Source organism: Cricetulus griseus, chromosome 2, assembly GCF_003668045.3.
Source record: "Cricetulus griseus strain 17A/GY chromosome 2, alternate assembly CriGri-PICRH-1.0, whole genome shotgun sequence".
Taxonomy (NCBI): Eukaryota; Metazoa; Chordata; class Mammalia; order Rodentia; family Cricetidae; genus Cricetulus; species Cricetulus griseus.
Genome location: NC_048595.1, coordinates 14,589,260 through 14,659,872, shown reverse-complemented (window position 1 = coordinate 14,659,872; position 70,613 = coordinate 14,589,260). Strand labels below are relative to the sequence as shown.

Sequence of the window (70,613 nt, the reverse complement as noted above, 5' to 3'; positions counted from 1 at the left end):
GTGTCCTTCTGGTTTTGTTTTCAGGGCTTATGGCAACATCACTTCATCTCATTTTTCTGGTGTGTGTGTGTGTGTGTGTGTGTGTGTGTGTGTGTGTGTGTCTCCCAAGGAGGCCACAGTCCAGCCAGAGGCAGGAGGTAAATACACACATGCCCCAAGTTACCATCGATGACATTATAAAAGGCAGAGGCTTTATATGCCATGGAGAGAACCCAGATATGTATCATCTCAGTATTTCAATCAGTTCCCAACAGAAGTTGAAACTCTTTTATATAGAACCTGAGGGGTGGCCAGGATTCAAGAAAAATATTCATGGATAATGTCATAGGCATCACTAAACAGATAGGACGCTCTCCCTGTAGCTGCGTGAACCTCATGTCTTTATGTATAAACGGAAAGTATTAAGAATGATATTACAGTAGCTATGGTAGTCAGGGCAGCATATGCTTTGCTGGAGTAACAAGTACACACGACACTCATCATAGCTTTGTACAGCAATGATAATGTGGCTTGTGTAAAGTGCTTTCTGCACGGGCTGGAGGAGGGTTGGGGTTAAGACTGAGGTTAATCGAACCAGGTGAGGTTACTTGCCGGCATCTCACAGCTCATCCGTAATGGGCCAGGAAAGAAACCAAACAGCTTTGCCTGAGTTCTCAACCACTGTACCTATTGTCTCCATAGTGATCTGCTCCTGGAGGAATTTCTGTAAAATTATAGGCAACGTAAGTGACACACCCGACAGGCAGTGTCTGACACGCACTACTTACTCATGAGGAGCAGCTATTTCTATTCTCCTTGTTGTTGGCTACCTCAAGCCCTTTCTGAGTCAGGGCAGAGTATAAATAGTTGGTGATGTGATGAAGATTTATTAAAAGGGAACTCTTTTGTCCTGGCATCTGGGGTTGCATGGAATGCTTCAATAGAACCTTGCTGAGAAGTATCAAGTAATTACCCTCCCACCAAAGTATTGCAGCAAGTCATGCCCATTCTTACCCTGGAATGGCATGAAAGCAAAGTCTACATGTTAATTACCAGCCTGCCGTGTCTCATTACTGGTATCTGTAAGGCTGCTGTGAGCAAAGGCTAAGGCCCCAACAGTGTTTATTTTGTATTTGTTTTAATTAAACATTAGCACTGGTCTTGACTGGTTCAGTGGGTAGTTGAAAAAGAACTACCATGCTGTAAAAAGGTTTGTGGACTTTGTGTAGCTAAAACCATGTTGAGTCTCACAGTGAACTCACCTGTCCACCTGCCATCATGAGGTGAGGGGTAGATCTGCTCCTTAGAGGGCTCAGTGGCCTGAGGAGTGGGCCAGTGAGAGTTGCCTCCAGCCAATCCAAGAACAGGAGTTGCCTTGGAATCTGTCCAATGGCATGGATCAGTCAAGGGCATCATTGAGTTCAGAGGAGGATTGGGATAGGCAATGGTGTGCACAGACCTGTGTAATTCTGGTGGGCAGCCATTTCTTCTTGCTGTGTAGAAGGAGATGGAAGACAACATCTTGGCACTTGGGAAATATTTATCTCCTCTTTAAAGTTGGAAACTGGGGAAGGGTCTTTAGTTTTTTAAAAAAAATTATTCTCTCTCTCTCTTTCTCTCTCTCTCTCTCTGTGTGAATGTGTGCGTGTGTGAATGTGTGTGTGAATGTGTGTGTGTGTGTGTGTGTGTGTGTGTGTGCATGTCTATTCATGTGTGTGCAGATGCATGCAGAGACGTCCATCTTGTTTTGTGAGAAGGGTCTTCATTGGCTGTCTAACAAGCCTCAGGGCTCTCAACTCCACCTCTTCAGCACAGCTACTTTGCTGGCATTTTAATTCGGGTTCTCGAGATAAAACTCAAGTTCTCACACTTGCTTGGCAAGCACCTCTACCTACTGAGACGTCTCCCTTGACTCTCAATACAATCTAATTTTTCAAGGAGGAGGTCGGTGGTATGCACCAATAAATGTTTCAGAATCACCATGTTTTAACATGCAGTCGGAAAGCCCTTGGAATAACAGGAACAATTGTTTTAAAATACATACAGTGGTGTGGGGGTGGATATTGTATAATAAATATAACTAAAGCTATATTAGGTTTTTGTGTATAGATGGGAAAATAACTCAAGTGTGAAAAACAAGTAGAACATAGCTTGGGTTGTGGCGTTTGTGTGATCAAGGCTGAACTTGTTTTCTAGAATTTAGAGTTGTTTTATTCTGATGTTTGAAAAAATATCGATAGCAAATTCTTAGTGACTGAGATATGGTGGTTTCTGAACAGCTTTCTGTATTTCACTAAAAATATTTTCTCCTACAGAATCCCTTTCCAAAGGCCACAAGTTCTGTAAAATGTGTGGATGGTTGAACTATTTTAAAAAATTCCTTTCTGAACCTCCCAGTTGATGCTTTTCCAACTGTTTTTTTTTTTAATTGGAGTATTTTTGGCTATTGCAACAGTTTTAATTGTCAACTTGACACAATCTAGAGTCAAATGGCAAGGGACTCTCTAGGTTAGGTTGGTCTATGAGAGAGTGACTGCCTTGATTGTGTTCATTGAGATGAGAAGTGCTGCCCACTGTGGGTGCCACCATTCCCTAGGAAGAGGATCCTGAACTGAATACGAATGGAGAAAGCATGATGAACACATGTGCATTAACCCATTGCTCTCTGCCCTTGACTATGAATGTGCTGTGACTAGCTGTTTCAAGTTCTTGTCGCCCGCCCTAACTTCCCCACAGTGATGGAGTGTAGCCTGTAGCTGAACCAAATAAACCCTTTCCCCCTAAGTTGCTTTTATTAGGGTATTTAATCATGGCAACAGGAAAATAAACCTGACAGCTATTGCAGAGTGATGATTTGTTCTTCACTGTTTAAATTGGAGTATTAAAATGAAAAAACTCATAAAAGTTAACTTATAATCTTACTGCTATAAAATAACTACTTTGTATATTTCCATCTCAATGCTTACCTTAGATAAATATTTTTACATAATTGTAATGGTAAAGTGCTTGTGGTCTTTCAGAATCCTTTTTGTTGTGGTGGTTGTGGTTAAAGATCTGCTAAGATTGTATCAGGGACCCTTCAAAATTCTGTTCATTAAGCTAAGGTGGCCAGGTGGTGGCCGTGCACCCTTTTAATCCCAGCACTTGGGAGGCAGAAGCAGATGGATCTCTGTGAGTTCGAGGCCAGCCTGATCTACAGAGTGAGTTCCATAACAGGCTCTAAAGCTACAGAGAAACTCTGTCTTGAAAAACAAAAACAAACAAACAAAAGAGCTAAGGTGGTACTGAGTTCTGACATTTCCTAATATGACCTGCTTCACTCTCAGAAACAGGGAAAACCTACAGGTTCTGGCTGGCCCAACTGGGCTGGGAGGCAGGCACACCTGTGATTCAGTGATTCTCTGCTAATTGCTCCTTCTGCACTCCTCTGGGGACCTCTGTTTAACATTTCCAACTGTCTGTCCCTCACAGCTCCTTGTTTGCTGTCTGTAAGGTGGGGATGCAGGGTGGGGGGTGGGAGTGGGGCAGTGTCTCTCCGCCTTCCTATCCCGGGCCTTCGCTGAGCACAGCTGAAACAGCTCAGTGAGGGAGTTCCCCAATAAACTGTGTCAGAGGCCCAGTTGAGGCCCTGGGTTCCATGCCCACCATGGCTGGGAGAGATAGAGGAGGCAGGGAGGGAGGGAGGGAGAAAGAAGGATTCATCTCCTTGAAAACAAGTAAGAGATTTAAAAGGGGGCTGGAGACATGGCTCAGTAGTTAAGAGCCCCTTGCTGCTTTTGCAGCAGACTAGAGGTCATTTCTCAGTACCAACAGTGAGCAGCTCACAGTCACCTCTAACTCCAGCTCTGGGGGATCTGAAGGCAATTCCAGTCTTGTCAGGATATGGACTAGAGCACAGATGAGGAAAAGAGATGGTCACAGGTGACCTGCACTGCCAGCCCGCTGAGGACATGTAGCAGAGACTCTGCAGCAGAGTCACTTCAGAACCTTTGGTTCTTCGAGGCTGCTGTCTTGTGAAGAGCCAGCCCAGCCTGGACCAGAATCCTTGGTGCTCTTGTTTTGGTGACAAGGTACACTTGCTGGTAAGGTTGTGACATTTGGCTCCGGGTTTAACTAAGACACACCTTTTGAAAACCAAATTGCTTTGTGACGGTTTCCCGTTCTAGCCTGATTCTGCCTGCAGAACCCAGTAGCACCACCTTGACCCTGTCCTGGGATTATCGGCAGCCTGGTACCACCTCCTCTTCAGGAATGCTGCCTGCACTGCTCTGAGCCCTGGACTGCTGCTGTTAGAGGCACAGTGCCATCTAGTGGATAGGAAAGAATCCTCTCCATGTTCTGACATTTGTGGGGGTTTGTTGTCATTGTTTGTTTTTAATTAGCAAGGAATGGGTGTTGAAACAGACTGAATGGTTCATCATCATTAGAACTCCAGGAACACCTAGAGACAGAAATGGGTTTCTTGAATTCCACAAAGCTAGTCAATGTCTGCACTGACTTACAAGAACTGGCTTGAGCCTTGGCTCACTGTTCTTGGGACCCTGCCACAGAAAACAGGTGAAAATATTTCTGTCTCTGGTTGAGTGGCAGTTCTACCTTCTGCTGGTGGATGTGTGCTGGGTCACTGGAGATGAGGCTCCGATCCTCCACTACTGTATAGAATAACTTGGCGTGGGTTGGAGAGATGGCTCAATGGTTAAGAGTACTGGCTGCTCTTCCAGAGGACCTGGGTTCAGTTCTACATGGGAGCTCACAACTGTCTGTAACTCCAGCTCCAGGGGATTCCACCTCCTCACACAGACATGCATGTAGACAAAACACAAACGGATGCAGGGTCTGGGCAAGTTCAGTTGTCTGTGTACTTCTGCCAACGCCACTTGGCCTGAGACTCAGCCATAAGAGGGACACATGAGGAGCTAGAGGGGAACCAAATGCCACAGCGGGGCTCCTTGTGCCTGAGGGCAAGAGTCCAGCATTGCCCACCCCCTCTCCAGCCTACAAGTTACTGCCAGCCTCCGGTCTCCCATTGAGAATCTCCTGCTGCAGTGGAATCCTGGTTCCCAAGTGCACAGATGTTGAGGACCCCAGCAAGGGGTAGAGACAGCACCCTTTCTTTCTGCTCCCTGGGTATCTGCATAGCCTTGGGGCTTTTCAGCGGATCTCAAGCTGTAAGGCGTGTCCACTGAGCAGTGCATCACCCCGGGGGGGGGGGGGGAGGGGAGCTGATGCTGGGTTTCATTCTTCCGAAGGGAATTTCCAAAACGTTGATTGAAACACACAGCCGTGCTTTGGGATAGCATAACCTGCTGCCCAGGTTCTTTGCCTCCTGAAGACAGCAAGATGTCTTCCTTGTTTGTATTCCCCTTCAGTGGATGGGCTTTCCCAGGACTTCTAGACCAACATCCCAGCAAGAAGGATGGATGAATCCATCTTGCCTGAAGCTGATGCCTCACAGAGTCTGCAGGTCAGAATGTGAGTGAGTGAGTACAAAGGGTTCTGGAGTCATTCCACATCTTTAACTTTTCCTTCTTCCCTCCCTCCCTCTCTCCCTCCCTTCTTTCCTCCCTTCTTTCCTTTCTCCCTCCCTCCTCCTTTCCCTCCTCCCTTGTTCCAATATAATTTGAGTTTGGGGAACTTTTCATGCTCTTTGATTTTTTTTTCTTTTTCTATCTCAAAGAATCTGAGTCTGAGACCTTGGCTGTCCTGAACTGGCCAAGACTAGACAAAATTTTTCATGCCTAGAACCCTGGCTGAGTCGCTGTGTAGCATCTCATGGCCTGCCTTGCCCTAAGTAGAACATTCTCTATGTTCTCCAGATAGCAGAACTGCTGCCCCGTGACCCCACAAGTGACAGCCTTCCCTAGCTGGGCTCTGACCCACCTACTTCTACACCTACCATGTGCCGTCTTCCAGCCCAACAAACATGCCAACCCTGGCAAAGCAGTTATAAAGAGTGTATTCACACTGCAGATCATACTTTTCCATGGGAACACTGTTACAATGGGATGTGTGTTCAACCAGAAGCCAGATGCTAAATGCGTCACAGCCCTCTCCAGAACCCTAGAACCATCCCGCTATACCCCAACTCCACTTAAGGGGAAGGGGAGTCTAAACAGGGCATCATTTCTTGAGTTATTTATGGAGATCTTGCCCACTCTGGAGGAACTCTGGAGGAAGCCATCAGTGGCCCGTGTGCAATGAGTCAAGCGGCCACTGGCAGGGGGCTCAGAAGTCTGAGCTAACCATCCGGTTACTGCTCCCTCTCTGATCCATCTGCCCAGCTGGAGAATGAGAGAGTGGGCCTTGGTCACAGGGAAGGACTCCCAGCTGCCGAGCGCTTACTCTAGACTCTGGCTTCTTGGCCCAGAGCAGAGAACCCCTGTGTCTTCTTTAGTGAAAACTTGAAGCTAGCAAGCATCCTTTTCTTCCCTCACCATTCTTTCCTACTTGGATTGCTGTTGGGCCTTGAGGAAGAAGAAAGAGATTCTCCATCAAGCCGGCATGCCTCCCCTCCCCTCTAATTCCCCTTGTTGGCCACCCTTCTCAGTTTCTCAGTGTTTGCAACAGTTCTTTCAGAACAAACGACTCTCTTTCTTCAGATGGTTTTACAGAGGCAGCACCTCCTTGGGGTCCTGATGAGGTCCTTGAGGGTCATTTGTTCCCCTGAGCATGCTCAAGGAAGCAGTGGCAGATCACAGGGAGGGTTTCGGCACAGTTGGTGCAACAGAACCACTGGAAACCAATTAACAGGCTGAAAAACCAGAGAAAGGATGCTGGCCGGAGAGCAGGCGCCCCGTGGTAGACAATTACCAGTGTGGGCAGGGATGGCAATGTAGGTCAGCTCTCAGCCAGGAAATAGTTTTACAAGTGCAAAATGTGACTCCCTTCTGGAAGCAAAATCTGGGGAAAGGTTTTCTTTCTATATTTGGGCTCTTGACCACCACCAGGTCACTCTGCCACCCCCTCTTGTTTTCCGAGGCATCTGGTCTTGGCCTCTTCTGTTGCTCCAAAAGAAAACCGCTCAGGGCCCTTCTAACTATGACCTTCTGGTTGGTGGCAATGAGAGAAGGCCAGTTCCTGCTTTAGGGGCTTGAGCTGGGTTCTGGGGAGGATGTTGGTAGTACACTCTCACATTTTGAGGACATTTTGATTTTTTTTTGGCAAAAGTATACAACATCCTTTTCAAAAATATCTGAATGGGTTCTTTTATTTTTAAAAGATGTTTTTATTAATTATGGGGGTAGGGAGGGTTGCATGTGAGTGCAGTACCTACAGAGGGCAGACGATGGTTCTAGATGCCCCTGGAGCTGGAGTTACAGATGGTTGTAAGCTGCCCAATATAGTGCTGGGAACTGAACTGCAATCCTCTGGAAGAACAGCTAGCTCTCTGAAGTGCCAAGCCCTCTCTCTAGCCTGTCTGACTTGTTTTTGACAGCCCATCTGTCACCATCTATAGGACATGTGAAGACTGTCACCATCTATAGGACATGTGAAGACTCTTTCCCATTTTAGACAAGTATCTCAGACCATGGAATTAAGATACACTTCTAGGCTACAGGACTATCCTGGCAGGGTGTTGGTTGAGAAGAATCAGGAGACCTTGAAGTTCAGATCTGATGGTTATGAAATGCAACCCCACACGCCCCTTAATGCTCATGTTGAGGGCTCAGGTCAGTAAGAATCATGGTGGCCGTGAGACTCCATTTGGCACAGGACAGACTCCTATGGGATTCCTCTCTTATTCTTGTTGCTTCTTGGAACAGTTTGAGGAGGTGGGCAGGGCAGGGGTTGCTCTTTGATTTGAGTATAGGAAAGCTGAGGCCAAGAAGGGCTAAGAGTTTGCACTTTCCTAGTTTGTACATACCAGAAAAGGATGAAATGAGAGGGCTTCTGGCATCGGGGTTGGAAGTCCTTGCCTATGCCACCGTGGGCCTCCATTGCTTCCTCTCAGCGCCTTGGCCAGACAGGGCAGGTATTCTCATGAGAAGGTGTTTATTCTGGAGCTTGATGTTAACTTCAGGGATCCCAGTGCCCTATCAGGTAGACACATTTGTCCTTCTGGGTGCCACCTTCCCTGAGGGACTGGAGCCATAGAACCATGGCATGTACTTTTCTGTGTAGTTCTCATCTAACTGCCCACGGCCCTCCACGAGAGCCTTCTCAAGGCCTCTGCTCTCTGGTCTCCACTTGGGTGCCCAGACCAGAAACAGTTTTTATTGTCGGCACACTTTGGCATGTTGGCTGAACCTCCAGGTTGTTAGACCCAGCACACAGCCCTAACAGCCATGAAACTTTCGGCTGGACTTTTTGTAAAGAAACTGAGATCTGTTATCTTCATCCTCTATCCACAAGAAACACCTGCTTCTGGCTAATCAAAAAGCGTTTCCTAAAACAGTCCATAAGGATGTCTGCAGGTGTGGCTTTCGGGGTCCTTCTGGTCTGGACTGACTTTGAGGCTGATGTGCCTTCCTAAGTGAATAACAGAGAGCCCAGCTCTGACTCATGTTTTTATCATTTGAACTAGCCGTAGCAACCCCTCAACAACCCCCCCCCCCAAATACTGTTCTATCTATGTTCATCAAGAAACAGCTTCCAAGGCATTTGCTGAGCCTCATTACAGAAGGGTAAATGCTAGGTAGGGGTGAAGGGATTCATTGTGTGTCTGTGGGAGTCTAATGGTTTGTGTGACTAATGAGCACACTGTAAAAGCCACAGACCACCTCATTAAATATGAGAGCCATTTCCCAGGCTAGGCTGAAATGAAAACCTTCCAAGAAAGGCAGGCCACCTCATCAGTTAATGAGGAACTTAAAAACAACAACAACAACAACAAACTACCTGGCTTTTTGATGGGCATTGGTGGGATGAGAGAGGTGACGGGGAAAGGGCCTTGTACAAAATGTACTCTGGGATTGAAGAGCAGCTGGTGAGTGATGTCAGAGCCCCAGTAGTTCTTGGCTATTTTTCCATTCCCTGCAAGGCCCTCAGTCCTGACATGTTTTTGTTATTCTTCTAGAACGGTTAGAAGCTCACAGCCAGGATCTGGGCTCAGGGATTCATTGTTGTGTGTGCTACAACATCATTGCTGGTGTTGTATGGTTGTTTCCTTCAGGCTGGATATGACCATACCTGCTTTAGTGAGGGAGGCTGTGGTCACCCAAACAAGAGCTTCATGCGATTGAGGCCTGTTGGTGCTCTCTCATGGAAGCTGTGATGTGCTGACACCCCCTCACAGAAGTGTTGATGCTCTGACAGACATTCCCTCATGGAAGTAATAAGGCTTTGGCAGATATTTTCCTCACAGAGGTGGTGAGGCTCTGACAGACATTCCATCATGGAAGTGGTGAAGCTCTGATAGACATTTCCTTCATGGGAGTGATAATGCTCTGCCAGACATTCCCTCGTGGAAGTGGTGATGCTCTGACCGATTTTTCCCTCATGGTAGTGGTGAAATTCTGACAGACATTTCCCTCACAGACATAGTGAGTGAGGCTCTGACACACATTTCCTCATGGAGGTGGTGATGCTCTGACAGACATTCCCTCATGGAAGTGATGAGGCCCTGACAGACATTTCCCTCACAGACATAGTGAGTGAGGCTCTGACACACATTTCCTCATGGAGGTGGTGATGCTCTGACAGACATTCCCTCATGGAAGTGATGAGGCCCTGACAGACATTTCCCTCACAGACATAGTGAGTGAGGCTCTGACAGACATTCCCTCACAGAAGTGGTAAGGCTCTGACAGACATTCCCTCACAGAAGTGGAGAGGCTCTGATAGACATTCCCTCATGGAAGTGGTGAGACTCTGACAGCTATTCCCTCATGGAAGTGGTGAGGCTCTGACAGCCATTCCCTCATAGAAGTGGTAAAGCTTAGATACTCAGCGATGTTCTCCTTCCTTCAGCAGACCCTCCCCGAGCTCCTCCCCTTACTGGAGTCATATAAAAGAAAACCGATCTTAGGTAGTATAGCTGCCTGTAAGTTGCTTGGTGCAGTTTTTCCTGAGTCATCCATGCTTTGGGTGGGTCTCTTAAGTAATGCAGCTGAGAGTAAGCTTCCTAAAGGGATTCCTAGTGCTTTAGCTGCTTCAAGTCACTCGTGCTTCTGAAAATAATTTCAGTAGCCTATTTGGTTCACCAAGCTGGATTTGAACAGAATCTTTCTTTGGTTGTTGGTGTCCTTTCTATCTGGGGTAAATACATGTTTCTTAACACCTCCCACCCCCCCCAAATGTTATGCAACATCCCTCCAAATCTGTCTCCCTGTCAGGTCTGTCTCATCCTCACTGACCCTCCATGGAGCTCTGGGAGATGCCTTTCTCAGACCAGCTTCTAGTATGGTCTCTGATGAGTCATCGGTCTTCAAAACCCATGCTGGCTCCCCTCTCGTACAGGTTCAAATCCACGTCCCTTAATGTGGCATTCAGGGTCCTGTGACATCACTCCTACCTCTCCAGGAAGGACATGCTCCTGCTACTGAGAGCTCATTGGTCCCTAGCAGGGCAGGCCAGACCTCTCCTGCCTCAAGCTCATCTCATACTCCTCCCTGCCTTTTAGGTCCTTTCTCAGCCTTCATCGCCAGGATTCAACCTAGGACAGCCTATTGTGTGGAAACCTGTTACAGCATCTTTCCACACCCGAGCAAGCTCTCTTTCTCCTGGAGAGGCCCCCATAACCTAGCTGGGGCCCAATACAGAACAAATGTGTAGTGCCAGCTGGGTGTGACTCATATGTGATCATATCCTTCCAGGCTTTGTTGGTTTTAAGACAGGGTCTCACTATGTAGACCAGGCTGGCCTCAAACTCACAGAGATCCACCTACCTTTTCCTCCCGAGTGCTGGGATTAAAGGCATGCACCACTGTACCTGGTTTAACACATTTTTAAAGGTCACACTTGATGGGTGAAAATGAAGGTTGGAGTTGTTTTATTTTATTTTATTTCTTTTTCTATTTGCCTATGGTCTGAAAAATAAAAATCCAGCCTGGTAAGTGAATAGGAGGGCTAGAGGGTCTCTTTCCCCTCTCATATATCCTCTCTGTGACTGCATCACACCCAGCCCTGAGGGGATCCAGAGACTGTCACCTTTAAGCTTTTGTCTCTGCCTCCATCTTCACAGGCTGGCTGGTGAAAGCTGCCCTAACCCTGTCAATCAGGAGCTAACCCCTGTTCCCAGGGCCACCAGAGGCAGGTGCCACTGAGACCCATAGCTTGGCCACCTTGGCGGCAGAAAACATGTCTTGGGATTTGTCCTACACTGTCTGTTCCAGCCCATCCTCCAAGACTCGGTGTGAACACTCACACCAGAAATCGTCCTTGACATGAAAATTGCATAATTGATGATTGGGAGGTGGTAAACACCATTAAATTGTCTCATTATTTTTGTAATAACCAAATGGACACACATTAGGACTTGGAATTGAAGTGTCCGCTGAGCTCTTTAGCAGGGCTCCCAGCTCAAGGTGGGAGCCAGGGATTTCTGAGCCACCTGCAGGATCTTTCTCACACAGATTGGTGACTGACACGGCTGACGCTCTGGTCGTGGTTGCAAAATGCCTTCCTGCCCTTCGACACCTCAGGAATCCTGGGCCACTGATCAGCACTTGGCACTAGGCACTGGGTGTACACCCCAGTTCTCTGCTACTGGCCATGTGACCTTGGCCAAGTCACTCTTCACCTCTGAATCTCCATTTCCTCTTCTATAAAATGAGAATGTTTGCCTTCAGGGAATGCCCTGGAAATGAAAGAAGATTCTCTTTACAGAATTCCTGTTAGAAGTTCAACCTTGTCAATTTTATTCATCCAGGCCCTTCATCAGTCCAGCTAGGGATCTTCCAAAGGAGCCATTCCCAAACCTGGCTAGTAGGTCTGTGAATATCTTGTCACAATGCAGGGTCAGGGCAGTAGCCTTGAGCCAAACAGCCTCCCTCTCTCCTCTTTCCACTGCCTGTCCAAAGCTTGAGCCACAGACACTACATGGCAAGGGGGTCAATGGTTGTACTTCCTGTCTGAAGGCCAGTGCCTGTTTGCAGAGGTGGAGCTCTTGCAGCACCATGGCCCACTGTTTAACACACTCTACTATGCACAGAGCATCCAGGAAGAACGCCAGGTGGCACTTTAGAGTGACTGGTCCCTAGGAAGGAGGGACCACGCAGGGTACCAAAAGCAGAGCGATGACAGGGCTATGCTGTCGTGGACAAGTCCTTGATGGCTCACCAAGCCCAGGAGTGCCCCTTATGCCACGATTACCTTTCAACACGCCTTAAGCACAGGTCTGTTTTATTTTTAAAAAATGGGACTAAAAGTTGCAGAGTTGTTGAGCAGTCAATGACCATAGTGCTCAGTAGGTATCCCTGGCTTGCTGTAGCTCCTCCACTTAGCCCCCCCACCCCATTCCTGGGAGGTAGCACCCTCATTTTAAACACTAAGAGTCAAAAGGGTGAAGCAACTTGTTTCAGAAGGCTCAGGCACTAGATAGGGAACCTGGGACAGAAGCTTGGGCACCTGGGTCCAGGGGATTGCACGTCCCAACCTCATACCACACAAGAGCAAGGCTGGCGAATGACTGTGGCTCAGGCTGTCCTCCTGAGGTCCAGGTCCAGTCTATAGCACTAACTCAAAAGAAGGAATTTCCGGGAGCTCCGGGCTCTCACCTTCTCGGAAGCAGTGCACCTTTTAGGTTACTGTTTCCCGGTATAAAAAATACCAGTGTTGGCTTGGAGAGGTAGCTCAGATGGTTAGACGCTTGCTGTGCAAGTTTGAGGACCTGAGATTGGATCCCCAGAACCCATGTAAAGCTGGATGCAGGGGTGTGTGTGTGTGTGTGTGTGTGTGTGTGTGTGTGTGTGTGTGTGTGTGTGTGCGTGCGTGTGTGTGTGATCCTGGCCCTCCACAACGAGATGGAATAGGAGAATCCGTGGAAGATCTCAGGTCAATGACCAGGGCATACCTAGGGGTGAACAACGAGAGAACTTGTGTCAAAAAAGGTGGAAGCCAAGGTTTGACACCCAAGGCTGTCCCCCGACCTCCCCATGTGCACTGCAGCATGCATGTGCCTGTGTTCAGATGCACGTGCTCATACACATACACACAGAGATAAGAAAAAACCCACAATGCATTTGGGTACACTTGAGTCCCTGGAGCCTACATGTGTAAGATCACTTAAAGTGATAATAATAAAAAAAAAAAACACAATCCAAGTTGGGTGCTGGAGAGATTGCTCAGCGTTTAAGAGCACTGGCTGCTCTTCCAGAGGACCCACACTGTCTGACACCTTCACACAGACACACATGCAGGCAAAACACCAAGGCATATAAAATAAAAATAAATAATTAAAAAATCCAAGTCAAGGTTCGTGGGCTGGCAATGAGGCACTAGCTGGAAGAAGTAAAGAGGTGGGGGATGGGCGGAGGACGAGACAAGCTGCTACAGGAATCAGACCACTGGGTGTGAATTTTCAACTAAACATTTCCTAAATCTGTGATCTCCTCCAGGCAGAGAAAATGTCATTTGACTTGCACAGGGACCTCTACGCCCACCCACTTGCACCCTTCCTCCCCCATCCTGACATGCCATAGTTTCGGGGGTAGGCAAAGCATTAAATGAGGGAAGACATGTTCTCCAAATGCCAGCAGTTCTTCTGAAGCCTGGTTAGGCTGGCTGTGAGCCTTGCTGGCACTCCAGGCCCCTGGTAACGAGTACAGATCCCTAGATCTCGGTAGGCTTTGTAGCTGGCTGTTTTGCAGAACTCTACCACAGTGGTGCAAGGTCAGAGCTGGGCATTGCAGAGTGAGGCCCATTCGTGCTTACAGCGTTGCAGCAACACTTGCCTTTAGCCAAATCTCCAATTACGGGCAATGAAGACTCAGCCCCAGGTGGGCTGTGGCATCATGGGATGGAAAGGGTTCCACAAGGTTGACAGACTGTCTTCATCCCAGCCACAAGGCTCTATTTCTCTTCTTGGGTAGATGCATGGACAGAGCCCCCAGAAGGACTCCACCATGTGCTCACTTGAGTCTGCTGGCTTAACACTCTAGCCCAGCCCTAGTCCCTGAACCCAGATCTCAGTGCTTTCATTCACAGATGTGGTCCTTGAAAGCGCCCAACCAGGGGCCATTGACTTCTTGTGTATTACTGACTGTCTCACCTGTGTGCTGGCTTCCTGTTCTTTTGCAATATGAAGTATCTAGAGGAAAGGAGCCTACCTGCCTGACTTCTTGCTCCAAAGGCAGTGTTATCTTTATTAGGGTAATGAGAGGCCTGCTCTGAAACACGCAGATGAGGATCATGGCAGATGGTCTGAGTTATGCGTGTGTGCCAGCTCTCCACAGGAAGCTCTGTGATTGCGCCAAGCTCTTTGGGGATGGCAGCATTGTGAGTCGCGTCACTGTGCACTGGCTGAAGGGCTTGGCTGACCTAAATAACCCATTAGCTTGATGCCTCTGATTCTGAGCTGGTTTTTCATCTAAAGTTCTGTGCTCTTTCAATGCTTTCATTTAGGGGAGTTGGGCACCAACCATGTGCAGAGACATGACAAGGCACCAGAAAGATGTAATAACATCATGTCACAAGCTGGCATTCAAGAGTCTCACAGCCTTTGGGAAGAGGCCAGCTGGGCATTGATTCTCAGACTTCACTGTTTCCCCGGCTGGTTTGCTCCATGTCCTCTAACCCTTGACTCCCATGTTATACTGCATACCCCCCTCAACCCCTATCCTGGAATCTGTGAGTCCACATACCCTTCAATGCATCCACTCATCCCACAGACACCACTGGGCACCTGCTATGTGCCCATCACTATTTGCTGCTGGACATGCATCAATAAGGAAAATAGACTGCTGGCATAATTCCTGATGGAGATGGAAGCTTCCGGTCCTCTCTATCATTCCCAGTAGGGAGGGTGGCCCTAGAGGACAGTGTGTCCATCTACATTTCTGGGCCAGTTCTTGGCTCATTAAGTGCGTGGGGAACAGGTGGAGAAGAAATGACAGCAATATAAGATGGTTGCTAAAATAAAAATTAGCATTTGTACATGTTTCTTACAGGTGTCAAAACATCCTCCATATAAATGACTTCATGTGATTCCTCACAAAGCTCCATGTGAGGAAGTCGCTTCTGTTTGAGAGCAGGAATGATGCTGAGGCCTGGGAAGATGTTGACCCACCCACATGGAGAGCACATGACTTTGGGGTTTTAATTCTACATACTTTTTGCACCACACGGGGGTGTTTTCTTTTTTAAAAAAAATTAAAGAATATTTTACACATATGAGCGTTTTGACTGCATTTGTATACAAGTGGACCATGTGCTGGCAGTGTCCATAGAAGCCACAGAAGATGTTAGATCCCCTGGAATTGGAGCTATGGATGCTTTTATCTGCTGTGTGGGTGACGGGGATCAAACCCAGATCTTGACAACAGGAACAGCATGCGTTTTTAACTGCTGATCTATCTTTCCAACCCCAGGAGTAGTTTTTCTTTTTAATTAAAAAAAATGGAAGAACCGGGGGAACCAGGAGAGAGAGAGAGCACCACAGGACACTGCAGCTGAGCCTGCTCAGTGACCTCCTCACACTGCAACGATACAGTATGCTGACAATAAACAAATAAGCAAAAACAGCTACAGAGAGAAAGGGTTTACTCTGACTTATGGTTGCAGAGAGATGCCATGCACCATGGCTGGGAAGGCAACAGGCAAGGAGGGCATGAACGTTGGCGGGAGCAGGAGGCTGGGTGGTCATCCGCATTCAGGAAGCAGAGTGTGAACTGGAGGTGGGGTTAGCCTGTAAAGCCTCACCACTCATCCCTGGTGACCAGCTTCTCCCACACGGTTCTTCCACGAGCTCCTCAAACCGTGCCAGCAGTGGGGTACCACCTCAAACGCATGAGTCTGTGAAGGACATTTCACAGTCAAATTGTAGCAGTGACCTCCTGACAGGAGAATGCCACAGACGGCCTGAGAGAGGAAGCCCTGGGTGGGTCTGCAGGCAGGTGATCGGTCTGACCTGGCGAGTAAGAGCCATAGATCATGAAATGGGCCTGAAATGGTCCAGATTGGCCCACGGTTTCTTGGTCTGACTCATCCCAACTTCCCTGGGCCTTCCCTCAGAGACTTAGTTAGGCATTTTTAGAAAGTCTCAGAACTTCCTCGGTGACTCCTTAGTGTAAGTGGAATTGAAAGATAAATACTCTCTGTAGAAAGGACTGACTTCCAGGTTCCCACATTGGCCTTTCCGTCAATCTGCTCCTCCCCTCTCCTCTGAAAGTTGTGGACTGGAAGGCATTACAAGACAATGGATTGGTAGCCTGGTTCTAGACTGAGTGTTGATGGCTTTGTCCTGCCCTCTGTGAAGGGGAGCATTTGGACTCCTTCTGGAGGCTGTCATGGATGCACAGGGATATTTTCTGCTACTCTGTGCTTAGTTGGTTTCTGACTCTCACCAAGTGAGATGGAGGACGCTCGACATGGGCGCCAATATCTCTTTCACATGGGTTTTCCCACTTGACTGGGAATTCCTCGAGAATAGAGACACTCTGATTCATCGTCATGTTCTGTGCCTGGTGTTGTGTGTACTTGTTCATTTTGTTGGCACAGTGAAAACATGACACGTGATTCATTAGAACCCAAGCCCAAAGCCCAGCTTTGTGGCACACACCTGTAATCCCAGTACTGGAGAGGCTGAGTTGGGAGTTTAGTAGAGGAGTTCAAGACCAACATAAGAAACATAATGAGTCCCTGTCTTAACACTTATTAATCAGTTAAACAAGATCCACTGCTCATATAGTTCATATCATATATATTTTGCAAAGTATAATATATTGCACAAATGTGAATAGAAAGAACACAGCAATTCCTTTCTCAACAACTACTTTCCTTATAGAATCTATTTTAGTTTTAATTTTTAAAAAAATTTTTTTTGGCAGGAAATTTCACTATGTAGCCCTGGGGTGTCTTGGAACTCACTATTTAGACCAGGCTGGCCTTGAACTCAGATCCACTTGCCTCTACCTCCCAAGTTCAGGGATAAAAGGCGTGCATCACCACACCCAGCAAGTTCTAATTTTATGTGTATGGGCGTTTTGCCTGCAGGTATGTATGTGGGTGAGTATATGAACAACCTGTGTGCAGTGCCCTTAGAGGGCAGAGGAGGATTTGGATTCCCTGGAACTAAATATGGACAGTTTGGAGCTGCCACATAGGTTCTAGGCACTGAACCCAGGTCCTCCATGAACAGCAAGTACCCTTTTTGAAAATTAAATTTAATTTATTTTTATGTGTGTGGTGCTTTGCCTGTATGTGTGTGTGCGCGCACCACATGCGTGCCTGGTTCTAGCAGGGGCCAGAAGATCTCCCGAAATCAGAGTTATAGACTGTTATGAGCCATCATGTAAGTTCAGGGAATCAAAGTCTCATCCTCTAGAATAGCAGCAAGTGGTCCTGACCATTAAGCCATCCCTCCAGCCCACAGAGCAGCAGTAAGTACTCTTAACTGCTAAACTGTCTCTTGGACCTTCTATTTTAGTTTTAAAAAGTGCATTGCAAAAGATGGCTCTGAAGGTAGAAGTGTTTGCGGCATAAATCTGACGACTTGGGCTCAATCCCGGAACCAACCCTGGAAAGAGAACCCACTCGCAAAAGTTGCCCCCTGGCCTCCATATGCTTATTATGGTGCGCGCGCGCGCGCGCACACACACACACACACACTCACTCTCTCACACGCAGACAATAATTTTAGAAGTATCTTGAAAGACACAAAATATTAATAATTGGTAGCAATCAATGCTATCCAAAATTAAGAAAATGTTTAGTTCCTATTTTCAACTTAAAAAATGATGGGAAATTATAAAAAGCAATAGCCTAAGCTCCTGTTTGCTTTGCTCTGTAGCCATTTAAAAAGCAAAGCAATGTCACTGGGCCTGGAGCCTGGGGTCTTTAATCCTATCCGCTCCCAGTCTGAGGCAGGAAGCTGGCAAGCTCAAAGCCCATTTGGGCCATAGGGCTACAGAGAAAAACCAAAATAAATCCCTTGACTGTCTTTCTGGATGTTTGTCCTAAAGAAATAATGTAAGAGATTTAAAACAAAAGCTGCATAAATGAAGACTTTTATCTTTGACTTCTGTGGTTAAAAACAAAACTGGGAGCATGCATAAAAAGGAGCACGTTCAGCCAGGCGGTGGTGACACACACACCTTTGATTCCAGCACTCGGCAGGTGGATCTCTGAGTTCGGGGCCAGCCTGGTCTACAGAATAAGTTCCAGGACAACCAAGAATACTCATAGAAACCCTATCTCAAAAAATGAAACCAACCAAACAACAGCAACAATAAAAGGAGATAGTTCAACGACGATAAGACATCAGCACACTGAGGTATTACTCAATCTTAAAATAATCATGAGCCTCTAGAATCTTGGAATGAGAACACGCAAGCTTTTGCTAGGAACACAGATGTTAAAAATATACATTTGTGTCTATGGCAAGAGAGGAATATGCAACATAAACCTAATCTTTAAGGATAAAAAATGCATGCTGTTATTTTAACAACAGCAATTTTTGACTAGAGATGCCGTGGATGGTTTTCTTTCCCTTGTCAATCTTCTTTATAGTTCCCAATGTTCGCATCATCAAAACAACTTACACTTTGTTTGAGGGGCAGGCTACAATTGACTCTATGAATGAGCCCCTGCCTCTTTTTTTGCCTGGGGAAATAATGTATAATAGAGATGATGCACACTATAGGTCAACATTGACCTCAATAATATTGTTGTAATAGAAGTATTACTTTTGTAAAAGGTAAACATGGTCTGGGGATGTGGGTGCTCACGTAGCATGTGCCGAGCCTTGGGTTTGATCCCCAGCACTTCATAAATAGGTGTGGTAGCTAATCCCTATAATCCTAGTATTTGGGAGGTTGAGATACAAGGATTCAGAAGTTCAAGGGCCTCCTCAGCTACATATCAAGTTCTGGGCTACTGAAAGTTACAAGATGTCCTGCAAAAAAAAGGGGACAGGGTGGAGGGAGGGAGAAAGGAAGGAAGGAAGGAAGGAAGGGAGGGAGGGAGGGAGGGAGGGAGGGAAGGAGGGAGGAAGGAAGGAAGGAAGGAAGGAAGAAAGAAAGAAAGAAAGAAAGAAAGAAAGAAAGAAAGAAAGAAAGAAAGAAAGATTGACCTGAGTCCCAGAAGCTGGCTACTTCCCTGAGTTGGGTAACCACCCATCTGGTCCTCATCTTGGATTCTCATCTTCTGTTCTTCCTTCTGCCATTCTACATCATGTATCATGGCTTTTGCTAACCTCCTATCTCTCCCTCTACCAAACATAACTTAAGGACAGAGATTGGGGCCTGTTCTGTTCCCTGATAGGTCTAATATTCTTGGCATTTGGGACCTAATATATATATTTGTTGACTTAACATGTTGTAGATTTGAATACAGTGGAGGTCTGCTGGGGACTCTGTCAAGAGGAAAAGAGCAAGCAGAGGCAGAGGCCCAGATGTAGGAAATCCCCTATTATCAGAGTCCAGATCCAGGGTCCGTGGAACATGGTACGTTTGAGACTGGTCAGAGTGGATATCATAGCATCCCGTGGTTGGATGTAGGCATGGGACGTGGGTAACAGTTCCCAGGCCTTACTGTCCTACTGGGAGGAGGGAGTTGCTGCCAATAGGGTTTCTCCTCAGATCATTCCTAACAGGGGGCTAGAGCTCAAACAGACCCAAGCTGTCTACTGTAGGTGCTAATGAGCCAGAGCAGACACATCTCCTGTCACAAGGGACAGATGTCAGAAAGGGGAGTTTTCAGCTGGTCACCAAAGAACCAAGACCCTCATTGTCAACAGGCAAGGCATTAAAGATATAAAATTGGGAGGCTCATTAAGTGGGTCACAAGACCTTCTCGAGGAGACATGTATTCCAAATCAGCTTCAGGATTTAGATAAATGAAACGAGGGCAACAAGGAAGGGAGGAATGAAGAGCCAGGGAGCCTGTACGATGTCTCCTTGGAACAGGTGTCTTCCGAAGCAACCTTGGTCAGAGATCACACCCATGAAGGGAGGTGGCAATTAGTGTTGTCAACTTGGACCCAAACTCTGGATGAGTCAGGGACCTTTGAGCGTGCATCTCTCTTCAACGAATGCAGTTAATAGCCTTATTTCTTTGCACACATTTCCTTCATAAACGTTTGTGTCTTCCCTTCATATGAACGCTGCTAATGCTCAGAGTGATCCCCTGTCTGCTGTGGGTTTGAGTGCTTTTGTGTTTGTCTTTACAAGAATTCCACACTGAAGATAGTGGTTGGGGTGACTCAAGGAAATCCCAACCTGTCAGTTATACTCCTTTTCCTTTCCAAAGTGAAGAGAATGTGTATCCTGAATCTAACCATCCCCCAGGAGCTAGGATACCTCTCCCCACTCTTGCCTACTTATTATCCACCACTAGGAGTCCATCTTTCATCTTTCATCTTCCACCCTAACCCCTCCAGTCTACTCAGCCAGCAGCCGAAGTGCCTCCCCAGCCAGCACAGGCTGAATTTCACCCACCAGTGTTTGCCACAATGGCTGCTCAGCACTTTAGGATAGAATTAACTGTCCAGAAATACCTTGAATGTCTGAACATACAGGAAGACAGAGGGATGTCAGAGTGGGCTGGGAAAGACATCCCTAATCAGGAAAGGAAGTGACACGTCACTAGAGTGGACACAAAGGAAAACAGCTGACTTTAAAAATACATATAAAAATAATGGGAACTACTGACTTGCATGTTGGTAGCTGACTCACCAAAAGCGTATTCTGCTTCCATTGCCTGGGCCTCTGCAGTGAGTCTCCCCACCATAGTGTGGCTTGTAGCTTGGTTCTTTCTCATGTAGTGATTAAGTAGGGCTCTAGGCTTAACTGTCACCACACCATTGCCATGTGGGGCTGTGGGTAAAGAGAACAGATAGCTCTGTTTGACAGAAGACTTCCAAGGTGACTTTGAACCAGAAGCCTGTCCAGGGAGTCCACTTAGAAGACAGAGAAATGAATCTCACCACATGAAAGACTCCTCCAAATGATACCCTAAACACCCAGAAACTGAGAGCTCTTTCATCCCTTCTTACAGCAAAGAGGTGAAAAAAAAAGTCAAGAGAAATTTCTTGTGTAGAGTGGTTTTGACATGGAGACCCACTTAAGATGGCAGTAAGACAGGAAAGCTTAGCTCCTCCATGTCTGCTTGCTCGAGACTAGGGTCTCCCCTCCTTTAGGCCACTCACTGGAAATGGCCCACAGTCTTGTTCCCAGGCTGTCTCTCTGACAGGATCACCCTGGCCCGATAGTTGGCCACATCCCCAGGTGCTGTTAGGGTAAGGGCTGTGTGAGAGCCACCTGCCATCTGTTAATGCAAATGCTTTTGGATTCTAGGTGATGAGTCATTTACTTCTCCTGCTGTTCTTGCTGCTGCCGAGACTAATGTACCTATGGGGCTTCAGTGGAAAATATGCTGGACTCACTTGTCATGAAGCTCTGTCCTCTGTGAAGCCCATGTCCATGATGGGAAATCAATTATCTCCGCCCTGGAGAAGGCGGAGATAATGTCTTTGGAAGTGGTGAGAGGAAGACACAGTGGGACAGAGTCTGGCCCCTCCCCCAATGCTGGGCCTGTCGCAGATCCAACTGAGCCACTGACTGACCTCAGTAGGGCTGTGTTCTCTTGTTAAAAGTCTCTTGGGGGGTTACTCATTCTGACCTCTAAGTTGTTCCACGAGAGACCCCTTGGCTGACTGTTGGTTAAACAAATGACTAAGATCTGTGACCACACAGCAGGCAAGGACGTCTTATCAAGGGCCACCAGGATGAACGTGCTGACCAGCAAGGCTCCTTAGACCAGGGTATCCCTGATGCCACAGGAGTCGTTAGAAGACAGGAGAGAGGGAGGGGACTCTTTCCAAGCTACATGCTAGGTTAGAAGCTGAGTCAGGTGTGATGGGGCTTCCATGGTGGGCATCTGAGTGTGTGTGTCCTGGTGGTGGTGGCAGGGACTTGGCTGCCATAGTGGGACAGTTGATTTCCTAGGAAGTCACCTGAAGATGAGATTCATAAGCCACTCTGCAATCCTGTCTGGCGGCCCAAGTCTTAGGATAAAACATAAGATGTGTTTCTCCACACAGTTGTTCACACAAATCAGCTTTTATTGTTTGTATGATTATCTTTTGTCCAAGAAGAGAAAAAGAGAGATTATTATGATGGCTCAAATTTAGCTTTAATCGTGTCTCCTAAGAGATCCTAAAATAAAAGATCCTATGCTTCATGCTCCCCCTTTCTCCCCACCACCCCCAAATCCTAAGCCAAATAGCAGCAACAAAACCCTATGCCCAGGAGTCTCTCAGTCTCTCATTCCATCAAGTCTTTTACATTTCTCACTGGGACATTCTAAAGCTTGGAATCCCTAAGCTGCAGGTGGGCGGGATCTTATTCTTACCATAGAGTAGGTGTGATTTTTATAGGCTCTTAGATCAGAGGCAGAATTGTGCACTTGGGGGGAAGTGAAATAACTGTACTGGGGGAGTCCAAGCACAAGCCAACGTTCCCTTCTGCCGTGGTCACTGAGTAAACAAGGTGACCAGCTGCATGGGCCTGCCCACTCAAAGCCAGTCCCATCAAAGGAGCCACTGACCTAGGCAGGATGGTAAATCTTGCAAATGTTTAGGAGTATCCTAGTCTAGAGTGATCTGTGCGGTGCTGGAGGTGGCTTGGGGAGGATGAGTCGGCCTGTTCAGAGTAATCACAGCTATCACTAGGGGGCAGTGTACCAGGAGCAATTCTCTAACCATTGGTGTTGTTCAGAGTAATCACAGCTATCACTAGGGGGCAGTGTACCAGGAGTAATTCTCTAAAGGCTGGTGTTGTCTGTGCAAGATGCCCCTGTCCAGAGGATGCTCCAGGAACACCTGAGCCCTGCCGTGTCTGTGTACTGAGGGTGCAAGGGCAGGTACCAGTACCCAGGGCCATGCAGTGACTGTGCTCTAAGGGGGACAAGGTGCCCAGAAGGTCTCTGTGTTCCTGACTCCAACTGGGGATTTGGCGGTAAAGGGATGCAGATGAGCTGTGGGTGTCTGGCTGAACCTGCAATACAAGAGAACTTTGGCAAATAATCTGTGTCCCCAAAGGAAAAAACAAAACAAAACAAAAAAAAACAAAAAAAAAACCAAGACTCTCCAGTGCTTGTGACAGACGCTCTGGTGAAGGGGGACAGGGCACTCCATGCCAGTCAGTCAGAGGCATAGTGTGGTCTAAACAGGAGCACAGAAAAGAGACCCCAGTGAGACACCTCTCTTCTCCTATTGAGGGCCTGACATCAGACTCCAGGATGCACTGATGTTGTACCAAAGCTCTTCCATGTTTGAAATGTGTGAGACACCGAGACTAGGGAATAAAAGAAATTACCTATGCCCGGGTAGGCCAAGGGGTTGTTAGCACAAACTTGTACAGACTTGTAGCTGTGTGCATCTTAAAAAAAACAACAGAAGACTGCACATTTTACTTCCATTTTGGAAGAATTCTGTAGTCAGGCACTACCAGAAGCACCAACCAAGTCAGTCCATTCAAAAATAGCCATGGCTAGTCCATGATGGAGGAGGCAATTTATTTGGGCTAGCTCTAGGATGTTTCAGAACTGTGTGTGTGTGTGTGTGCGTGTGCGTGTGCGTGTGCGTTTGTGTGTGTGTGTGTGTGTGTGTGTGTGTGTGTGTGTGTGTGTGTTGAGTGTTGGGGGGTTTATGACAGCAGAATATGGTTCTTCCATTTGCTGCCACCTCACACCAACAGGGATTCCCTAGGGATCTTTGCTCCTGCAGCTCAGGAGGGAGGCTGCTTCTAAATACAGGATCAACAGCCTGTTTCTTATGATATTGCAAAGAAAAACCAGTGTCAGTTCCATAATTCCTAAACCCTGGTTATTTACTAGACTAGAATCCTCTCTGGGAAATGTTTAATCTCATGTCATATACAGAGAAGCAAAGTGTTGGCTTCCAGAGAGACCCAGAATTCACTGCAAGGGCAGCAGGTGCTCCGGAAGGAACCAGCTCTGGGAGGAGCCACAGGTGAAGGGAGAAATCCTGGCTGCAGCCATGTCTAGGAACAGCCATAGAACTTCCCTATGGCTGCAGTGGTGAAATGTGGGGCTAGAGGGCCCGTGTGCAGATGTGTCCCTGCCTCCACAGACAAGCTATACAAGGCCTGAGGGTCTGAGCTCACTGGGTTCATGTGGCACTTAAAACCGGGCTGTGTGGGAGGCTTCAGCCCCTCCTACCCCCAAACATTCTCTTTGCTCAAAGACCTGGGGCCCCAGCCTGGTGCTGTGGGCTCAGGGCCACCCCTCCCCCTCTTCCTGGGAGATGCCCAGCACGGACTTATGGAGGATACCACACTCCTGCAGGGACATGGTGAGGTCAGAGAAACGTCTCCTGGGCACATCCATCGTTTCGATGCTGCAGTGTTGGTAGGTGGCTTTGTTTTTCTGCTCAGCCACCGCAAGGACAGTCTGTAGGTTGTCACTGGGTCTGAAGTAGCGCACAAACCTTTGGCCTGAGGGTGACCTGACAGCCAGCAGCAGCCTGGGCTCTTGGTCTGTTGGCTCCTCCATATTTGAGGCCCCGGAGGAACTCTGCCTTTTGGTTTGGATGATGAAATTCTTTTCCGAGGCACAGACTTGGGCTCTGGAATCTTCTTGGCTTGACTTTACAGTGGTGCGGGCCTCTTCCTGGTAAAGGGCTTGGACGCTACTCAGCTGCAGAGAACTGGCTTTTTTGGCCACCGTGTCCACAGCCCCATCCTCCAGGGTCCTCCTGCTGATAGAAGGGAGGACTGGGTACTTATTGAGAGATGAGGTGGCCCCCGTGGGCATCTGTGGCAGCACCTCCGGCACCTCGCCAGGGGCTCCCTGAGGTGGAGAGACGGGAGCACAGGCTCCTGATTTCTGGCTGCTTGGTGACCCAGAGGGACATGGTGGAGGTGAAGCAGACAGTACACTGGGAGAGCCATTGCCCATGCCTTGCGGTCTTTGCAGATTCGGCCGCTTCCGGCCCTTGGCAGACTTGGGCCTGATGACATGCATCCCGAGGGAGCTGGGCTGCCAGATGAATCTGTCGGCTAAGGTACTGACCACAGTGCTGCGTTCAGGTGGTGAGAGGTTCACAGGGGCTTCTGAGGCCATTGCTTCTCAGGACCCCTAAGGAATCAGGCAGAAACAGAGAAAGCCATGGGTTAAGCTCCTGAGACATTGGGATTCACTCTTCTGCCATTCCCTGCCCACTGGGAAAGTGAGCATCAATGGGCCGGAGTATGGGATCATTCTCTGGGTTTCTGACGTCTGAAGAGAGGGAGCAGCTGTGAGTCACTCATTCATTGCAGGTTCTTGGAACATGTCAGTGAACCAAAGTCCTTGGAATTTAAATTACTAAAGTGAGGAGAGAAACCCACAGTCTGTAGATAAGAAAAGTGATGAGAAAGTTGGCATGATGCAGAATGCCTGAGGCAGGCGGCTAATTCTCACTGCCGTGGAGAAGCGCCGGTGAGCAGGAAGACCACCCTGAGAAGGAACAAGCCATGTGGCAAGCCAGACTCGGGGTCAGACAACCTTTTCCCTAGATAGGCTTGCAATGACTGAGTTCTGTCTACAGTGCTAGCACAAGCCAGCACGGCAACACACTCAACAAGGTGCACTGTGTTCCGGTGACCGAGAAAAGTGTCTGGGGACAGAAGGGCCCTGGTGAACTCCCACAGCAGGCACAGTGTACTGAGTCTGCGCTGACTTTCAGGGTGGGAAGCTCCCCTAGGGAGTGGCCTATGCAGACTACAGATGCAGAAGCTGGAATGTTTGCTGTTTTGGGGGGGGGCGCTGCCTTTGCTTAAAGAGGGAAGATAACCCTGTTAGGACACTTGACAGGACAACCAGACTCAGCTCCACTCAACAGCAGGCCACTTCTCTCTACGAGGGACACTGTCTGTCCTGATGTCACTCAGTCACCCTCTGTTCTCCCGTCCTCCAGCTGCTGCCTGACTTCCTCGGCTCTCCCTCACTCTCAGACCACACATAGGCCTTACTTTGTTTGTTTCCTCACCTTGCCAGGTGGCTCTGCACAAGTCACATGGAACATGGCTCCCCGGCTTAGTGGGGTAGCAGGGAAGACATGGGCTGCCCTGATCACCTGCTAGAACTCACACCCAGGTTCTAGGCAGGGGGCGGCAAGCTTCCATATGAATACCTAGAGAGTGTCTATTTTTGACTTTGTAGTCTGTGGCGACCAGGCAGCTCTGCCTCTGCCAGTCCTAGGCAGGATCAGATGGATGGGTGTGACTTTGTTTCCGTTGTAGGCCCATCTTGTGCTTCTTGGTGTTACTGTAGAGTAAAGTTGTACTGTTGCTCTTCAACAGCCGCCTTCAACTTGTGACACTGCGATATAATATTACCAGGCTACGTTCGTAACTATCCTTAGGTGTGTGTGAGTTGCGGGTCCACACACCTGCTTTAGAGCATACCCCAGTTGTACTGGTGATGACTCTCCTCCTACTCAGTGCTTAAACAGCTGGGAGGCCCCAGCCCCCAAACCTACCCTCTCCACTGAATGGAACGGTCATGCCATGAGTTCCATACCAGAGAGTCCCCTCCTCCTATGCAGTTGCCTCAGAACTACAAAACACTTGAGTTAATCATTTCCTTCCAAGGGCACACTTTCACTTACCTCAGACTCACTTTCTCCAAGCACCTTCCATAACTCAGTCCTCAACAGTGCTATCCCAAGTCCTTGGGCTTTTATGGGACCTTGCTGCTCTTTGTGTGTTCTCTATCAGACCAAAGGAACCAAACCACAAAGAACCAAAAACATACTACCTCTATGTATTCCTGGCAGTCTGCTGTTCTCTTCCCTTTCATATTTTAATTGTCTTTCTCCAGTGGAAGTCATCCTCCATTGCTCTTATACCTTATCCACCGAGGTGAGATCTCTCAACCAAATCCAAACCCCACCCATATAGGTAGTCTTGTTAGATTGCTATGGGGATCCTGTTTCTGCCTTCCAGGGCTTGAATTCTGGGTGAGCTGCCACACCCACTGGGCATGTACTTGGATTATGGAGATCTAAATCCTGCTCCTCAGGCCTCAGCCTCCTCCCACAGTTCAAACAGCTTTGTGGTTGTCCCATTCTATACACAACCCAAACCTTCCTCCATTCTCCTTCCATTCTCCATGCCCAATCTGGCAGCAGGCAGTCCAGAAACTTCTTCCTGAGCAAAAAGTTCTGCATCAGAAATACCTCCCATCTCCTTGTTCTTTATTGTTTATTTTCTCATCAGCTATGAAGAACATTGTTCTGTATGAGTTTCTTGCTCAGAGTGGCAGGAGGAGGCCGCAGCTGTCCAGCTGGGCCGACGAAGGTAAGCTTGTCACTTGGGCACGGCTACTAATTTGCCACAGCTTCTACAGAACTGTCACAGGCTTGGCTTCCAACACCCACATATGCCTGGGGAAGGTTTGACTGTCAGAAAGTTTGGTAACTTAGAAACCTCTCCCTAACAACTTTGATGAGGAAAGTCATGTGTTCTCATAGGCTCTCTGCTGGGTTATTTTTAACAGTCAAACTTGAGTGTGTGTGTGTGTGTGTGTGTGTGTGTGTGTGTGTGTGTGTGTGTGTGAAGTTGCTATACCTTTTGGTACTCTATATAATTAGCCATGTTCAGGGGGTGTCATATTCAAGACACCCTGGTCATAAGATAACATGACTGCAAGCTATCTCAAAAGGAAAAAAAAAAGCCCTCTATTATGACTAATTTTCATAAGCCCACTCATGGCTATTTAGAGAGTAACACCTCCTTCAGGTAAAACCGTTCCATCCAACCTGCTTTTATAGCCCACTGCCTCCTCCCCAGCACAGAGACCATCTGTTACATGGAGGGAACACCAGCTCCCACCCCCACCCAGTACAAGGGCAGGGTGCTGTGGGAAAACAGGTGTTTGGAGAACGGCATCCACCCAGCCTTCAGAGTCACACCCTGGGTCCCAGACTCAGCCTGTGCCCTCAGCCCAGGCTTCCACGACAGCATAATCCCTGCTTGGCTCATTTCACCACCTCTAGGTCTGGCAGACACTCAACCACAAAGTGATTTGACAAGATCTAGGCGTAGACATCCATCAGGCTCCAGCAAGAGAGGCAAGTGGCCTGTTTACTTCAACACAAGAGCTAGGAGGCAGAGGCCTGCTAGGAGGCAGGAAACAAAACATTGGGCACCATTTCCAAGACGTCGCCAGAAGGGCAGGTGCCCATTCTTTAGGATTATCACCACATGAACAGGAAGGAAGGGGCACAGGCTAGAAAAGAAAGCAAGATTCCTGTTGTTTCCCATTGGTGCCCACAAGCCACCAAGGGGTCAGACCACACTACTTCACAGCCCAAATCTAAGCCTACAGGGAAAGCAGCAAAATGTAACCACCTACAAACCATCTGCCGGCATATACCAGGACACAAACACGTGCATTGGTCTTTTAAAATTGTTCGTCAGTTACTACCTCCCTCCTGCTGCCGCCCCCTAGTCCCCAGCCTGGCTCACAAAATTAAACTATGTAAAGGAACCAACCCGGAGATGGAGAAAGCGAAAATTGACACCATTCCCAGCGCTACTCCAAACCAGAGATTAGAATGCGGGAAACCACAAGCCACCAAGTGAGCGAAGCTTTGCGAAGGGAACTAGGGTTGATTCCAGGATAGAAGGGCGGGCAAGGGGGCGGGGGTGGGGGTGGGGGGAGGCTTCTATTATTTCCACGCTCGCTCGCTCGCTCTCTCGCTCGGCCAGGCCTAGAAGCAAAGTTTGAAGTGCAGAAGGGGGTGTCAGGTTATGGCAGGAAGGGCTGGAGCATGAGGGCAGACTTGAGGAAAGCAGGGAGCCATGGGAGGCTCCCTCCAGCTCCTGCATCTGCACATGACCCGGATTCCCCTTTCTCTCTCTGGATCTGCGTCCTGGGTCTGGCTTGTATATGCCCCTCCCAGAGGGTCCCTTGGCTGCTGCAGACTCAGGCTCCGGCCAGGTTGGCTCTGCCTCTGGGGAAGTCCTCGCAAAAGGCCTTGCTCTCCGTTTCTGGGGACCCACGGCGGCCCTCTCACCTCGCAGCTCAGCTCCATCTGCCTCCTGTGCCTGGCTGCGACCAGCTGGTAAACAGCCCCGTCTCCGTGGCAACCGCCGAGGGGTGGGGGGCCACGTGCTTCCGGTGGGACCGGAACCTGCCTGGCCTGGACAGGCCTGCTGAGGCCAAGTTGGACAAGCCTGGGCACGGAGAGCAGAGGGCTTACAGTCCCTGCTTCACGGATTTCAGACGCAGGACCTTGGTGTGGCCCTGCTCCATGGAGGCCACAGGGCCCTGGGCCTTGGCCTCTGCCTCCTTCTCTCCTCTTCCAGACCTGGCGTGACTGTCTCTCTGGGGAGAGTGCGTTCATGGGAAAGGGAACCCTGCTCTGGGGTGAGGGATGGTGACCAGCGTCAAATCCCTGTCTGTCCTTGGCCTGACCCTGTCAGTGTCCTCATTTTGAAACAGGGTTGTAGGACTCATTCCTGAAACCCTTGGAGTCTGAGTATCTTTTATTTTGGGGGGGGGGCGCACATATCATCACGGGGGAGTAAGAGACTTCCCACTCCCACTCTGGGGACACTCTCTGAGTTTTGTGATTGTCATTCCCTGTCTCCTTTAAGGGCCCACCAACAACCTTGAGATTTGGAGTCCCGCAGCCTGTCTGCTTTCTCTCCATCCTGCTCAGAAGCTATGGTCCACTACCTCAGCCATTCTCTTGGTAAGATTCCTACTTACCCTAATGCCAATTCGTCCCATCAGTGTGAGGGAGCCTTAGCTGCAATCTGTCCACCCACACCAAGCACTAAAGATATCATGGCAAGTCACACAAATGGATGTCAGGGCACTTGTGTGGTCTCCCACGTCAGTCAGACTCTCAGCCCTCCCTGGCCAGCCTTCTGTTTGTTCTCCTCAGTTTTCTGCCCTCTCCAAATTGTGTCTTTTCTCACAAACCTCCTCCTTTCTTCCTTCCCTTCTCCCTTTGGAATGATGTTCTCCTGGTCTCTGCAGAGAAAAACAGAAATCACTGACCACTGTCAGACCTGCAAGCCCCCTGCCTCTGCACCCTTGCTTTCTTGCCTCTGGACTGTTGGGAAGGGGCTGACTTTTGACTCTGTCCCCTGTTAACTCCCTCTGTGGTGCTCCTCTGGCTCCTAGCCATAGCCACACATCCACACGCTTGCCCTAGACTCAACACACTTGCTTTTGTTGAACCCTTGGTTGAAGATTCTTCCCCAGCCTGTCCTGACCCCTCATTGGCCCAATTCCTCCGTGTTTTTGTTCCAATCAAATGAAGTATTCCTTCCAAGCTGGCATCGAGATGACTTTAAAGGGAGTCCCAAGCAAACTCTGCTTGAGGCCCTTAGGATAAGTTAGTGACTGAACTGGTAGAAGTTACTACTAGACAGTCAAGAACCACAGATCCATTACCTAACATTACGGCCACGTATTTGCTGCCTGCTTTGTCCTGCATGTGTGAGGTTGGGATTTTGATGATTTTGATGTGAGCACAACCCTATACCCTCGTCAGCATATTCAAGTTAGATCAGAAAGACACATTGTTCGCTGATAGTTATAAATAATACTTGCTAGTTATAAATAATACTTGTGCTTATAAATAATAACCAGTATAGTTTGAGCCAAGGGTAAGAGAGCAGACAGGGGCTGCATGGGATTACATGTGATGTGATTGGTGGGTACCAATGGTACACTTTTAGGTGCTGGCTTGGAGGGGCTCATTTCAGTGATGGGCTGTTTGCCCATCTCAGAGAGGAAGATGCTGACCTTGGTGGAGCACCTGGCCTTGGATGACGGCTTGGGCTAGGCTGGCCTCCTTTCTGAGCATTCTGTCTCTGGATACTCAGGAGGTATCTGTGGCCCCAGGGAGGTACCGCTGGTACTTTTAGCATCTGGTTGTTTTGCATGGTGGTGTCACTGGCTTAGATCTTGTTAATGATGCTGTCAGGCGTCTGGGTGATGCTCTTCAGCCCTTCGGCGCCCACTCAGAAGAGATTAAAGTAGATCCTTCAGCAGCTATTTTCACATCACCTACGAATCATGAAATCCTTTGAGATTTGTGTCGGTTTCAGTCCTCGCTCTCCCACTGTGTGCGAGAGTGGTTTGCGTGTGCCCTTGCCGGAGCACGGTGAAATGCTCATTATGCCTGTGGTCCATTTCATGTTCAGCAACACGAGTCTTTGTTCTCTGGCAGGATGTGGTGCAGCCCTGTGGGGAGGAGGCGGCCAGTAGTGCCTCTCTTTATCTCCTGACCCTCACCAGAGGGTATCTTCAAAGAACGCTCCCTCTGATGCCTGGTGAACATGCACACACACCCACTAGATTCTCAGCAAACGGCTGGAGGCCACTCCCCAGCTCCCTCCTGGGCTCTAGCCAGCTTGTCCCCAAATGGGCTCTTAGTGTTTTCATCTCCAGTGTCCTGGTTCATATCTGTCCCACCTTCCCCTCTTCAAAGTGAATCCAAACTGCTTGATTCTTAAAAGTCTATGAAGTCCTTTCCAGACTTTGTCTCCCAATCTCCCAATGCAGTATTTCAGTTCCTTCTGGCCTGTGATCACATACCCAAGATGGTGCTGTGCACCATTCCCTGGTCAGTTCCTTTGATGTCTGTGACTCTCCTTCACCAAGGCACCATCCATTGGGCTTCTTTGACTTTACAAAAAACCGATTGAGTTCAGAGCCTTACTGCTAATGAGTAGTAGAGCAGTTTAGCCCACTGTGTACCAACCCCACTCTTATATTCCCAAGCACATCATCTGGACCTGTCTGCTACGATGGCCACAGGACTTGTAGGCATGAGCTGTGGAGCCTAAGCCTCAGTTTCAATCCTTGCACCACCACTTTGCTACGAGACACCTTGGGCATGTATATAACTTCTTCTCTAGACTTAGTTTGCACATCTGTAGAATGGACATTTTAAGACTCTAATTGCAATGAGAGTGAATGAGATAATCCATTAAAGGTCTTGGCATGGTGCCTGGCATGTGGAAGTATTTTGTTTCTATCTTACCCAGACACTCTCTTTTAGTAAGTGGTAAGTTGCCTAAGGGCAGGACCTTGTTTGTCCCTTGATTCCACACTTAGCCCACACAAAGCCTGCTTGTCATGGATGCCCAGTGAAAGAGAAATTGGCGATGACCATGGGAACATTGATTCTACAGCTGGATCTTCTAATGAAAGACTCACAAGCCACCAGTTGTCACTCCAAGGCTAACTAGCTTGGCATGTAACTGGCCTTCCTTGGAGCTGGCTGAAGGTGGGTGGTCCAGATTTTTTTTTTTTCTTCAGCTTGTTCCCAGAGAGTCTGTAGGCCCATTTTGAACTAGAGTCTTTCAGTATTTTTCTCTGTTGACTTTCATCTTGTTAGGCCCATAGATTGCGAGCACAGGTAGCATTTAAGATGAAAGTACATAATCTGGTAACAAGGCCAAAGCTCCTTAGAGATGAGCTTCCTGAGAGACTGTCAACAGAGACGTTTCTGGAAAATAAAATGGAGGACTGCAGTGTTCCATTGCTTCCTGAATCCTGTTGGAACATTTCCGAGCGTGCATTGACGCTTCCTGTCTTGTTAAGCAGAATATATCCAACTGTCACTCACCTTGGCCCCAGGGTGACCAAGTGCTTTCACACCAGGAGCATCTAGAATCTGGCTGGCCCCACAGAAGACAAAGGTCATTGACCCCACTTCACAGACAGGAAGCTCGGGGTCCTGGAACTTAGATCCACTGACAGGAAATACTGGGACAGCTCCAGCTCTCTTTGGCATAGACTCAGAGATCATTGCTCTCCACCATTGCATTCTGGAGCAATGCCAAAGTCAGCAGCTGTGCTTGGGTGTAATACTGTTATGGAAGTCAAGGCCCATATGGGGCTTTTGGTCTATGCCTGGTCTCTGTTTACCCATCGTCGTTCGACAGCCTCCTTTGGACCCTCCTTGGCTCCTCTCATTAACCGAGTACACAGTTGGTACTTCGGGTAGATTTCATTACCAGGCCCTCACCCCAGGCCCCTTTGTATCTGAAGTCTCATCACCCGCTGCTTCAAAAGATGTGAGCCCTTTCTTTGTAGCTCCAACCTGGGCATGGTTTTGTCAGGTTCCCATGGAGACAGAATCTAATTAGAAAAACTTGTACAGTTGTTGAAAGGATGATTGGCCAGGTCCAGCCTGGTCAGAGCCCAGCCTCTCAGCATCCACCAGAGTTGTACCGAAGAAGGCCACACTGGCTGGCTGACTAGACAGAGGCTCTTGCAGTGCTCTTGCGGTAGGGCTGACATTTTGTAGCCTTCCTGGGAAAGTTCACCACTGAGTGAAAACCTGTCTGAGGCTTTGAACCCACCAAATTCTCAAAGCTCTGCTGAGCTATTGTTCCCTCTCCAAGACATGCCACTGTCAGATATAACCTGATGTCTCATGGGGCTAGTGGAGAACAGTTGGACTGTGAGGAAGCTGATCGTAGAGCCACTCCGCGGAGGGACAGGTACCCACGCACATTCTCGTCCACTGGCCTATGGTTAAGTGTCCTTTATAGGCTTCCCTTCGCTTTACAGTTCTAATGTGAATGCTACATCTATGTGTAATTTTGGATTTAGTCCCAAACATCTTTGTCATTTTCTTTATTCCAGCTAATCCCCATCACAAGTCCTTTCCAGTAGACATCTATAGGACTGTAAGGAATTTATTCATTCTCTTTGTGCTTCTGTTAACCCTCTGTGTAGCCAACCAGCCAGCAAGTTATTCATCTATCTATCTTTTTCTTGAGACAGGTTCACATGGATCCCAGGCTGACTTCAAACTTACCATGTAGCCTGGAATGGCTTTGAACTTCTGATCCCCCTGTATCTACCTCCTGGGTGCTGGGATTATAGGCATATGTCACCATGACTGGATTGAACTGAGGGCTTTGTGGTGCTGGGCAAGCATCCCAGCAGCTGAGCTGCATCCCCAGCCCTATCCCATGTCGTTAAGTGGAGGTAGAAACTCTGAAGTTGGCATGAGGGCTCATGACATAATAACTGTGTCACTGTCAAGGTTTGACATTATTCACAGAAGTTTGGGTCTCATGTGCCAGCAGGAGAAACAAAGCTCTAGAGGAGGTGATTTTGCAACTGTGGTACCAAGGATCAAAAGAGAAACACTGCAGATGGCAGGGATGCTGATAAATTCAGCTTTCCAAACCACACTCCCATGATGGACACCATATATGCCATTTAAACCTGGGAACACAAGCTGCTGCCTCCTACAAAGATAAAAACCAGCCAGAGTGATAGTGTTGCCAGAGAAAGAAAGACACCATTAGTGTTCACCATTTTCAAACAATGGAGCCATTCTTATGTTTTACATCTGGGTCAAAGTACCAGGATGGGTGTCATATTCAAACATACTTAGTTCTGGCAAAGATCTCCCAGAGCCCTGTGCTGAGGGCATCCAAAGGCCTGGGTCGTATTGGTGGTTTGTTCCAAAATGGCCTCTTCTTTTACTTCCTCCCTCAAAAGGAGCTAAACTGGCAAATGAAGGTGGAACCCTGGCACCCTGGACTTCCTGGTCTCTTCAGGAATGAAAGTCACTGCTGTATTCATTGTTTTCATCTTCTGCTGTAAGTATAAGCCATCTGAAAGGGTGCTGGGAGGCCATTTTTCTGACTGTTACAGTGGTGGCCCCTTCTGGGTAGCATTGAGTGAAGGAAGGGTAGAAGGCACTCGGGAGAATACCAGGCTCCCTCCAAAGTTCTCCTACCTCTGGTTCTGCTGTTTGCTGGGCTGGTCACAGTGTTGGGCCCTCACAGAGCATCTCAGAATACAGGGACGTTGACTACATACTGGAAAAATGATGTTTGGTTGTGATGTCAGCACGTGTGGTCTGGAAGATTTTCTTCCTTCCCATTCTGGTTGCCTCTGTTTAAAGCTATGTGTACTGTGTACAAAATGGTAGGCATGTCCAGCCAGCTGGAGTAATTCTACAGGGGAAGGCATCTCGATAATGTCTAGTGGAACACTTGGTCAAACTGAGTCACAGCTACCAGAGCTTCAGATTGCTTACCTAAGTGAGGTGTGCAGTCTGAAGGGCTTCCTGGAAACTGTCTGGGGTCTTTGAAACAAAACAAAACAAAAAACTCAGTCTTTTGCTGAGTGTCTGGCATAGCTGTTTTTCCAACATCAGTTTCTTGCTGCTTTCAGCCATGTTGCAGTAACTCTGGGGTTCTGTAAGTGAGGCATATCAAAATTAGGCCTACTCCTTCCCCCAAGTTGCTAGTGAGCTTTGCAGTTTTCAAAACCATGCCAAATGTGTAATCTCCACACTTGGGAAGTGGAGGCAGGAGGATTGAGAAATCAGGTCAAGGCATCTAACTCGGCACCGAGGCGGGAGGGAGCTTGGAAAGCCTCCCCATTACTCTCACTGTTTTCCTCCGTTGAGTTCATGATTTTGCTGTGTTTACATCATAAACCAAATATATGCTTATAATTTAAAAAATCAAATGCAGGGCTGGGGAATAGCTCAGCTGGTAGAGTACTTGCCAGCCATACACAAAAACCTGGGTAGAATCCCCAACACTGAATAAAGCCAGGCAGGAAGTGAAGGCAGGAGAGGTGGAGGTTCAAGGCCATCCCTGACTGCCTATGAGCTTGAGGCCAGCTTGGGCCGCTTAAGCTTTTGTTCTGTCACAAAACGACACTATAAAATATATAGTAACAAAGGTTCAGCCTTCTCAGGCACTAGTACTTTTCTATACCTAGATACAACTCCTCTGGAGACTGTGGAGGACATTCCTCTAAGCGCCCCCCCCACACACACACACTCAAAATACTATAAAAATATACTGTTGTATTGCTGTAAAGAGACCCCATACCAAGGCAACTCTTAAAAAGGGAAGCATTTAACTGGGAGCTTGTTAACAGTCTCAGAGGCTTACTTAGTTCATTATTGTCATGGCAAGGAACATTGCAGCAGACAGGCAAGCATGGTGCTGGAGAAATAGCTGAGAGCTAATCCAGATCTGGAGAGAGGAGAGAGGGGTGGGGGAGGGAGGGAGAGACAAGGGGAGAGAGAGATGTGTGTGTGTGTGTGTGTGTGAGAGAGAGAGAGAGAGAGAGAGAGAGAGAGAGAGAGAGAGAGAGAGAGAGAGAGAGAGAGAGCCTGGTGTGGTCTTTTGAAACCTCAACGCTCACCCCAGTGGCACAGTCCCTCCAACAAGGCCACACCTCCTAATCCTTCCCTAACAGTTCCACTCCCTGGTGGCCATGCATTCAAATATATGAGCCTATGGTGCCATTCTTACTCAAACAACCACAGTGTGTTTGTAAAAAAAAAAAAAAAAGGTACATGGAAGTATGCTAAATGAATGTGGCCAGTTCTTTCTCCCTCTGCCTCAGAGTACACTGCCACCAAGCACCCTTGTATATGCATCGCTCTGTGTGTCTGCAAGCATTTTGTACAGTACAAAAGCCTACTGATCTACACCTGTAATTCCAGCACCTCAGAAGCAGAGAGGGGAGGATTTCCCCAGGTTCAAGGCCAGCCTGGTCTCTATAGGACCTTCTAAGCCAGCTAGGGTTATGTAGTAAGAAAAGACCCTGTCTATTAAAAATAATAAGAATTGATGGGTCTGTGTATTTGTGCCATTTTACAGGCTGTGTCAGGGGTGTTTTTCTGATTTCTTACACCTGGATTTTGCTTCTTCTGGGAGACTACAAATGCCTGATACTGCCTGGAGGAGAGGCTGGCTGGAACCTCTGGCCTTGACCTTTCCCAGTTAATGTTGATCAAATCTGAATGGTGGTGGAGCAACCCTGACAGTTGGGGAGCCTGGGCCTCATCCTGGTTAACAGAAAACTTTCTGGGTGATAGAGTAACATTGATCCTATTTCTTTCCTGCGAAGATGACTGACAACTTGTGCAAAGGCTCAGGACTGCCCACCTCACTGCAAGCACTCTAGGGAGGAGACCTGTGGGCCTTCAGACTCCTCTCCTTTGTTGTTTTCTCCTTGGCAGGGACAACCTCCACCCTCAGCAGCTTCTGGCAGTTCCAGAGGATGGTCAAACACGTCACAGGGCGCAGCGCCTTCTTCTCCTATTACGGATACGGCTGCTATTGTGGGCTTGGGGGCAGAGGGATCCCTGTGGACGCCACAGACAGGTGATGCACAAGTTCTGGGCTAGCCCCTTATTGCAGGCTTACAGCCAGGAGAGAGGGGCTTAGGAATCCTGAAGAAACAATCCCAAGGCAGCATGAGACTGAAAGGGGGTTGTAGAGTGAGTCTTGAGGAAGCCAGAACTGAGCCACCTATCCCTGTGCGACCTGCGAAGCTGCCCAGGGTCCTCTATGCCTAAGGTCCTGGGTATGGCTTGTGTGATGACCGTCTTGAGATGGGGTCTTAGTTCCTAACTCACGTTAGCCCCTAACTTACTAAATAGTCCAGGTTGGACTTGAATTCAGAGCCTCCTGCCTCAGCCTCCCAAGTGTTCAGATTCTAGGCATGCACCATTATGTACCACTCAAACCCAGAACCCCATCCCTGCTGGATCATTATACCACTGAGATACACCCCAGGCCCATCCTGACATTCTCAATCAAGGGCCCTAACGTTACACAGTTGGTCCAACCCGAGATCTGGAAGCCTCAGCAAGGGTGTTCTTCACTCCCATGCTCTGTTTTTAGGCTTATGGCCCAGCAAGACTGTCCTGCCAGCTCCCAGACCTAATTCCATATTTTAGGAGAGAAGCCAAGTGGCCCAGTTCAGAAAAGTTGTCCATCTGGAAGCAGTCACATGGTACCAAGTTGGTTTCCAGGACAGCTCTAGGGATTTGGGGGTGGGTGGTGTGGGCTTCTATAAAAAAAAAAAAATGGACGCTACTATAATCTGGAGAGGGCACAGTGGGGAGACTGGATAGTGTGTGTCTTTTCCCATTTGAAGAAATAGGAAGGAAATGTCCCTTGGCATGTCCTTACAGCAGGGTCTGATATATGGAGCGTGAGCCCCAGGCTTGGCTGTGGAGTCATGGAGGGCCACTTGCACTTGTAAGATGTCCATTATGTACCCAACACTGAACAGGTGATGAACATGTGGTCCTCAGCCCTCACACAGGTGACCTGCACATGGCTTCAGCCCTCACAGTGCATAAAGGAGGAGCATCCCCACTATAACCCACCTTTACAGTAAATACAGGAAGAGCATCCCTGCTGTAACCCACCTTACAGCTGAGGACAGAGAGGATCCCAGACTAAGAGTTGCTCAACCACCGCCCCCAGGCGAAGCAGCAGAGACTGGCCTGAAAACACAGATCAACCATTTCTAAGTCTACCTCCTGTCATTGCCCACCTGTGTCTTGCCTGCTGGAGTCCTAAGGTAGATTCAAAACCGCACACCATTAGCCCAGGGCTACAAAGGGCCAAGAGCCCATTTACACATGGGAACATTCAGAAAAGGACAGATGTATCGGTGTCTCACCTCCCCAGCTCCAGGGCCTGCAGGCCCAGGGAAGGCCAGGGAAGCTGGAAGTCCCTTCCAGATCTCAGCCAGGGTCCTCTCGATGATTCCCCAGGGACACCCCCACATAGGCACAGTCCCTCACCTTCCTCTCCCCACCACCAGGTGTTGCTGGGCTCACGACTGCTGCTACCACAAGCTGAAGGAGCATGGCTGCCAGCCCATCTTGAATGGCTACCAGTTCAATATTGTCAACGGGAGTGTGGCCTGTGAGTAGCCTTCCCCTATAGGGAGACTATGTGACCTGGGCTGGTCCTTAACAGTCACCTCCTCACCAGCTCACTGACCGTTTTAGGCAATGAGATTTTCCCAAGTGCTTTGAGACCAAGAAAGGCGGGTGAGTCTGAGAGTGAGAGCTTCTTGGAGAAAGTCCTTGCCTGGTTTTGCCTGGTCCTTTCTGCCTGCCACTGAATCTCAGCTCCCACCAGGAAGCCAGACCAGAGCCCACCCTACATTATGGGCCAGTAAAGAGTTGTTGACTGAGGAGTCCATTGGCTTCGCAGTTTCCCTAGCTGCGAGAACATTCCTTGCCCCCTCCATCCCCCCTTTTCAGCCGTGTGTGGTATGGGTGTGCGCATGTTTTTGTATGTGTGTAGGTACGCTTGTAGGTGGGCATATGCGGTGGAGACTTAAGGTTAATGTTAGGGGTTGTCCTCCATCACTGTTCTGTCTCATTCATTGAGGCAGAGTGTCTCGGTCACCCCCTCAGCTGTGTGATGTGGCTAGCTTACTGCAGGGATCCTGTCTCTGCCCCAGGGGCTGGGATTGTAGGCAGGCCACCAGACCCACCCGGAATTTGGTTTCTGGGTGTCTGAACTCTGATCCTCCCAAGTGCTTTAACTACTGAATTATCACTCCAGCCCTGACAACCTTTTTTGTTTGTTTGTTTTTGTCGTCTCCTGTTGACAAGGCATTTGGCTCTCTTTCAGTTGAACAGATATTTGATAAGGGCAACTGCATGCTGTGTACTGTGACCAGTGTGGGTAGGGACAGAAAAGTAACCAGGAGTGGGGCCCTGCACAGGAGGGAAGAGGGAGTCACGAGTGTCCACTCAAAAGGAGGATGTCCTGGAGCTGAGGTTTCGGGCGTGTGGAGGCAAGCCTTGTCCTGGAGCTGAGGGTGTGGAGGCAAGTCTTGTCCTGGAGCTGAGGGTGTGGGTGTGTGGAGGCAAGTCTTGCCTGAAGAGCTTTTGTCCAGCCCAGTCGGTAGTTTCTTGCTGCTCACATGCCATAGGTCAGCTCCTGCCAGGCCTTAGGGCATAGTGAGCCACTTCCTCCCACATATATGCACAGCTGTGTTTCTGGGCATCCATCTGCCTCCTCCAAGGTCAGAGAACTACCAGTTGCCCCCGACTCATCATTTCCCAGGACAGAGGACTTAACGACTCCACACTGAGGGTCAGAGTACTACAGCACCCCATCCGGAGCTGTGGCACAGCACACAGGGAACCCTGTCCCGCGCGCGCGCTGTATTTTCTCGCCAGCAAGAAATACACGCAGGACACTCGGATCCTTCTGCAGACAAGCTTTAATGCATCTTGAGAGTTGGGAGAGAGCATAAGCTTACCAGAGCGGAGACTCTGAACCAAGAAAACCCATCCCTAATAAAGGCTGGCCAGCCGCCTGGGACGTGTTACCCTATGAATGGCTTCAGCTCCTCAGGCCAAATGAGCCACGGGATAGGCAGAGATCAAAGGAATGGAGATTACCCAGCGCCTGTGAAGTAATTTACATCTTGGTGTCTTTAGGCACCATTATTATAATGGAGAATGCAGGAAACGGCCCCCTACAGAACCCCAGAGTCAGGACTGTGTTTTCTCCCTGGCATCCACTGTGAGACTGGAAATATGGCAGTGGGGGCTCAGACCCCCCCCCCCCGCAATAGAAGATTGCCTTCATTCAGTCTGCCTAATATACAGCCCTGCACAGCTGGCAGAGGGGCCTAGTACATAAAGAGAACCTTTGCCACTGAAGCCTAGGTCAACCCTCTGCTCTTCCTCTACTCACTGGCTGCTCAGAAGGGTGAGGATAGGCCTGGAAACTAAACCTCCCAGCCTAGAGCTCCAGGAGATGGGAAGAGTGAAGGAAGCTACCCGGAGACAGGCTAAGGCCACAGAAGACAAAATGTCCTCTGGTCAGCACTGGTAGCTGGTGGCAGGAGACAGAGGCAGGACCCGGAAGCTCATGTCCATGCTTGAGCTTCTCCATGTGCAGTCCATGAGCTCTGGCAAATGAGGAGACTTCCACAGTTCCCTGGGGCATCAGTGTCACCCTCCAAGGAGCCCAGAACTCTATGGCCTGGGCTCTGATGTGGAGCCTGCTGCTGCTGCTGTGGGCTGAGGCACAGATACACCCACCCATGTACCCTTTGTTGGCTGAGCACCTACTGCCACTGTGGTCCCAAAGCCAGTCACAGAGTGAGGCAGGCCCAGCTCCTGCTTACCTAAGATGGGTAGCTTAGGAGAACTCCAGAGCAGAAAACACCTTGACCACCATCCCAGCCAACCTCTCACTGATACTCTGGGGAGGCTGAGGCCTACAGAGAGGAGGGGCTTGATCCAAGTGAGTGACAGACAAGACTGGGACTTGGATGCTGAAGCTTTCCAGAAAGTCCACTCTGGAACTTCCTGCCTGGCTTGAGCTATCTGGGCCTCGGTCTTCTCAGCCACGAAGTGAGAGAAGCAGCTACCACAGTGTAAAGCTAACGATAGCTACTTTGCACACCTTACCCTGACTTGCCAGGATAGACTTCAGAGGTAGGCACTTTTCTCCCCATTATTGCATAGGATGTCAAGGCTCAGACAGGTTAAGTGGAATGTCCAAAGTCACACAGCCAGGGAAAGGATGGAGGTTTGGGCCCAGGTGGTTCTGCCTCCCCTCCCCTGCCTAACGGGATGGATGGATTATTCTCCAAATGCAAGTCTGATGGCCTCTAACAGCTGATGAGATAGATGCTCTGTCCTGGCTGGAAGAGCTGAATGAACCTTGGTCTAATGGAATACCCCAGATCTTTTCATTTGTTCCTGCCAAGGGGCCTCGGATTTCCAATCCAGCCTCATTGTCCCAGCCAAACCTCAGTCTCCTCATCCATAGAAATGATGAAATCACCCCCACTGCACAAGGTTGCTGGGTAATGGACAAGAGTGACCCCTCTTGTGACCCCAGGAGGGGCTGGCCCCACTGCAGGTGTTCAGTTAGTGCCCGCCATTTGGATATGGGACTTTCTGGTTTGGCCCAGTTTTGCTTTTTGCTTTGTTGGGGATCACTGGGACTGTGTTTGTAATTTTTTATTTTATGTACATAAGCATGTCTGTACCCCATGTGCACGCAGTGCCAGCAGAAGCCAGAAGAGGGTGTCAGATGCCCTGAAACTAGAGTTAGAGACTGTTGTAAGCTGCCATGTGAGTACTGGGAATTGAACCCAGGTCTGGAAGATCAACAGGTATTCATAACCACCAAGCCATCTCTCCAGCTCACCCTCCTCCTGTCATCTTAATTATAGTTCTTTTGAAGTCTGCCCTGTATTGCCCCTTCTGGGGATAACACAGTCATTACCGTGTAGTGGAATTAAGCCTCTTCTTTGCCCAGGTCACACAACAATTCAAACAGCTGCTCTGAAAGAGTTAATGTCTCTAGCAGTTCTGAAATCCCACCCCAAGCCTGGTCCCTGGTTGCCTAGCAACCAGTGTGGGGCAGGCTTTTGGGAGGGTGTGGTAGGTTAGTGGAGGGAGTGGGGACAGGGGGAGGGGGGTGGTGCTTTGTGTGTGCAGCTTGAAGTGCCACCCAGATATCAGTTCAGAACCGTCTTTGAAGGAGCTCAAGGGTCGGTTTTCATGAAGGGACAGCCGCCCTGGCAAGGCTGACCAGGTGGCTGCTCCTCCTCTGAGGATCTTTACATAAGTGCTTGGCACTCACAAGGAACTTGAAGACCAGTGCAGTGACACCCCCCCTTCCACCCACACAGGCATGCACATGTGTGGGTGAAGCCTGCCTGTGGGGGATAGAGACTGGTTCTAGCCACCTGTACCTCAGTCACCTGTGTCTGCAGGCCTCTGACTCCTCCCTTCCCCTGGAGACAGGGAGGCAGAAGTGGTAACTTCTGGAAGTTTGGTTTGCAAAGAAAGATCTTTCTCATTACTGGCGAATTCCTCCCAGCAGCTTCTGCTGGTCTACACCCCTTTACTCTCGGCATTCGTCACACCCTGACATTACCTGTACCTTCTTTGTCTACTTTGCAGTGGCTCCCACCTCCCAGCTGGAGTGGAAGTTCCCAGCCCTGAGAGCTGTGTGTGTGTTCACTTTTTACCAATGGACAAAACACCCGATGTCACCAACTTAAAGGAAGAAAGGTTTAACTAGACTCCCAGTTCCTGGGAGATCAGCCATTATTGGCCCCATGTGTCTGAGCAGAAGTGGTGCTGTGTGGCAGAGGAGGTTCTTAGCCTCATGACAGACAGACAACAGGAGACATACAGAGGACAGGCCACAGCTCCTCCACCCCCAAAGACTTGCTAACAGTGACCTCTTTCCCTCAACTAGAACACAACCCCCACCTCCAGCTAAAGCTTCCAACACTTCTCACAATGGCACTGCCAGCCAGGGACACAAACCTTCAACATGCAGGCCTTATGACGTTTCATGCTCAGTACATGACACTCTGTCTTTGCCCCAAAGCCCCGTGGCCATCTTACGTTGCAAAATGCCTTTAGTTTGTCTCCAAGATTCCTTAAGCTCCTCTTCTATATTAGTCAGGTTTATCCATTGGTCTGACTGGAGAAAACAATTTAGAAGCCAGCAAGGATTGGTTTTTGGCTCACAGTTTCACAGATAAGATTCCATTGTCCTTGACTCTGTTGTTTGTGGGCCAGTGAAGTGGATTGCTGTGGTAGAGACCACTCATCCTGGGGCAGATAGGGCGCCATGAAGAAAGGACAGGACCAAATTCAGCCTGCAAAATCCCCCACCAGTGACCTACATCCTCAAGTTCCACCACTTTCCCCAAATATTGCCACCTTCTGGGGACCAAGTATTTAATGCATGAATCTGTGGGGGATAGCTCATATTCAAACATAGCAAGGGGTAAGCCTGTCTTGTTCTGGGGTACTCATTCTCAGCGTCCATATGAAATAGTACTTGTGGGACTGTGCCGTCTGGAGGTGTGCTTGCGAGTGTCTCTACCCCCAGTTTTCAAACAAAGGCAAGTCATGTGCTAGGAGTTTAATATCTGTTTAATTAGTGGCTGAGTGAAAAAAATCTCATTAAAAAGGTGATTTGGTCATATTTATCTCATTTAAAAGCAAAGGAGACAGGCTTGGGAGGGGAAACAACTTGCCTAACATCATAAAGTGTATGAGTTACAGACTTGGGTCTAGAATTTGGCTTCCAGGGTCCCAGGATGGACACCTTTCTCTAGCCCACGGGCCACGTGCAGTTGCTAAAGGCTCCAGCAAGTGGCACTGGAGCTTTGACCAACACTAGGGCTGGAGGTCAACAATAAGCAAGACACAGGCTCTGACTTAAGGAGCTTACATTCCAGCAAGGGGGAAGCCCATGATAGTGACAGATAGAGCCACAAACAGTGACAGATGGAGTCAGGTAGGGATAGGTCCTCTGCAGCTGCTCAAACAGGCCACAGGGGATGCTGGGATACAAGGAGGAAAAAGTGACTACTTTAGGCAGTTGTGGAAAGACAGCCTTGCAGAGGAAGTCCAAGACCTCAGGGCTAGTGTGGAAGGAGCATAGAGCCTGGGGAAGGAGTAGATTCATGCTTGGGTGTCTGCCCAGGCAGTGCAGGAGGCTTGCCTGCTTCCGAGGCACGTGACCTACTGGAGCATGGCCAGAGGGACAGGGAAGGCACTGCTGTAATAGACAGAGGAGGAAGGAGAATCGTTCTTTAGAATGCTGGTTCTGGAACCCATGGGAAAATAACCATTGTCTGAGCCAGGATGGTGACAGAAGGGATGATGGGAAGTGTCAGGCTGGGTCTGCTTTGGATGTTGAGGTACCAGGACCTACAGGTGGATTAGATGTGGGGTTGAAGGAGAGGGAGACTGAATGGCAGCTCCTGGCCTCAGCAGCACCAACCACCGAGCTTGGGAAAATGAAGTAGACTGGACCATGGAGCGCATTGGTATGAATTGCGTGGGGTTTAAGATGTGCTGTAGCTTGGATGTGTTTTAAGTGTGTTCCCAGCGAGTTTGGGGGGGGGGATGGCTTATCCAGCTAATAATGTTAAGAAGCAGGGGACCAGGACTGGGGAGATGGCTCAGCTGGTAAATCCTCTGCTCTACAGAACTGAGTCCCAATCCCCCAATCTCCAATCCTGGGTGGAATCTGGGGCATAACAGTATCCATCTACAACCCAGCTTGGGGCACAAGGGAGTGGAGACAAGTGGACCCCTGGAACTCAATGGTCAGCCATCCTAGCTAATTGTGCAGCTCTAGATTCAGTGGGAGATCCTGTCTCAAAACTAAGGTGGGTAGGTTGGGAAGATGATTCAATAGTTAAAAGATCCCATCATGCAAATGTGAGGGTCCAATTTTGGATCCTAAGAACTCACATAGATGCTAGGTGGGCATGGCAGTCTTCCTGTGACTCTAAAACTTGGAAGGCACAGATCCATAGAGCAAGCTGACTAACAAAGCTAATCTATATTGGTCTATCTTAGGGGTTCTACTTCTGTGAAGAGACACCATGACCATGGCAACTCTTAGAAAGGAGAAACATTTAATTTGGGTGGCTTAATGTTTTCAGAGGTTTAGTCTAGTATCATCATGGTGTGACATGGTGGCGTGCAGGCAGACCTGATGCTGGACAAGTAGCTGAGTGTTCTACATCTTGACTTGCAGGCAACAGGAAGTGGTCTCACTGGATGTGGCTTTGGTATATATGAGACCTCGAAGCCTGCGTCCACAGTGACACACTTTCTCCAACAATGCCACACCTCCCAATAGTGCCACTTCATTTGGAGTCATTTTCCTCCAAACCACCACGATTGCTGAGGAACTGGGTCTAGTGGCGAGCACTGGGTGAGAGACCCTGCCTCCATGAATAAGGTGGAAAATGACTGAGGAAGACTCCTACCATCAATCTTGGGCCTCTACACACATGCACATACATGCACGTGCACCCAAGCATGCATGTTCATGTGTTCACACGTATATGAACACATACATGTATGTACACTACATACACATATACACAAACAGTAAATTTAAAAATTAAGGCGGAGAGGAATCAAGGAATATAACCAGCATTAATCTCTGGCCTCCACATGCATGCACACACATGCCGGTGAGTCAGTTTGCACATGTGTACATACTACTCACGAACACATATATACATACACACAAACCCACAAGACATGGTGGGGCCTTTAAGAGATGGGGCCTAGAGACTGTTAGAACACTGAAGCTGGTCCCTCAGAAGAGAATAATATAGTTTTCCTGGGACATTGATTAATTCGCAATGGAGGAACTTGTTCTATAACGGCAAGCAAGCGAGGCTGGCCCTTCCCCAGTCTCTCTGGCTTCCTGTTGTCCCATGTGACTCCTCCCTCTTGCGCGCACACTCGCTCGCCATGTTGTTGAATATCATGCTCTGCTGTGCCTAAGGGATTCCTGCAAGAGCCGACGCCATGCTGTCTGGACTTGTAGCTCCCCAAATTGTGAGCCAGACAAGCCACTTTATTTGCAAATTACACAATTCTGTATTTCAACAGAAAATCGACTAATACATGATATGTAGCAGCAAAACAGATACTTGTGTTGCTGTCTGGAGCTCAAGGGAGAGGTCTGGGCTGGAGCTGAGAACTCTATGAAGATAATCTGGAATAAAGCTGCAGTCCAGACAGAGGCTGCGTGAGGCCTTGGGTTAGCCACAGGCAGGAGTCTGTGCCTGTCACCTTGTCTCATTTGTGGAGATGGAGTTTTCAGGATGAGAAAGAAGTTTCTAAGCTGTCATTTCTTTTCCTTGTGCCTCAGTTTCTCTTTTGACATATCGGAAGATACAGGGTCTGGAGTCCAATGTTTTGAGATGGTGACTTTTAAAGATGGCATTTTTTTATTTTTGGCTGAGGGTTGCATTTTCTCCCAGGTCATGGCAAACCCAATCTTACCATAACTGAGGGATGCTGCCAAAATGACCATCCTTGGTGGAAAACCACTGTCCAAGACCAGTCCTGAAGATCTAGGGACTGGAAGAGGCATGAGAGGTGAATTTACACTTCAGGGAGGGGATTTAACCACACAGTAGAAAGGATTCATGGAGAATTGGAGGTGTAACTCATTTGGGAGTGTGCTTGCCTAGCTTGCATGAAGCCCTAGGTTCGATCCCAGCACTCATTAAACAACACGGAAGATGGACCCAGGGGGATTAGGAGTTCAGTATCATCTTTGAGTGACCTTGGGAGTGATTTAAGGTCAGCCTGCCCTACATGAGACTGTGCCTCAAGGAGGAAAATATAAAAGTGGTTGGGGAGATGGCTCAGTGGTTAAGAACACTTGCTGCTTTGTCAGAAGACCTGAAGTCAGTTTCCCTGAAAGCACGAGGCAGCCACAACCATAGGTACTAGTTCCAGGAGATCCGATGTCCTCTTCTGACCACTGTGGGCACCAGGCATGCACCTGGTGTGCATGTGTACATGCAGACAAAAACACTCATGTACATAGCCTGAGAAGAGTCTAGAAAGTTGGGTAGTGAGGAAAAAGTAAGAGCAAGAGATAAACAGAAGGGAGAAGGAGGGACAGGAAGGAAGGTGGAGGAGGACAGAGGGGATAACAGGGCTCAGATTTCCTGGGTGGCAGCACCAGGTTGCCCGAGGAGAGCAGTCCGTTAGGTCAGCAGCCCACACCCCCTGTGACGTTGGCAACAGCTGCTGTTATGGAGACACAGAGACTTGCTGTGGACAGGGAGGAAGAGGTACATGCATGGCGCCGAGATGGAGAAGAGCCCCAGGAAGAGCCCCGAGGAGACTGGGACTTGATGGATCTGGGCAGACCTTCACAGATGGAGACGGGGATGTGAGAAGGCCAAAGGGTACAGGGGCGAGGAAGAGCGGGAGCGGCATGAATGTTCTTGGCGCCTTCCTGAGGGTGTGTGCTCAAGGATAGCGGAGGCGTGTGGTGGCAGTGTCTGCCCTGAGATAATCAAGTCTCCAGACAGGCCTGGGTGGACAGCTCCAGTGGGAATGTGGGCGCTGGAGAGGGAAGACCGCAGAGAAACAGCCTGTACTTCCAGCAGACAGGGATTTGCTTCTCTGTATATGTGGAGCCAAGGGTGCCCCTGCCGGAGCAGCAGGTCCACAACACATAATCCACCTGTGACCAGCATCTTAGCAGGGGCCTTACTCTGCTGCTCATCTTTGACCACGGTCAGCATCATTTTATCCAGGGAGACATCCAGATTAACAAGCTGCAGAAGACAAGCCCCAGGGTCTGGCAGCCTCCTTCCTCACACAGAGAGCAGATCTGGGTGCAGTTCTGTAGACATGAGGTGTCATGTCTTCGATGACCCCAGCATGCCCTCATGCATGCACATGTGTGAGCACACACACAAAGCATCAGGGCTGTGACGACTAACAAAAGGCCTCAGTCCACTTGCCCTTCAGCTCGAGGGTAGACACCACATCCCAAAGTCCTTGGAGCTTCACTGGCTTTGCAGCAGCAGTACCCGGAAGAGCTCCCATAGACTGCCCTCTGCTCTGCAAGTGGGAGACTGTGATACACCAGTGTCCCAGCTCATGGAGCCTCACTCTTCGGGGCAGAGGAGGGCACAGCAAGCCAGTATGCAAATGAAACCAGCAAGGGGACCTGGGAGGGAGTGGCTGGGAGAGCGTTAGACCAGGTAGCTTGGGTAAGCCTGTCTGAAGAAGCTGGATTCCACTAAGACCCAAATGGCCTGTGGGGCTCACCATTGGAAGAGATGAGACCAGGCGAACAGCAAGTGCAAAGGTCCTGGGACAAGGCAGGATGTGACTCCTGAACCCAAGGAGGCCCCTGTGTCCTGTCCGCAGCAGACTGGGCATGAGAGGGTGGCAGGTCCACAAGGAAGGAGGAGGCTGGGACAGTCAAGCTGTGGTGTGGCAGGTGGGCTGGGGACTGCCACAAAAGGATGATCACCTCTTCCACAGAGGCTGGGAAACCAGAGCGTGGCTTTAAATAGGAGAGTGGCTGTGATCCAAGTGACATTTCGAGACTGCCTGTTTGCTTCCTCCCATTAAGGAGGAAGAACTGGCGGTGACAGAATGTGGAGAGGGACAGGAATGTGGGTAGTGGCAGCGATGGTGGACAAAAGAGGGCAGAGCATGTAGGGGGCCATCCATGGGACTTACCAGCAGATGGGAAACAGGAAGTGGAAGGAGGGAAGGGTTCCTAGTGAGCTGCTGGGGTCGGGGGTGGCATTCCTAAGGGTGGAGAGGTGATAGGCTCAATGGCCATGGCACATATATATGTGCAGTGTGGCTTTGAACATCTGCAGTTGGAGATGCTTGAGACAGCACCTGGCAGGTCAAGCTGGTGTCTGGAATAGGAAATGGCCCCTGGGGAGGGGGGATGAGTCCTTCCTGTTGCCTTGGGCCGTGTGCTGCCTGGGTGCAATGACTCAGCATTCCCCACATGTGGCCCATCCTCCCGGGGCCATTCACCTTCTAGGCATCTATCTGTTCCTTGTGACATGGAAGGCCCTGAATGTGACTGGGGAAGGGCTGTGAACAAAGAAAAAGCATTCCCACTTCTTGCCCTCTGTCCTTGACCCCTGGAGCTCCCTCTATACCCCCAGCCTTTTCCTTCCTATGAACCCAGCTTTAAAGTGGGCAGTGAGCTCCCAGTGACTCTGTGTGTTTCCTCAGGTGGATGTGCCCTGAGTGGCAGCTGCCTCTGCGGGCAGAAGGCCTGTGAGTGTGACAAGCAGTCTGTGTACTGCTTCAGGAAGAACCTGCACAGCTACGAGAAAACCTTCAAGCAGGTCTTCCTCAATAGGCCCCAGTGTGGCAGACGCAAACTCCGATGCTAGCGAAGCCAGGCCACCATCCCTCTGTCACATGGCACCTGCTGTAGTGGTGGCCCTTCTGGAAAGCTGTCTCGGACCATCTCTGACAGTCCCCAGGCTCCTGCAGCTCGGCATTGCTGTCTAGAGAGTGTCTTCTCCCTCAACACGGGGGACTGGAAGTAAGAGATGGAGAATCCCTGCTCTAGAAACAGAGCAACCATGTCTGGCAATCGAGGGAGGCGTTCCAGCTGAGTTAAGTGCTAGGAATCAAGAAAATGAGACCGGATGGAGGCACCCTTTAATTCCAGCATTTGGGAGGTGGAGGCAGGAGAGGCAGGGATTCAGGGACACCCTCCATGACATGGCAAGCTCAAGGCTAGCCTGGGCTACCTGAGACCCAAACCCTTTTCCCGGGAAGGGAGGGGGAACCAAGATCTAACCTAAACTCTCCTACATCCCCAGCCCAAGTCAGGCCACATGTCTGACCGGGGAACCAGGTCCTCTACCCAGAGCTGGCTGGGAACAAACAGGTATCTTAGAAAATACAGCCCCAAGAGCCTCACCTGGGGCCTTGTCCTTGTTTGCTCCAGGTCCGTCATCTGTAAACCTGCTGGCAGGAAGCAGACTGGTCTGCTGTCTCAGAAAGCCAGGTGCCATTATGATGATGGTGCTCACCACTGTCCCAAGGATGTCATGGCACAGATGACATGAAGAAATGGAGAGATGGTGTGGGACAGTGGATCCAAGGCACCCTAAATCCCCCCCCCCCCACTTAGAAGCCTCTGGTCTTATAAGACTTAAATCTAGTAAACAGCAAACAGGGAATGTCTAATTGGAGCCGACTCATTTTCATAGTGCTAGCCTGGAATGGTAGCTCTTGAGCACAGCTGTGACCATGCTTGCCTCCCTGCTTGGTGGCACTTGCCTTTCATGCCCTAGCATATCTGTCAAGGGCAGAGTCTCCTTTCCATCCCCTGAATCTGGGACTCTGCTTGGTAATGTAGCCAAAGTGAAGGTTGTAAGTTCAGGCCTCAGCCTCTGAGGTCCAGGGCAGCTCTACTGTAAAGACACCTGCACCCACCGGGAGGAAGCATGGGCTCAACCTCCTGGATGATGAGAGCTTGCTGGGTCGGCATCAGCAACCCCAGATCACTGGGCTCAGCAGAGGCTTCAAGAGCATTGAGGAGCCGAGCTGAGCCCAGGCTGAACTGTAACTTGCAGAGTCATGAGCCTCATACAGGAAGCTACATTGTCATGATGCAGCGGGCTGGCTGGTTACACAGCTCTGCCTAGCTGCCGATGCTGGTCTTTATTCACCAATACTACCGGGTTCATCAGCCTCCATGACCAGGTTGCTATGTGAGATCCAGCTCTCCTCTGCCTCTGGGGCGGGCTTCTGGAGTGAAAGTGGATGGGCTAAGTTATGGATGGTGTGTGTGTCCCAGTTAGTGTTGTGCCCAGAATCAAAGCAGGAAGTGTTGGGGCTGTAAAAGGATGTTGTTGGTGCTTGCAGAAATAACCACTCTCTCGGAAGGACAGTCATTCATCTGTCCTTACAACAGGCCTGTGAGGAGGGTAGAGAAGTAGAAATTCTACTCCATGGAGCTGGCAGTCTGGGGAAGAAGGAAGGACACAAGGACCAAATAGCTTGGGAGGTGCTGAGATGGGTGTCTGCTTGGGGAGCAAAGTCCACTGTCTGAGAAGAAGGCTCCTTCGAAGAATGCAGGAGCAGGGGTGGGCTGTAGGAGAAGATGGCCAAGTGTGGTGTGTGGTGTGTGGAGTCCGTCCCCCAGGTAGACAGAGGATTGTGTAGCCATCAGATTCCTCTCAAATCCCACATCCCACCTTCAAGCTGCTGGCACGGCCTTGCCAGCACACCTTGATTCTGGATTTATAAAATACTTCGGTGAAATGATTACAGGCAAATAAAATACAAGAGGAAGAATCTAGACTCAGCCTCTTGCTTTGTGCAGTGGTGACCTTTGCGGGGGGCCTGTTCACATCTTCTCACATAGTGACTTGTCAACAGGATGCCTGGGCCACCCTTCCCTTCCTGCTCCCCGTCAGCCCATGTCTGTAACATGCTACCTATCTATGCTACCCCGTCCCATCCAGTGTTTTCTCCCTCACCCAGCACACCATGCCCATCCATGTTTATAGTCTTTGCCCCCTACTCTCTACTCGAGAGCAACCATCCTGCCCCCCTTGCTAGCATGTGTAAAGTAGGGTGCAGGGAAGAGGGCATGTGGAGGGAGGGGCTGAGAGATGGTGTGGCGGTGAAGAGCACTTGCTGCGTGACTGTCATGCATGGTCTTACTGATCACCAGAGAGATCCTAGGAATCCATTATTCACCCCCATGACTGGTGAAAATGAAAGGTTGTGTCTACTGGACGGCCAGCCTCATCTTCTGGATGGAAGGCTACACATACTGCGGTTGGGACAGGGAGCCTCAACTAAGAAATTGCCTGCCATGCTGTTTACCTCTTTATCAACTATCTGAATCTGGAACCTGCAACACGATTAATAGATGACCCAGAGACTAATATTGGGGTTCAAACTTCAAGCTAATATCAGAGAAGCAAAGCAGCCAGCCACTAGCTGCTTCTTACCTCTAACTCAGACTGAAAGGGCTGATCTGTACACGAGCTCTTCAAGTCTCAGACTGCTGCCTCTTCAGTGTGGCTGGAGAACCAATGCCTGAGCCCTTGCTTCTGTCTCATATACGTCCCTAATGTTGGGATTAAAGGTGTGAGCTATAATTCTCTTTTAGACTGATTCACTCTTGTGTAGATCTGGGTGGCCTTTGGGCTCACTGAGATCTATTTATCTCTTAATCTGGAGTCCTAGGATTAAAGGTGTGTACCACCACCTCCTAGCTTCTGGCTGCTGGGATTAAAGGTGTGTGCCTGGCTTCTAAGGCTTATGGCTGACTTTGCTTCCTGAAACCTCAGGCAAGCTTTAGTAAATCATAAATAATATATCACCACAGTTGGTGGCATCAGCTGCTTGTCAGGACGCCACAACTGGGGAGGTGGTAGCTGGCATTGCTTCGGCAGCCCCTGGAGGGGATGGGCTGTCTTCACAGTCAAGGCTGGCCTGAGTAACTGGCTGTGTTCCAGCCCAGCCCAGGCCCAGGCATGGGAAAGGGACCTGTGGCTGCCTCCCCTCTCCCTCCCCTCCAGCTCCCTCCACCACCACCCCCCAACTCCCCTCACCCCCCCCACCCACCTTGTGTGGGGACACAGGACTTCGTTGTTGATTTGGGGACCTTGTGGTCAACATAGTAGCCAGAGCACCCAGCACCAGCTCCTCCATGTCAGACTGTTCTAGGGCATGCATGTTCTTGACCTCAGTCACCCCCTGCTGTGCACTCGGCAGCCAGGAAGTGCAGAGGGGTAATGTGATTTTTACAGGGCCATGTGGGCCAGCCAGTGGCTGAGCTGGTTGTACCTGGGCCATAGTCTTTGCCTGTTGGTCAGGCGTTTGTGAGAGGTAGCGTTGGTGGCCATGACTAGGTGGTTGAGATGTGTGCTTTTGCTCCACATTGACTGCCTGGGGTGAAATCTGTCTATGGGTTAGGGACTCCATTGTGGTTCTACCGCAGAGAAGCCCAGAGAAGTGGTGAGTAGAACCGGATGTAAGCCATAGTGTCCACCAGGTGTCACCCAAGTTCTAGAAAAACCATCATTAAATAAACAAAGGGTCCCAAAGCTGTGACGAGGGGAGAGGGGAATGCTCTTCAGAGTTCAGGAGGACTAGGTCAGTGAGGGAGCAAGGACAGCACCCTCCTCAGCCTCCGTGTAGATGACCCCACAGCTCGGAAAGATTGACCGACCGGGAGTCACAAGGAGAGACAGACTGTGGGAACAAGGAGCTCCTCCCCCTAACATCATGGATTTTCTGCTCATCCTCTCTCACCCCAGCCCTACCCTAATGGCTTCTGGGGTACACCTGGGCCTGCCACAGATTTGGAATATCTTCATCTTTACTGGCATGCCACAGGGCACCTTCTTCTCCCAGGCCTGGGCTCTTGGGGAACAAGAGCCACCCCTGGGACCCCAGGAGACCATCAATACTGTCTCTGTCTTCTTCTAGGATCTCGTAATGAGCTGAATCTGCAATGCCAAGGACTGCTTTGCCGAGGACTGAGGCAGGGGACAGAGCCCATATGTGCCAGCCTCATCTCTCTTGAGGACTTCCTCCCCCATCCCCTCAGGAACATCGGGTGGCTTAGTTTTTGTCCATTCTACACACACTATAGTTGGGAAGAGAGGTCTCCATTGAGAAATTGCCTCCCTCAGATTAGCCTGTGATCGTATCTATGGGATATTTTTTTGATGTGGGAGGGTCCAGCCCACTGTGGGTGGGGCCACACCTAGGCAGGGGCAGGCCTTATAAGAAAGTAAGCTGAGCAAGCCATGGGGAGCTGTGAGCAGCTTCCTTCTATGCTTCCTGCCTCTGGTCCTGCTTGAGTCCCTGCCCTGACTTCTCTCAATGGTCAACTGTGAAAGGGATGTGCAAGGGAAATAAACCCTGTCCTCACAAGTGGCTTATTGGTCATGATATTTATCTCGGCTATAGGAATCAAAATAGGATGAGCACCCATAGCTCTGGACATTAGGCACATGAGGAAATAGACAGGAATTCGTGACGGGACCTGAGTGGAAGAGGAGATGGGATGCAGATGGATTGCTCCCTGTCTTCCTGTAGCTACTCCACTTTCTCGGAGGCATCTGACCTCAGAGCTAGTAACCAAAAGAGCCCACGTCTCTTGCCTCTCTGTCTCCTCCACCCCCCTCCTTCGCTTGCTAAGACAGCTGCTACTTCCCTGGCTGTCTTATCAAGTTGTGACCTTCAGGTCACAGTTTCCATCACAGAAGGGACAACCAGAGACACAACACTGGAGAGGATAATTGAATGTCATTTTCAAGATTCAGAGTATAACTGTGGCTTTGGAGACTTTGGGTCAGTTGCTGTCCCTCTCTGGACCTCAGCTCATCATCACAGAAGGGCAAGCATCCCAAGCCCATACTGGCTGCCATCATTGCATAGAGGGTCCCTGTGCCCTTATCCATGGCCCAGGCATTACTTTCCCCGTCTTCTCAGCCTGTGCCTTTAGCTGCACAGGGCCCCATCTCCCCACAAGCAGGGGCTGAGGGAAAGGATGAGGCCATGCCAGCTGTGGAATGTCACGGAAGCTGTCTTCCCCAGAGCCAGAGACCCAGGAATGTATCCCACCCTGACCCTAAGAAGGAGTCAGCAGTGACAGCCAAGACTGGAGGGTTTTTATTAGTCTGACAATGGGATATTGTATTCTGTGGAGACTGGGGCAGGGGTGGGGCTCAGGTACAGGGCTAGATCCCACAGCAGTGGAATCTCATTGCCCCAGACTTCTCTATAGGAGGTGTGTATCCATGGAGGAGCCCACAAGCCTGGGGTCGAAACTCAGCAGGAAGCTCTCTGTGCACCCATCGCAGGTCTACCCCGGGCTTGGGGTGGGGCTAGTGCAGCAGGGAAGAGAAGGGAGGCTTGTTGGCTGAGCTCCTGAGAGGGTAGATAAAGATCACAAGGTGGGGCAAGTTGGGTCAGTGCACATAGGTGACCGCCATGTCACACCACAACCAGCGTGAGGGTCCCTCTTGCACACAGTGACCCCTTAGTCCCAAAGCTGCCATTTCCGACACTGCCATCTGTATAAACATCTTTTCCTGTTTCTACTGCCACCCTGTTGGCTCTCTCTCTCTCTCTCCACGGAGCCCCGCAAGCTGAGCTTCCTGGTGAATGTTCTGAGTGTCCAGATGGGGCTGGCATCCCTGGGTCCTCAGAGTTAGCATGACGAAGGCAGAAGACAGGCATGAGGCAGGGCTAGACACTGCTGACCCTGAGATGGCAGGTGAGGCAGGGGGCAGGAGGAGGTACACCTGAAGAAACACAAGGCTGGGGACAGTAGAGAAAGTGACCTGCCAGCAGAAGCCTTCAAGATCCCCCAGACCCATGGGGCCACACCCTCAGCTTCACTGGCCTGTCCCCATCTCTCCTCTTGCTATTCCCATCTCCATGTCCAGCAACTGGCCCGGCCCTGGTTACATCTGGTTCTTACCCCACACACGCACACACACACACTCCCTTCTTCACCACCTCACTCCTTCTCTACCCGAGTTCTCTCTCAGTCTCCTGATGTGATCTTCTCTTCTACCTTTCAACCTAAACCTCAGTGTCTTCCTCAGAGACAGTCTGAACTGGCCTCCAGATACCCCCAGCTTGCCACTCTGAATTTGGGCGGAGTAAGGGCACAATGGGCTATACACCACTTTTGTGCAGGAGTCAGAAGGGCAGGAAGAATTGTGGCTGTGTGACTGCCTCCTGCCAGTCCCTGAATGTGCAGCTGCTGTGTACATAGGGTCCCTGTGCCCTTGGAGCCTGCCCAGAGGCACTCAGTAACAGAGGTCAGGCTTTGGGCCTAGACACATCCTGTTGGCTGAGGGATGGATGGGGCCACCCCCTCTGTGAGTCATCTTGTGGGACTCCAAGGGCTCCCAGAACCCAGGCCTCAACCTTGTCCTCTGCCTGCCTGAGAATAGTTCCAGGTCTGTACTGGGTCACATGTTCTGGGGGTTGAGCTGGGGACACATTGTTTCCTTCCGGATTCAGGAGAGACCTCAGCAAGTCAATGTGTTTCCTGTTAAGACCCAACTGTTGAGTGTGAGGCTGACAGAGTAAAGGCCACAGATAAACCTTGGCCTTCCAGAGTCTTCTAGTACTGAGCTCGCTACAGGACTAGTAGGGAGTCACAAGACAGCCTGGGTCCTATCTGGTCCCACACATCAGATGCAGACCCCAGCCAGAGTACCCACCCTCTTTTCTCTCAGACCTTGGTCAGGCTAGGTTGAGACAGGGGTCGCTGGGAAGCCATGTCCACAGGTGACTTCCTTTGGGTGGGGGTCGTAGATACTGCATTTGGGCGTGGGGCCCTGGCAGTAGACATTGAGGTAGCCTCGGTGCTGGTCCCTGTACGGCTGCTCCTTGAGGCACAGAGTCAAGTTCTTGTCACACTCACACGTCTGCTTGTCACACTCTGTCTCGTTGAGTTCACCTGTCATGGAAAGGAGGCATAGACGATGGGTGGTACCAGGACAAGAGAGGAAGGGACTCTGAGAACCCAGTGGCCTTTGGGAAACAACTTCAGGTCAGTAGGTTTTGTGCCACCTTGGCTTTTAGAGTGCCCTGCTCTGGACTGGTGCCACACACACTTGTGAGTGACCCACGCAGGGTAAAACTAGGGAACATATGAAAGTTGGGACGACTGAGGTCTCGGATGAGGAGAGGCAGAGTTGAGGAGACACGAGCCAGCTGCACAAGGGACAAGATGCCAGCGGACTGGTTAAGCCACAGCCACGTGGCAATACATAGATGAATAGAAATAGGTTAGTTTAAATGTAAGAGCTAGTTAGTAATAAGCCTGAGTTGTCAGACAAACATTATAATTAATATAAGCCTCTGAGTGATTATTTAAATACGACACCCTCTTCTGGCCTCTATAAGCACGTGCTAATACACAGGGCACATATAGACAAGCAGGTGCATATACACATAAGTAAAAATCAACAAAATGAGCAAGAAAGAAAAGAAGAGCAGATTGACCCACTCCTACTGGCTACCCCCTGCTTTCCCAGACTCCTCCTTTCAGTGGAAAAGCCAGGCAAGCCCCTACTTTCCTAGGGAGTGATTGGTAAGAGACAAGTAACAAAAAGTAGTTCTCACTCAAATTCATGCCAAATTAGTGGTTATTCTAATTCTTCATTTTATGCTACTACTAATTTGAAGCCAACAGTTAACTTTTAGTGCCAGTGGTCTCATTTGGGTTATCTTTATCCCAAAAATGTTTTCTATTGTTTGCCTGAGATCAAAACTTAGTCAGGTACCCCGGGTTTGTCTTTGGGTTCCCAACCCTCACCCTAAGGTCCTGTTCCTAGCAAGGGCGTCAAGGGAAGGACTTACTGCAGACAATCACAGTGTCATTCTCGATCCTGTGGTCGTAGTGGTCCACATAGGGGCGGCAGCCCTTGTCAAAGACCTTCTGATAGCAGCAGTCATGGGCATGACAGCACCTGGCATGTGGGCGACATTGATGATCAGACAGGTGCAGGCAGCCAACCCACCCCCACCCCACCCCACCCCCCACCAATGGAGACCTCGGATCATCTGTTTCAGTCCCTCGTGGTCAGCCCTTCAGACTGCAGCCCCGAGAGTGTAGTTACATGCCCAAGCTCACCCAGGAATGCTGAACTGGCACTGGCACCCTGTATCCTTGTCCTTGATCCTACCTCTTTGTCCTATTGTCAGGGCTGTCAGCTCCCTCCCTGCCTTGGAGCCAGGTGTCCCAGCTACCAGGTCATGGAGGGGAGAGAGGATCGGCAGGAACTATGGGTTTAAAACCAGCAGCATGAAGTAACTCAGACTCTATCCAGAGGCCCTGCCTCCTTGTGCTGGATGGCTCGGAAGGGGACAGGGTCTGGGGTGGGTCAACGGGCACTGGAGGGTGAAAATGAGGAGTAGTCTCCCCTCCTCTTGTAAAAGAGTGAAACCAACTGCCAGCTCCTTGTGGTGCCAGATTTGGTGTTGGCTGCTGCTGAGGAAGTGAGCATGGAAGTCATGGCTTCCAGGGTCTCTCAGTCTGAGGGAGGAAGCATGGACTAATGGTGTGGGTGTCCTTGCCATTGTGGAGCATCACCCACGAGACCCGAACCTCCTCGCCTGTTTGTGGGAGGGCATAAAATGCCATTCTAATATGGACAACAGAAAGCATCTAAGAAGTTCAAGATGGAGTTCCTGGCCCTTCCTCCTCAGTCTGCCCATTAGCTGCCCCCATCTCTCCCCACAGGAGGCCTCCAGAACCTACCAGTCTACCTCATCCATGGGCTTGCCTCGCCCCCCAAGCCCGCAGTAGCAGCCGTAGCCCACGAAGGACAGGATGGCATTTTTGTGTGTGATGGCCTCCACCATGAACTTCAGGTTCAACAGGCTGCTGTGGGCGGTGGATACAACTGCAAGAGAGCTGGGGGTGTAAGTCCAGCCTGGTGACTCCCCGGAGCCCAGACTCAGGGAAGGAGGTGGCAAAGGGGAGAAGGAAGGTGAGGGTGATAGGCGAGGAAACAGACACATCCTGTAGGCTGGGATGTTTCCCACTCCCTGGTGTTGAGCCCAAAGTCTAGACGACCAAATATGGTTCATTTAGCTGCAGGCCAGGCAACATGCTAAGCCCTGTTTGTTACCTCATTGGGTATTCACTACAACCCCTGACTTCTGTTGTTATCACAGTTTTGCAGATAAGCAAATTGAGGCTGGTGCCCTGAGTAACTTGCTTGGGGTCACACTGTCACATGATGTTTGAGAACCTAGCTAGAGTCAGGCAGGACCGGGGACCTCAGCCACACCCCCTGCCCCAGGTGCTTGGCTTCTGATGGAGCCGCATCCTGATGAACTCATCCTGATGTGAAAATACTAAAAGTCACAATTACATTTCAGCCATGTTCGGCGGCGGCGGTACACGTTCCAGCTACTCAGGAGGTCACCTGAGGCAGGAGGACTGAGCATGCAAGGGCCGCCTGGGCTACAGACTGCACTCAAGGCCAGTCTGGGCAACTTAATGAGATTGGAGACCACTCCCCAAAGAGATCATTCTGAGTGTCCACTTCACTAGAGAGAGCTTCACAAATGCCACATACTGTCATGAGTTACAGGAGTTTGACCTCTGGCGTCTGCAACTGAAGGGGAGCCAGGGTCCCTGCCAGCATCCTGGAGTCAGTGTGTCATACAGCACGCACACACACACACACACACACACACACACACACACACACACACACACACACAGCAAGCAATAATTCAATTAGTCCATGCTTCCTCCCTGAGACTGTTCTTCTGTCACGAGCAAAAATCAGCTTCCTGCCAGCAGCTGGGCCCTCCAGCCATTCATCCTTCCTTCTTCTCTGCTTCTCTCTCCTGTCCCCTGTGGGGCGTCGGGCTCTCTGATCTCTATCTGTGCTGAGTCAGTGCCATGAGCCTGTAGTTCCTATCTGGGTGAAGCCACTCCCCCACCTACCAGCAGGAAGGAGGGTTCATCCCCATTTACAGGGTGAGAAAATGAAGGCTCAGAAGGTGAAAGGCTTGCCCAGGTAGCACAGGCTGGGAGTAGCAGACTTTGGGCAGGAGCCTTGTCTGTTCCTTAGCTGGATGCTGAGCCGAGCACAGTGTGGAGCCTGTGTGCATGCAACCTCCGTTCTGGCCGGCTGCAGCTGCAGTTCCCTGCATCCTCCAATCTCCTCCGTCCCCGAGAGACAGGGAGCCCAGGATTTGAAAGCTGGAGGCTGGATGGAGCACAAAGGGCCTTGGGGGCACCCAGTTGCCACTGTGAGGCCCTGACTGCCTCCTCCCCTGACAGGGAAGTCTCTTACTCTGGATGCATGCATCTTACCCCGGGGATAGGGTATATGCAGCACCAGGCTCCCAGATACCCAATGCTTAGCTCTCACAGGGTGAGAGTAAGAAACAAACATGATTATGCTTGGGATAGACACCCCTCCCCCGCATACACACATACTTGCTTTACCTCACAAAATTATCACTCAGGAGAATCAGTAACCAGAACCAAGGCCATGTCCATGGGCAGAATAGCTCATATCAGTCTCCTCAGACCAGTGGTTTCGGGAGAGACAATTGTTTTTGAAATGACAGGCCATTTGTTCTCATGTCTGGTCACAATGAATCCTGTCTTTGGGGGTACAAGGTAGGGCCAAACTTGTATCAGGCGCCTCATTTAGCTATGCTGGGGATAACTGAAGGCCTGGGCATCAGCCCTAGGAGAGAAATTTACACACAAACACACACATTCTCTCTCTCCCTCCCTCTCCCCCACCTCTCTCTCTGCAGAGCTATGCCCCCATGATCACACACACACACACACACACACACACACACACACACACACACAATGAACACAGACATATACCCAGGTGCCAGCCATGAGCCATCATTTACTGAAGTGTGGGGCACACACACAGACATCGTGTTTGCTCAGACACACCTACACTCATGCACAGACACGCATCCAGCTACACACAGACTCATTAACTCCTGCCAGCACGGAAAGTCACTAATACATATGCTCAGGTCCACAATGATGGCAAACACCACCAGTTTATGAGGCTTGCTCAGCTCACTGCACCTGCTCGGCATAGCTCATAAAAGAGGGCCCCTGGCTTGTTTACAGGTGTCCAGAACTAAACAGCCCCAGAGGAGAGGTGGAAGCTTCCACAGGGAAGTGAAGGCCAGAGAGAGGAAGGAACAGCCTGCTAGTAGAACAACACAGGAGCCCACATTTCTAGGGAAAGGGGGAAGTGGGAGGGGGGTCCAGAAAGGTCTTCTGGGAGCCATGCTCACCACTGCCGGCCAGGACTGCAATGGCAAAGAATTTCTTCATACCCAGGCTGGACCTGAGAGAGAACAGAGCTCAGCCTGAATCTGTCTTCCCCAGCTACCCGGAGCCAGGTCTCATCCAAGACACCACCCATGCTTTCTCTGGCCCTAATTGCTGTCACCCAGCCCTGTGATGAACACTTCCCTACCTGGCCTGCATCTCCTGGGAGGAACACACCCCAGGGTGGCAGAGCCACCAGAACCAATGCCCCCCTCCCCAACTTTCAGCTCCAAGACAGGAAGCCATTGTCCCACACCAGATTCAGCTCTTCTGAGTCTTTACTCCAAAGAGTGCTAGGACCTGAGTCACAGGATCCCACTTGGCAACTGGATCTTAAAACCTAAAACCAAGAGACCCAGGTCACTGGGTTCTAGATTCAGCTCTGCAAATGCTGAGGGAGTCACAGGCAGATCTCTTAGCCTCTCTGGGCTTCAAGAACAGAATGAAGATGTCTAAATGTCCCAAAGGTCCTTCTGTCACCAGAATGTAGTTGGCACACCTCTGTTCAGTATGTAGACACTCAGCTCTCCTTCCTGAAGAACTGACACTAGGAATAGATCCCCTCCCCATCCCCCTGCCCTTCTCCGTGGAATGTTCCATTCCGGGGCATCAAGCACCTACCTGGAGGTTCTGGAAGGAGAAGAGGCCCTGAGGCTTGGGCTCTTCCATCCAGCGGGGTGTTTAGCCAGCACCTTCTTCCTGAACCCTTTGGGGTTGGCCTGGGCCCCGTCTGCCATGTCTTGGGTTTGGGGAGGCCAGCGACATAGGGCTTGAAAGGTCCTTGATATGCCCAGGAGTTTCTGAGGAGCAGGCCCCAGCTTCACGCTGCCAAGCACACTAGCAGGATAGTGCTGGGGCAAGGCCCCTGGGCAGGAGGCAGGTGACAGATGTCCTAGAAAAGACTGACTCCACCTCTTCCCTCACACTGTCACAGCCCTTCCCACACCAGGCTGGTAAAAGCCCCACCCCCCATCAACCTGCCCACCCCTGGGCTTGGGAGTGGGGTGCAGCCACTAAGACTCAGCCGCACCCCCTGTACCTGAAGCAAGGCTGAATATCTCTCCATCCCCAGCTGTAGGATGCTAAGGAAAATGTTACCCAACAACACTTGAAGAAAAGCAAGAGGCACTTTCTTCAAGGGACCTCCTGTAGGGACCACTGTACCAGGGCCTTGTAGTGAGCAGATGAGACTGGACAAAGCAAGGAGGATTGAGTGGCCAGAATACACAAGGGTCTGGATCCGACCACAGCAGAAACACAGATGTGGCAGCTCATGCCTGTAATTCTGGCTCTTGGGAGCTGGAGGCAGGAGGAGCCAGAGTTCAAGTCCATCCTTAGCTACCTAGGAAGTTTTAGTCTACCCTGGGCAACACTGTATGTATGTATGTGTATAAATACACACACACACACACACACACACACACACACACACACACACACACACACACGGCAATACACATAAAACAAAAGAAAATAAAATATTTTTAAAATAAAAAAGAATATTCTAAAGGGAAACAGAAGTGCATAAAACAAGGCAAAGACAAGTGTGAGTGAACAAAAGCATCATGAAGACCCAGCAGGGCCAGACCTCCAGCTACACTGACTGCACAACTTTTTCCAAACAGCAGGGTGATCAGGCCTTACCCCAGGGGATGGTAGAGGCTGATATGGGAGATGTCAAAGAAGGACGAGACAGAGATCCCAGGTGAACCATCGTAGCAGGACTGTATGTAGCTAAACGTAGACACTGCAGAGACCCTCAACGAAGCCTATACAACAAAGCCAGCTGGAGAAGAAAGTCTAAAGGAACCCAAATCTAGCCCAGTGAAGGAGGCTCTTGTTGGTGAGGGGACCTTGTGTGGACATATACCTGTCCTCTGTCCAGATGGACAGAATTCACCTCACACCTGAAGGGACTCCAGTCCAGACTGAGACCCAGGGTGGGGGTGGGGAGCTCAAGTGCATTCATCTGCACCCCGAAGAAAGCCCCCAGCTCACCTGCAGTGTCGGGAGCAAGGCGTCTAGGGGTTCCTATAACCTGTCTTTAAAGGTAGAGACCACACACAGTGCAGCCATGTAACACACGTCGGGCTTCAAACAGCATCCCAGGCTCCAGCAACAGCTCTCCTACCTTACTCCTAAATTGTCACACCCCTAAATGTCTTTGAAAATTACCACCAGTGCCCTGAGTGGTACCAGGGTTGTGGAAAGCCTGGTGAGTCTGGGTGTTGGCGTCAGTTGCCTGTGGTTAGGAAGTGGAATACGTGTGGCTGGTCCCTGGCATTACTGTCTTCTGTGTGGGGTCAGGAAAGAAGGGTTTGAGCTTTGGGAGCTGCCTGAGCAGGCTGACCAGGCACCAACCCTACCATCTCCTGGCTGAGACCTTGGCCAGTGGGCTCCCTTCCTGTGCTGTCCCCTCTCAGCTGTGGAGTCAGGGTATCGAGGCCTCCTTCCGGGAATAAGGATTGTAACTGCCAGTATCAATTGGGCGATGAGGCCTGCATAGGGCTCCTTTTAAAAGACTGGGTTGTAACAAGGGCCTGGGGTGACTCAGGATGGGGTTCGGGGCTTGGGGATGATGGGAAGAGAGTCCTGTTGGACTCTGGAAATTCCAATTAACCCCCATAACTGCTCATCTCTACTCATCCCGTGTTTCTGATCCTATTGACAAGGGTCTGAACGGGATGCCCAGGGCCCCTCCACCCCTCTTCCCCAAGCTTCTCTTCCTCCTCAGGCTTTTCAGACTTCCTCTTCTGGCTGTCCCAAGCCAACAGGCCATCTCAGGTATCATTCATTATCCTTCACCCACCCCCCACTTCTGCCTCATTTCCTGTCTGTGTCCTCAGGAAGTCCCTCACAGTCTCCAGTCACACGTCCACACACAGGCAGGCTCTAATTTGTACTTGCATGTTCTTCCTTTCCTTTATGGGTTCCTATATGCTTCGGCTTGTGGATCTCGTCATATACTGGGAACCCACATACTGGGAATCCACAAGCCCTCATGTTCTCAGTGAGCCCCAGGGTTTGCTCTACCATCTTAGACTGGCCCTGGCAAGGCTAGTGTTGCTTTCCTGTGTCTGCAGGGATCTGGGTTCTAATTCTACCTCCACATTTGCATCCACCTCTCAGGAAGATCACTGAACTACAAAAAAAAAAAAAAAAAAAAAAAAAAAAAAAAAAAATCCAGCCTGCAGAAACTAAGGAGTGCCTGTGTTTAGGCTGAAGCCAAGACCTGGGACCCCAGGGAGCCACTTTGTCCCCTAAAATTCTAGTGGAGGTGCAAGTCAGGCAGGTCTTCAGACAGGCCCCATCCTCCCGGGGAGGGGCGGACTCCTCCACTCCCACCTTCCTCTTCCAAGCTCCAAGTGCTCAATAGTGAATAATAAACTGGTCCACCCAGAAATTCCACTTGTGGGAGAGCAAACCCAGATACAACCCTAAGCTGTTCCCAAAGACAGATGTGAAGAGACACTGTGGGGGTGACTTCAGGACTTTTGTCGACAACCAAGTGGGTTGGGGTCCTCTCTCACTAAATTTAATCACCTCTTTCAAGGTACTCTGCAAATATAGACACATTCTGAGGCGCTGGGATAAAGTGCTAAAGGGGTTTCCCCATGTGAACTCTGAGGGAAAACCATTCTGGCCTGAACAAGTTCTTACAGGAGTCCCAATATGACATTCTGTGAGAAGATGCTGAATTTACCCTCTGGGGTCACATCCATTCTGATACCAAAGCTGATAACCACACCTCAGAGGAAGAGTACAGACCAACAACCTCCTGAGCACAGAGTCTGTAATAATACACAAACGAAAAAGTAAACTGTAGCCAAGCTGGCTTCATCCAAGGAACGGAAGGTTTGTTTTTATACTAATAATACAACCCACATGTATTATACCACGTAAACAGATGTTTATTTTAAAAACTGTAATATATCACAGATGCAATCAAACCAACCAAGAGACACCATGTGAAAAAAATTCAGCATTCGTTCTTGGCAAAAATAAATAAATAAAATTTTAAAAAGTCGAAAAATTGATATCTAAGTTCAACTTGAACTATAACCAAAAAGCCAAAGTCATGCCTGACTTGGAAAAGCTGAATGTACCTTCTGGGAAGGGGCAAGGATGTCCACCCATTGGGTCTGTTCTACCCTGGGGCTGGACAGGGCAGTGGTGGGGGCATTTAGTACAGTAAGGTAACAAGAGCGAGGGTGTGGGCAGGCACAGACAGAAATAAAACACATTAAAGCCAGGAAGGGATGTATCTGTCCCTGGACCTGATAACACTTATGCCTTGTAGGGAGACACTGTAGCCTCTTAAGTGCTGGATACAGCTGTTTCCAACCATGCCCATCAGGGTGTGGTCAAGGTGACATGGTAAAGGTTTAAAGGGATAGCCAAGGCTCTCTTTTGTCTGCTGCTTCTGCTCGCTCTGGTTGCCCTGTCGGTTGGCATTTACTTATTAAAGATATCCTGGCCATTACTGGCTACGTGTTAGTTATTCATCGTAATAACTGGTACAAGAAGTAGAAGCAGGAAGCTCTCCCTGAGTTTGAGGCCCCCTGGGCTACATAAAGAGACACTGCCTCAAAGAATAAATCACCACCACCACCACTGACAACAACAACAAACGAATACAGCATGATAGTCCACATGAAGGTGCCTGCCTGACTATTGTCACTGCCAGGCATGCGCTCACATTCCTGCTGTCACAGCAGTGCCTTCGCTTGGTGGAAAATGGCAGGAAGGAGCAGGTTTATGAACTGGTCACCAATCAGTGTGACCCTGAAGGACTCACAAAACATAGCTCCCTATGCATTGTGGTAAAGTGAAAGAAACCTGGGTGCAGCCAGGCATGACCAGTGGTGTCTGTCTGTAGACCTAACACTTGGGAGGCAAAGACAGGAAAGAAAACAAGTGCAAGAGCAGCCAGAGCTGAGTCTCAGAGATGCATCCCTGAGTTGGAAGAACACCTATCATTAGGATGCGGGCACTGAGTTCTGAATGCTAAAGAGATGAGCCTGTCCATCCACCCAGTATCACTTGAGTTCGCTCCCATCCTGGGTAAAATGAATCACTGACAGCTTTGGCCCAGTTGTATAAACTCATCTCTGTGCTCAAGCAATGAAATCACTGTTTAACATTTTAAAAGAAGTGGTGGCTCACACTGTGATCCCAGCGCCAAGGAGGGGAAGCAGGAGGAAGACTGAGTGTTCAGGGCCAGCCTGACTGGTGGTGAGTTCCCCAACAACCAAACAATAATCCTGTCCCCAAGCAAGCAAACAACAACAAAACCCTGTAGAATCTACACATATTGAATTCATACACCAAATTTATCCAGGATGCAGAACAGAACATGAGAATTCAAAAATAATAACAGCTGTTATGTCTACATGCTGGAAATGAATGTTGAAAAACTGCAAACCTAAAAACATTTATGAAAATATCAAATGTCTGTGGACGAAACTGATAAAAGAAATGGAAAATGTGCCCACTAAAAACTAAAATAATGTTCAGAGGGGCCAAAGAAGACACAGTCGTGAGTCAGGGGTTCAGTGGCCCCGAGAGGCCAGTTCCTCCCCGGGCTCTGTGGAGTCAATGTCAGTGTTCTTTCAGCCAGACCTTAGCAGACTTTTCTTACAGAGTTCATCAAGCTCCTCCTAAAGCTCATACAGAAATTACGAGGACTGGGGATATTCCTGTCAACTATGAAAAGGAAAATAAAGGAAAGAAAGAGGAAAACAGAAAAAGAATTTCAAACCTTGCCTCTCACCATATACCAAATTTAAGTAGAATTTAAGTAAGGAGTTGGGACGTAATTCAGTTGCTAGAGCACTTGCTGGGTAGGCATGAAGTTCTGGGTTTGATCCTTAGCCCCACATAAACCTGGTATGATGACATATACCTGGAAGGAACCCCAGCACCGTGGAGGTGTAAGATCAGAGGTTCAAGGTCATCCTCAGCTACATATTGAATTCGAGGCCAGCCTGGGCTATATAAGACCCTGTCCACAAAAAATAAAATAAAATAAGCAGAATGGATCATAATTCAACAAGGATGCTAATATAATAAGTAGAGAAAAATCACTCTTTTCAACACGTCTAGAAGAGTTAGCTGGATATCTACGATCCATGAAAGTGAACTCAAAATGGGGCCTGGAGAGATGGCTCTGCAGTAAAGAGTACCTGAGGCGTTTGTGAAGGACCTCAGTTTGATTCCCAGTACCTGAGTCTGTTAGGTTGGTTAACTGGGGTTTAGGGGAGAGAATATGTGGCAGAAGAGAGCCGAGAGTGACTGCTGTTGGTAGAGTTTCATTTGGAACATTAGAACTTGGCCATAGTTGCATAAATGTGAATTTAAAAAAAAATACTAAAGCTGTGCTTGGTAGCATGCACCTAACATCCCAAACACTTAGGAAGTAGAGGTAGGAGGAGCTAGGCTTTGAAGCCCTGGGCTACCTGAGGCCCTGCTGAGTTAAGGGCTGGAGACATAGCTCAGTTGGTAGAGTGTCTGCCTAGCATGCATGAAACTGTGAGTTTCCTTCACCACACAAACTAAGGATGATGGCCCGCATCTTCAGTCTTGTTACTTAAGAGGTACAGCTGCTTGTAGTGTAACTCCTGTGTAACTCCAGGACATCCAGCACCCTCCTCTGGCCTCTGAGGGCACTACAGTCAAGTGTATATACCTACACACAGATACCCACACATTCACATAATTAAAAGTAAAATACATTTTTAAAAGGTTAACTCAAAATGAATCAGAAACCTAAATGTAAAGTTTAAACCTTAGGAGACAGCCAGGTATGGTGGTGTGTGGTTGTGATCCCAGCACTGGGGAACCAAAGGCAGGAGGCTAGCCAATGAGGGGAGGCTAGCCTGGGCTGAATAGCAAGACCTTGCCTCAAACAAGCAAACAAAAGCAGCAAAAGTTCTTAGTGTGGGAGTAAATCTCTGTGGTATTGGGATAGGCTATGGTTTCCTAGTGTTACAGTAACACAAGAGACATAAAAAAAACAAATTTGAATTTCATCAGAATTTAAAACTCCTCAAACTATAGCAACAAAAAAGCAAAAAGATACCCCACAGAGTGGGAGGAAACCATGTGTCTTATAAGGAATATGCCCTGAGTATATAAATGACCGTCGTAAGCCAACAATAAAGCAATAACGATCCAATTTTCAAATGACAGAGAACTTAGACAGTTCTCCAAATAAGATAAACTGGTCACCAATAAGCACATGGAAAGGTATTTAATATCATTAGTCACCAGAGAAATATAAAGCAAGGCCACCCCAAGAAAACACCTCACACCCACTAACACACTGTAATGAAACAGGGAGGAAATCTACGGGACCTCCTGTAGTAGTTCGGTACTTATCCCTAGCATAGGTGTGGACTTTAGGAGCCCATTCCACACAGAGGGCTACTCCCTGAGCCAAGACACACTGGGGTGGGCCTAGACCCTATACCAAAGGATACGATAGACTCTGATGACACCCTATGGAAGGCCTCACCCTCCAGGGGGAGCAGAAAGGATATGTGATAGGTAGGGTTTTAGTTCGGGGTGGTGGTAGGGGAGGAGGAGAGAGAGAGGGAACTGGGATTGATATGTAAAACAATCTTGTTTCTAATTCAAATAAAAAAAAATCTGAGAAAAAAAGAAAAAGAAAAAGGGAGGTAAAAAGAATGTGACACCCCAGGAACCCTCTCATGTCTTTGAAAACTGTCCAGCCTTTCCTCAGCAAGCTAGGTATGGAGTTTTCCATGAGAAACAGATGTTTCATTCCAGGGTCTATACCCCAAAGAAACAAAAACAGGTGTCCAAGGGAAATGTGTACACTGTTCACAGTCACAGTGTGCATTCAAACCAAGAGTGAGGGAGAGATGCCCATCCATGAACCGCTGGATGTATGAAATGTGAACTGGCTCTCCCAGGATGTATTATCCAATCGCTGAGAGCAGCACAGAGGCTGCAGTACTGAGGCTCAGTCAGTAGATGCTTTCCACTCAAGCATAAAGACCCGAGTTCAATCCTGGCACTCACATAAAAGCCAGGCACAGCAGTGCATGTCTGTAACTCCAGCACTGAGGGGTAGGACAAGAGGATCTGTGGGTCTTACTGGTCAGTGAGTGTGGCTAAGCTCCGGGTTCATTGGGAGATCTTGTTTTGAGAAATTAAGTGGAGAGGGGGACACAACGGTGACCTCTAACCCTGCGCACACACCTATATACATACACACAAATTTATATACATAATATAAGAACACATACACGGACACACCAAACAAACAACATCAAAAGGAATCCAGTGTCCATATGGGTGAAACAAATATCAGCTAGGAGAAGCAGTCCCTGAAGGCAACATGCTGGGTGATTGATTTGCATACAGATCTGACCCAGGCAACAGAGACAGGAAATGGGTTTGTGAACTAGGATCCAGGCGAGGGAGTGTGTGACAGAGCAGAGCAGGGAGTGACCATTGTTGGTAGAGTTTCATTGGGGTCATGATTACATAAATATATTTACAAAAAGTCAAAGCTGGCCATGCTAGCATGCACCTATAATCCCAAACACTTGGAAATAGGGGTAACAGGACCAAGGGTTTGAGGTCAGCCTGGGCTACATGATGCTTGATTCAGAAAACAAAAAGAAAATTGAGTTAAGGGCTGGAGATGTAGCTCAGCATGCACAAAGCTCTGAGCTCCGGATAGTGATGGCATGCATCTCCAATCTCGAGAAGTTCAGGGTGATTTTTCCTACATCTTGAGTTTGGGGCTAGTCTGGGCTATGTGAGAGGTTATCTCAAAAAAAAAAATTAATAAATCACATACTTGAAAGAACATTATAAGTACTCAACAAGCTGCCTTTGAAGATGGATCATTTTGTTTGGCCTCAAGGAAGGAAGTCCCAACACAGCTCACAATGTGAACAAATCATAAGGACATTAATCTCGTCATGAAATACTTGAGCTGTCAGTCATAGAGACAAACACTGCTGGGTCCTGCTTCCTGGAGTGTTCAAATTCACAGAAACCAAAGAGGAGAGTAGTGCTGTCCAGGGGTTGGGAGGGGAGTGGGAACTCTCGCTGCTCACTGGGAGCAGAGTTTCAGTTTTGCAAGATGGAAAGTTCTGTGGGCGGATGGTGGGGAGAGTTGAGCAACACCGTCAGTGTGCTGACGGCTGGGATGCTGCACAGTTGAAATGGTTATGATGGGAGATTTGACGTTTGCATGCATTTTATATATGTTAAAGAGATAAATATTTTTGGTATGTCAGCCCACGTGTAAGATTTGGCTTAGGGAATTTCTAAAGGGCTGGGCATGGTGATGCAGGCCTGTGATCTTGGTACTTGGAAGTTGGAGGCTCAAGGATCAAGAGCTCAAGGTAAGCCTAGGATACATGATTCCCTGTCTCAGAAAACAGAACAAAACAAAACAAAAACCAGGGGTTGGAGAGATGGCTCAGTGGTTACAAGCACTAGCTGCTCTTTGTGGAGGACCCAGGTTTGATTCACAGCACCCACATGGCAGCTCACAACCCTTTAACTCCAGTCCCCGGACATCCAATGCCTTCTTATGGCCACGTG

The 70,613-nt window shown here is 49.4% G+C and overlaps 3 protein-coding genes across 3 annotated transcripts; 1 reads left to right on the top strand and 2 right to left on the bottom strand.

Annotated features, from left to right (window-relative positions):
- Nucleotides 1–24,312: 24,312 nt before the first annotated feature.
- On the bottom strand, nt 24,313–25,161 carry Ubxn10 (UBX domain protein 10). The gene has a single exon (XM_035438904.1). It carries the CDS (start codon nt 25,159–25,161, stop codon nt 24,313–24,315), a length of 849 nt encoding a protein of 282 aa, XP_035294795.1.
- Nucleotides 25,162–34,615: 9,454 nt separating this feature from the next.
- Nucleotides 34,616–49,572, top strand: Pla2g2c (phospholipase A2 group IIC). Its single transcript, XM_035438889.1, has 4 exons — nt 34,616–34,673; nt 37,067–37,211; nt 38,668–38,771; nt 49,409–49,572. The coding sequence occupies exons 1-4, from the start codon at nt 34,634–34,636 to the stop codon at nt 49,570–49,572; spliced, it is 453 nt and encodes a 150-aa protein (XP_035294780.1). The 5' UTR covers nt 34,616–34,633.
- Nucleotides 49,573–56,430: 6,858 nt separating this feature from the next.
- Pla2g2f (phospholipase A2 group IIF) lies at nt 56,431–61,762 on the bottom strand. The gene is made up of 5 exons (XM_027398996.2): nt 61,647–61,762; nt 60,989–61,041; nt 58,449–58,593; nt 57,548–57,657; nt 56,431–56,642 (listed from the first exon to the last, which is right to left on the bottom strand). The coding sequence occupies exons 1-5, from the start codon at nt 61,760–61,762 to the stop codon at nt 56,431–56,433; spliced, it is 636 nt and encodes a 211-aa protein (XP_027254797.1).
- Between the last annotated feature and the right edge of the window lie 8,851 nt (nt 61,763–70,613).

Coding starts and splice junctions, on each gene's coding strand:
- Ubxn10 (XM_035438904.1), bottom strand. CDS start 25,161: ATGGCCTCAGAAGCCCCTGTGAACCTCTCACCACCTGAACGCAGCACT.
- Pla2g2c (XM_035438889.1), top strand. CDS start 34,634: ATGAAAGTCACTGCTGTATTCATTGTTTTCATCTTCTGCT. Junction 34,674..37,066: donor CATTGTTTTCATCTTCTGCT/GTAAGTATAAGC, acceptor TCTCCTTGGCAG/GGACAACCTCCACCCTCAGC. Junction 38,772..49,408: donor TGTCAACGGGAGTGTGGCCT/GTGAGTAGCCTT, acceptor GTGTTTCCTCAG/GTGGATGTGCCCTGAGTGGC.
- Pla2g2f (XM_027398996.2), bottom strand. CDS start 61,762: ATGGCAGACGGGGCCCAGGCCAACCCCAAAGGGTTCAGGAAGAAGGTG. Junction 57,658..58,448: donor CCCATGGATGAGGTAGACTG/GTAGGTTCTGGA, acceptor CCCACATGCCAG/GTGCTGTCATGCCCATGACT. Junction 56,643..57,547: donor TGACACTGTGATTGTCTGCA/GTAAGTCCTTCC, acceptor TTTCCATGACAG/GTGAACTCAACGAGACAGAG.